Source organism: Pantherophis guttatus, chromosome 11, assembly GCF_059756535.1.
Source record: "Pantherophis guttatus breed Tessera chromosome 11, ASM5975653v1, whole genome shotgun sequence".
Taxonomy (NCBI): domain Eukaryota; kingdom Metazoa; phylum Chordata; class Lepidosauria; order Squamata; family Colubridae; genus Pantherophis; species Pantherophis guttatus.
Window position 1 is genome coordinate 3,723,175 of NC_142073.1, and position 66,400 is coordinate 3,789,574.

A 66,400-nucleotide genomic window follows, 5' to 3' on the forward strand; every position below is an offset into this window, starting at 1 on the left:
TATTCCCGCAGGCTGCATTTGCAAGGCGGTCATTAATATTTCAGAGAAACTCTGAAGTGACGGATGGGTAAAGCAACAATATTGGGGACAGTCTCCACACATCACTACGATTAAAATCCCTATAGAACCATGTTCGTTTTTTCTTGTGTCTCGTGCCTTTATCTTTCTCTCTCTATATATATATATTTATTTCTTTTAGCATCAAGAGTCAGTCCATCGATTGAGTCCTTCTCTTCTTCACATTTGGCATTCCACTGGTGTTAAAAGTGGGGAGGAGGGAAATTCCGCATCTTTTTTCTAAATATCTCATTTCTAACTTCCTATAGGGATTTTTGTTTTGTTTTGTTTTTTGGTCAGTTTAATAGCCATGAGCTCACTTCTTGCACTTTCTATCCCCTTTGATCTCTGCTTTGCTAGAATTCTACTCGATGGGCTCTGCCTTTAATCTTTCTTATCATAGCTCAGGAACAATTCTCTTGCTTCATTTTTTTTCCCACCCCTTTCTGCTTTTTATTTCTAGGCTCAGGTTGATGGCTTTACTTTCTCTCCTTTGCTTTTTTTTTTTTTGGAAATGAAATAGCTGTGGAATATTTATTTGATACTGATTTCTAACAACATGGGACATTATCTGAATGACATAGGTGTGCCAACGCATTAGGAACATACGAATCTTCTCTGATTCAATCTCAATCATTCATTTGATTTGGATAGCTGATCCACTCTGACTTGGACATTTAAATGGATTCTCAAATGGAACTGATTTGATTCCAATAAGGGGGGAAATGTTTGGTCCTATGTGCCGAAAACTAAATCATTTGAATCAATTGAAAAACAACTTATTCACATCACTGTTCCAATTCAGTGGAACCTATTCTTTTATTTCTTCTGCTCTTGGATGCTCAGAAGTTTATATTTATTTCTTTTTAGCTCACGCATGGCCCGACCGTAGACAAATGTTGTGTTCAGGTTTGTAGAACCTTCTAAAGAACATTTCCTCTATGGGAGATAATATTTTTATGATATATCTCTCACATTTCAAATATGTCACAATTATTTAGAGATATAGGCAAGATGGCCTGGGGCCGTAATATAGAGTTATTCTATTACGATACTAGAATTGAAAATGACCATCCAACTGGAGAGGCTTTTAAGAAAAAATAGGATAAGGATTTGTCTGAAATGATGTAGGGTTTCCTGTTTGAGCAGAAGGTTAGACTAGAAGACCTCCAAAGTCCCTTCCAACTCTTGTTATTCTTTTTGGATACCAATTTTTTAATATTATCTCAATGAATTGGGGAGAGGGCTTAAACAGATGACAGATAGTTTGGACTTTAAGACAATAACGCTTTTTTTTCTTTTTCTTTTTTTGCAAGAATGAGAAAGATACAATCTGGTATTTGCCCTGGAGTTTCATTTTGCTTTGTTTTTCCTTTGAAAATCCAGTGGTGTTAAACTCATTTCATAATAAGCTTTCATTTAAAAACAAAATGTGGATTTTACATCAGTAATTACACGAACAGAATTGCCCTGACACAGCCAAGGGCTGCCTGTTATATATGCAAGGTTGGAAAGATAATTTCAGAAACTCTTTTATAATTGTCTACACAATCCCTTTGGATTACAAGATTACAACCCCGGAGGCATTTTAAGGTGGGACGTGTCAGCTGACACTTTCTGCTCTCTGTTTATGATCTTGGTTTTTAACTGGGTTGTTATTATTATTATTATTATTATTATTATTATTATTATTATTATCTTTTATTCATTAAAAATGAAACTCAGTCAACTGGACATTTAAAAATGTGTCACAAATACCATTTACTGGTGCTAATGGTTGATACGGGTTGCTGTCAGCCTCTTAGGTATCAACCAAGTACCTTCTTAAAATATATGATGTTCCGAGTAGCGCAGTTTTTTGCAGTTCCGCTGGTGTTATTGCAGGAAGCTGCAATTTCTGGAAGTGTTTTGTAAAATTCTTGGACATGGTACCAAGTGCCCTGATGACAATGGGTATCACTGTTACATGTTTCATCCATAGCCATGTAGTTTTGATGGCCACGTTGCGATATTTCATGATTTTTTCTTCGACTCTGGCATCTCCTGGGACCGCGATGTCAATAAATTGTACGTTTCCGTTTTCGACAACTGTGATATCTGGCGTGTTGTGTTCCAAGTGACGATCTGTCTGTATTCGAAAGTCCCACAAGATCTTCACCTTCTCATTTTCTATAACTTTTTCCACTTTATGTTCCCATGACTTTTTGGATACAGGTAAGTCGTATTTTTTACATAATGACCAGTGGATTAATTTAGCAACTCGGTCATGTCTAGCTTTGTAATCAGTTTGTGCGATTTTGTTGCTTTGGATTATAAGATTACAAACCCCGGAGTCATTTTAAGGTGGGATGTGTCAGCTGACACTTTCTGCTCTCTGTTTATGATCTTGCTTTTTGAACTGGGTTGTTGTTGTTGTTGTTGTTGTTGTTGTTGTTGTTGTTGTTATTATTATTATTATTATTATTATTATTATTATTATTATTATTTTCATTGAAAACTCTGATGGATTTATAAGCCATGCAAATGCACAGGGGAGAGTTACAGGGAAAAAAAGATAAATGGATCTGCTTTCCTTCTTCCTCATTATTTCTAAAATACAAGGATGCTTGCTTTGTGTCGTTTGTTTGCCTTCCATCCCACTGCATCGGTTCACATTCAATAGGTCTGTTTCATACTGGGTGGGGAACTTGCCAGGAAAAAAAAACACAAGTTGGCAACCTGATATCACAAACACAGTGGGCAGCAGCCATGCCAGGACCTCCTGGCAATTCATTCCTATACATCCCAGCAGGAAATATCCTCTCCAAAGGGGAAAGGTTGCTTTAAGCAAGAATTTGACTCTATTATTGCTTCATTTTGCTTACTGATTGCTTGATTTGTGTTTCCGGATGGTCAATGGTTTTTGAACTTTTGTCATGCGCTCTTCATGCACACTTCATTCGATCCTTAAGATTAGAATAAGCAAATTGGAATACAGGACACAGACTAATAGAGTGGGAAGGGACATTGGACCCAACCCTCTGCTCAAGCAGGAGACCCTATACCAGGTGTCAGCAACCCGTGGCTCTGGAGCCGCATGTGGCTCTTTCATCCCTCTGCTGTGGCTCCCTATCACTGGTCGGCACCACAATTTTGAGAGGAGCTTCCAGTTGGGGGTGGGGGGGAAGCACAGTGCGCCAGGAGGAGACTCTATGGCAAGAGGTGGGTTTTCCGGTCAGCTCCACAATTGATAGAGCTTTTGGTTAGGACAGGTAAAGAAAAAAGGACACCGCACTAGGAGGAGACTCTATGGTGGGGGGAACCAGACTTCCGGTTGGCTCCAGAATTGAACGGGGTGGGGTGGGTGCTTCCGGTTAGGATCTTTGTGTCTCTTTGAGGGTTTAAGGTTGCCGACCCCTGCCCTATACCATTCCAGACAAGTGACTGTCCAGTCTCTTCTTAAAAATCTCCAGTGATGGAGCACCCACAATTTCTGGAGGTAAGCTCTTCCACTGGTGAATTGTTCTCACCTTTAGGAAATTTCTTCTTAGTTCTAGGTTGGTCCTTTCCTTGATTAGTTTCCATCCATTGTTTCTTGTCTTGCCTTCTAGTGCTTTCGAAAATAGGTTGTCCCTTCCACACACACTCTCTTCTTTGTGTCGGCTCCTTAGACATTGGAACACTGCTATCATGTCACCCCTAGTCCTTCTTTTCCCTAGATTAAGTTGAAATTTAAAAAAGGCAAATTTTAGATGAACATTAGAGACAATTCAAAGCAGACTTCTATTTGAAGGTAAGTCTTTCTTCCCTGGAAATGTCTAAGAAGAGGTGGGTTGGACAGTTTTGAGAGACAATAAATGCAAATACAAAACAAGGTGTTCTTTTCTTCACCTTGTGAAATGCTAACATTTTAGGACCATCAGCAAAAGAGCAGAAAGCACTGAATTCCTCTAGTCTCCAAGATGTATGTTCACACTTATCCACAAAACTGCACGCCTGGTCATGGACCCATCATGACACTTTCACTGTGATCTAACTGAACTGAAGAAGCTTCTTGGATGAGAAGTGAAATGTCTTCAGAGAAAACCCAGAAAGTCCAGTTGCCTCTTGAAAAAGCACCTTTGGGACAACGGTGACCTGGATGATGGAGAATCTCCATAGACATTCCCTATGCTCCACCTCAAAGGGGTGAAATAAAATGGGTTGCTTCCTGCATTTTCCTTGTAGGGAAGATGGACTATGCAACTGTTGGCAAAATGAATGGGAAGAATCCAAAAAACAACCTAGAAGATGCAGAACATGTGGCCTTGATTTCAAAATCGCAATTGACTTCTTGCAATCTCAAACCAGCCAAATAGCTTGAACATGGCTGGCATCGGGATGCGCTACTTAAAACGAGCAGCGTTAGACCTTCCAAATCGGCCACATCATTATTTGTAAGTCTAACAAATCGTTTTATTGGTGCCCTCATCTTCCAATAAAACACTGCAGATGTTGCTCAATGCCTCTCTCAGAGCAATGCCATTTTTTAAATAGCTTCAGAGATGAATCTGAGCGGTGTGTAAAAAGTCTATAATTACTGTGTGATGTGTTTATTAATAATATGAACCATTGCGGATAACCATTTAGTTGGGTTGCCATGAGCCATGGACCGTTCTCTGAAGACACTTCTGTCCCAGGCAACAAACATACTAATTAACATTTGTCATGTGCTCCATTGAGTCTAGTAAGCCAGGATGAGGTAAACCTGCCCATAGGTTGGACATGCATGCCTTGAAATGTAATTCATTGGTAAAAAGGCACAATTACAATATTCAGAACAAAACAGAAGGGATCTTGGAGGTCTTCCAGTACAATTCCCTACTCAAGCTACTCAAGATTCCTTGGACCATTCCAGAGAAATAGCTGTCCAATCTCTTCTTAAAAGCCTCCAATGATGAAGTATCCTCAACTTCTGAAAGCAAGTAATTCCACTGGTTAATTGTTCTAACTGTCAGGAAATTCCTCCTTATTTCAAATTTGGTTCTCAGCTTGATTAGCTTCCACCCATGACTTCTTGTCCTGCCTTCAGGTGCTTCGAAGAATAGGTTGACCCCCTCTTCTTTGTAACAGCCCCTCAAATATTGGCACACTGCTATCATGTCACCCCTAGTCCTTCTTTTCAGTTGACACATCTCCACTGAAGCTCTTATCAAAGTCAAACAAAGAAGCAAGCAGCTAGGTTTGGTGGACACTGACACAGAAATCATGAGAAGACCCTTTTTCTGACAATAGGGGAAACAGAGAAGAGTAAAAGAAAAAATAGGCTGGAAAAATGCAACAGGAACAGGTTTTGAGGGCAAGGAAATTACGCTGCGCTCAGTATGTCAGTGCCTTACAAAACAGACGGCCGTAGTCTATAACGATGGCCACCAGCCATCATAAAATGAAGAAATTTGTCCACCATTGCTAATGCAGCGTTGTCTAAGCCAATCTAAAACTGGCACCCAATTTGAAGCATCTGTTTTAATTTATACAGTACAATATCTCAATCAGCTTCTGAATCATAATGCTCTGTGGAACCTTCACATTAATGCACATGAACGGTAAACTCCTGCCACATCCAAATTTGCAATTCATTTAATTTTCAATGAATGAATCATACTGCAAGTTCTGAATTATATTTAATTTCTCAAATGCAAAAAAAAAAAAGCCTATTAAATATCTCATGCCACCGCTGTTTTATTTGCTAGAACCTGGTTTTCTTCTCATGATGGGTTTTCAAAAGATTTTATTGGGCAATGCATAAGCTGGCTGATTTCCCTCCCCCCGCTCCCAAAAGTATAATTTTCTCCCATTCAATCTATTCCAGCAAGACAGCAGCAGCAAGTACCTTCCCTTGATGGGATGAAAACTGTGGCTAACACAAAATGGTTGGAGAAAGATGATAATTTACTAGATAAGACCTGCTTTTCACCGCAATAACTCATATTTCCTTTCATTTCATGCTGCAGCCCATAGCTTTGTTGTACCGCATATCAATATAATTACAATATTTTCTTTGTTCAGTCTTTGAACAGCAAGTGTATCGCTTTCTTTAACCGCGGAGCAGGATCCAGAAAGGAAGATTCATAGGGAGTTTAACAAGTTTTTATCACCAAGAATTAGGCATTAGAATACAGAACCTGAGATAACGTCTCTGCTTTATTTAGTGAGATTATTAAGAGAAGGCTGTCTCTTTTGCTTTTTGGATTCCCCTTTTCTGAATCTTTGTGTGGAGACTTAAGATTCCATTTATTTGATAAGCCTGTAAACAGGATCTCCCATTTGCAGAATTTTTGAGTTTTCAGATACGAATGACTGTTCACCAGGCAAAGTTATTGTTTTCTTAACCATCATTTATTGGATCTCCAACACTGGAAGTTTTTAAGAAGAGATTGGACAACCATTTGTCTGAAATGGTATAGGGCAGGGGTCAGCAACCTGCGGCTCTAGAGTAGCAAGTGGCTCTTTCACCCCTCTGCTGCGGCTCCCTGTCACTCAAAATATGTGTCACACCGCCAATGTGCGACACACGCCGGCATGCAATTTATTGAGCTTTTCAACCCCCGGTAGGCCAACCATGGATAAATCCAAGAAAAGAAAAGTTTCAGAAGAAAACAGAACATTTAATTCAATTACATACATTAGTTTTGTGGCCACTCAAGAAATAGTCAGGCATGGGAAGGGTTTTGTGGCTCCCGGTGTTTTCTTTTCTGTGGAAAATGGGTCCAAATGTCCCTTTGAGTGTTTAAGGTTGCAGACCCCTGGTATAGAGTTTCTTGCCTGAGCAGGAGGTTGGATTAGAAGACCTCCTTCAGCTCTGAAGAAGCTTCTTGGATGAGAAGCGAAACGTCTTCAAAGAAAAACCAGAAAGTCCAGTTGCCTCCTGAAAAAGCACCTTTGGGACAGTCTGTAGAGATCCTCAGTCATCCAAGTCATTGTTGTCTCAAAGATGCTTTTTTCCCCTAAGAGGCAACTGGATTTTCTTGTTCTTTCTTTTCCAGATGTTTCGCTTCTCATCCAAGAAGCTTCTTCAGCTCTGACCAGATAGTGGGGAATGGAAGGATTTATATTCCTTGCAAACAGCTGGTTATTTGCATCCTTTTAGAGGGTCAATGAAGCCACTTGGAGGTTTATCTGTGTCCTCAGAGTCATTGAGTGGTGCTCCTGGTTCCTGTCATCTACATTTTTTTTCCTCTGAAAATCCATTCCTACTCCTACACCATTCCAAGGGTCTTCATCCCAAATTGTATAGCAAAAAGTTTGTAGAGGTTCTCAGTCATTCAGGTCATGGTTGTTTCAAAGGTGCTTTTTCAGGAGGCAACTGGACTTTCTTGCTTTTTCTTTTGCAGATGTTTCGCTTCTCATCCAAGAAGCTTCTTCAGAGCTGAAAGGAGGTCTGAAGGAGCTTCTTGGATGAGAAGCGAAACGTCTTCAAAAGAAAAACAACAAAAAAGTCCAGTTGCTTCCTGAAAAAGCACCTTTGGGACATTAAAGCTAAGGGTGAAGTCTGAACATAGCTTATATCTACAGTTAAATGCTGGGCCTTTGAAGAGGCATGACTTCTTGGGTATTGAAGGCGTTTAATTTTGGATGCATTTTACATAAGTCTCATCGGAGGAGGGGGAAACCACCAGCACTATTAATCCATTCCTTCGAGCATAGGTTTTCTGCAAAATCCTGGGGCGTTATTATTGTTTAACATCCACGCAGAGCAGAATAATAGCCAAACATTTTTTTTTTTTTTAGTAAAATACATTATTGTTCCAAGCTTCTTTGTTAACAATACAACAAACAAGGGATCACGAGTTCTGGGGCGGGAAAAAAAGAAGAGAGAGCCATCAGCCATCAATACGATTGGGCTGGTTCATCCATCAAATGCATAAAGCTTTTAAGCTGTCTTTGTTTTAAATTTAGCTTTACAGTACATTAGGTAACATTTAAAAAACCCGTGTGCATTTTTGTCCTTTCTTCGGGAACATGGAGAATTTCCCCTGAAAGCAGCCATAAGCCAAATGAGCGTGTCCCTGCTTGCCTTCGCATAGGAGGAAGATTGCATGATTCATGCTCAAGAAGCAACCAAGGGAATCAAGCTCGTGGACTGATACATGGGACCAACCAGGTTCTGACAGGTTCTGGAGAACCAGTAGCGGAAATTTTGAACAATTTGGAGAACCGGCAAATACCGTCTCTGGTTGGCCCCAGGAGTGGGGAGGGAATGGGGATTTTGCAATATCCTTCCCCTGGAGTGGGGAGGGAATGGGGATTTTGCAGTATCTTGCCCGTGGAGTGGGGAGGGAATGGGGATTTTGCAGTATCCTCCCCCTGGAATGGGGAGGGGATCGGGATTTTGCAGTATCCTTCCCCTGGAGTGGGGTGGTAATGGGGATTTTGCAGTATCCTTCCCCTGGAGTGGGGAATGAAGGAATCTCCATTTCCACCCCACTCTGGGGCCAGTCAGAGGTGGTATTTGCCAGTTCTCTGAACTACTCAAAATTTCCGCTACCGGTTCTCCAGAACCTGTCAGAACCTGCTGGATTTCACCCCTGCTCTTGAGGTCCAAAGAGTTATTTCAAAGCAACGCTCAACAAAGAGACAACCAACTGAGCATCCTTTTGTTCGATGAGTGTATCAACTCTGTATTTCTAGCTCTCACTCCTTTTTTTTTTTGCCACCACTCGTGTTGAAAACTCTCCAGATCTCATCGATCGCTGCCATATTCTTGTTGTAATTTTGACAAGGATACATAAATTCACAGAGGTAACTGTCAGGCATCAATCGATAAATCCCATTGGGCAGGGGGAAAGAGAAAGCAAGGCAGTCAAAATAGCAGATATAATTGATTGATCTGTGCAAAAAGAAAAAAGAATCCTATGAATGGTGAGATAGTGATATAAAATTAGCTCTCTCTGCTCTTTGTTTGCTTGCTTGTTGGTTTCTAGGACACGTTACTGTATTCTTCTCTTCCTCCTGGTTTTTTTCTTGGAAAAAATCCAATGTCCTCTCACCATCCAAGTTCTGGACTTCTCAATAGGAGAAAATTCTTGCTATAATTTAGACTATTATAATGTGTTGCTTTCTTTTTATCTCTGGATTATAAAAGCAACCTGTGGTTTCCCCAGGGATTAATCACATTATACAATGGAGTTAGGTAATCCTTATCCTACCAACAGAAGAGAATACTTGTAGCTCAGGGTTGAACTGAAAACTTGGTGATTTGGCAAATGGTTTGCAAGTGGTGTTGGTAGAAATGTTTTTGGTAGTTCCTCAATTAGAAGGTTGTTTACTGAGTTGGTAGTTCCTTGATTGAGTTTGTGGTTTTTTTTTGCTTCTTGTTTGTTGGTTTACTATTAATATTGGTATTAATCAGGTGTGGGTTCTAAATTTTTTTACTACCAGTTCTGTGGGCATGGCTTGTTTTGTGGGTGTGGTTTGGAGGTCATATGACTAGGTGGGCGTGGCTAGCTTGTCAGAGTCATTTCTGGAAGGTCCTCGCACTTACGACCCAACTCATTTGTTTGCTTTTAACACTGATCAGCTGTAGGACGGCCCTTTGAAGCCCCACGGCAAGAGTTTAAACAGTTTTTTTCCCTCTAGCCATCAGCTGGGACTCAGGAGGCAGCAATAGATTGGGGGTGGGACTAAATAAAAGGTAAGAATAACGTGGGGGGCGGGTGGGGGGGTGGGAGGGAGGGCGGGGGGGAGAACCGGTTTGGTGACGTCATATCGTCACCGCTACCGGCTCGGCCAAACCGGACCGAACCGGGAGGAACCCACCACTGGTATTAATCTCTATTTGTGAAGAACTCCCATCAACACTGAAAGGTCAAACCACTAGTATATAAACAGGGAGCAAGTCCCACTCCCTTCTAGCACTTGTTACCTAGTTGTGTAATGAAGTGTCTGCAAGTTCAGAGAGCATCAAGGACTGCATAGAAAGATAAGCATGGATTAACACCAGACAAACAATCAAGCAGAAAATAATACCCTAATCAAGCAACTACCAAGGAAAAATCTTTGGGTTGTGAAACATCTGCAAGAAAACAACCAAGCTCACAGAGCATCAAGGAGCCCTCAATCCTAGACCTCTCTTGAGCATTAAACTCATCTTCTGAAACTCTGCTTTCTCATTTACCCACAAAAGATATCAAGTCTTGTGGTGGCCCTACAACTCTCTCCCTATGGATGTTGTTTCTACAGATTTCTACAGATGTTTCTTGCAGATGTTGAATAGATGAGACTTCAAGCATAAGAAAAGATCATCATCATCATCATCTTTTAACAACAAGGTATTGTGGGGTGGAGTCTGGACAACTGAATGGAGCTAGCAGAGTATTTAATGGCCAGATCCCCTTCCTGTCACCAATGTGGAGTTTTGTTCAGCAGATATATTCTCAGTGTGCCCACAGAGAGAAATATCTGCCTCTACCTAGGATCAAAATCCCAGCCTCCTGATTGTGAGGCAAGAGCATAAGAAAGCATAAGAAAAGATGCCCCGTTCAAACTTGGCCATTCATCAGAAACTAAGAAAGTCCACTCTTGGTACTCCCGAGAAAAAAAATGTTTCAAATTGAATATTTTCTTCCTAAAGTTTAATGCTATTTAAGCTGTGCTAAAAATTACCCTCACTCTGAGCGGGAAGGCAAAATCATGCCATGCGCTTAATCTGCTCAGAGCAGTGAATAACCAGATTCTTTAGTGTAGCGTGTAAATTAATTTAAATGCAGCATATACAGCAATCATTCCTGTTTTTTATTTTACTTTTCTTCCCCTCCCCCCCCAGAAAAAAGATTTTCAGCCTATAATTTCAGGGTATTATTTTAAGCCAATTTACTCTGCTAGTCATTATTAAATCCTTTCTCACCACCTTTAGGGAAAATACTGCATTTAATAGTATTCCAGGAATCCTACAGCTTCTTTGGCCTTGTATCACGCAAAATAATAATTCTACATACCGGACACATTTTAATTTGATGATATATTCACTAGAATGGTCATTATTTATTTATTTATTTATTTATTAAGTCACTATCTGCTAAGGCTTGTCTTAAAATACCAAAGAGGCAGAGGCAGAAGGCATTCTCCCTTCTTGTTAAAAATCCCACAAAAACTTTTCTCCCACAAAAGCGGAGCTGGTACAGAGTTAAAATTCATTAAAAAGCTTTCTTCAAGGCCAGCACATTTACAACCCAATTACTATTGACACATTTACTTGTTTATGCATTTTGAATATTGCTCTGCTGCCCTTCAAAGTAGAGTTTTCCTCATTTTACCGAGTTCACACAGCGAGCTCTGCCATAATATAATTTGAAGCCGGTCTGGTGGGTTTTTAGAAGCAGGAATTCATAATGACGGTTGTTGGTTTCAAAATGGAAGAGGCAACTGGGCAAGGAAAGCCCCGCCCTTTTTTATATGCCTCCAATTTTACGTGACACTTGTTTAAAAAAAAGAGGCGGGGCTTCGAGCCCTTGCTCCCAGCCACCATTTTGAAGCTGGTGTCCATCACTGCAAACCTTCTTGTTGGAAACCAGGTTTTAGGATCTGCAAACCAGAGCTCATAATAAACTTGGGCAGTTGGGTTTAGTCAACAAATGATGGTTGAACAATAGCTTAGCTCTAAAATATAGTTATTGAGCTTTGAGTTTATTGGGAGTATTTACAAATCTGCGTGAAGACAAAGTTCTCCTTTTTCACTGGAAATACTTAAAAGTCTTCAAGTTTGGTATACTCTGACCCAGTGGTGGGTTGCCCCCGGTTCGCACCAGTTCTACAGAACTGGTAGTAAAACCGGTGGGAGGCTCTGTCCACTGACCCTGACATAATGAAACCCCCCGACTCCAAGTAAAGACTCTGAAGCAAGCATTTTTCAAAGTTCTATTTACTAGAATAGGTAAACTGGCACATCTGGGAAAACCCGAATCTGAGAGGTCCAGGTTTTCCCTCAGTAAATCAAAAACCCCAAAACCATCCCCTCACTCCTCAGTCGATCACATGCTCCAATCACCATCCGTCCCATCTCGAGACAGCGCTCCCACCACTCCTTCTTCAGATGCAGGATCGGCCTGACCTTGACCGACAGGAAGGATGCTATTATGTCTACAGACAACCCCTCTACTAAATCCCCCCTCCTACTTTCCCACACATGAGAAGGTGGCAGCATGGAAGCTTCTGTCCTAATATGGCTTCCAAAGCTGACATGGAGTGCATTTGCCAAACAACGCTTTCCTGTCTCAACATTAAATGAAGCAGGAGCTTCATTTAAATGCTACTATTTCAGGAGCATTTTCTGCCTGCTCAAAGTTTTGGGCCTGACAAGAAGTGCCTTGTTAAGGCAAATCAAATTACCTCTTTGCCATGATCAAGAGAAACATTTTGCATGCATGGTGTGACACATCCTCATCAAGGGGAACCCAAATCGTCTCCCAGGCTTAATCAACCGCTTCTTCACACAGCTGACCCTTGAATTTTTGTCGGTCTGGAATAAACCACTACCAAGGAGTTCTGCCATTCTCTATGGGAATTCCATCCCAACAGACAGTTGTAAATATTTGATTTTATGTTAACTTGCCTTAGGACAAATGATCTCCCCTCAGAATCTGACAAGCAAGGCAAGTGAAGGAAGACATGGGCAAGAATTCCTCATCTTCATCTGAATTCATGGTGGAATATTTAGATATTCAATATTCAGAAGGATATCCGAACATATGAAGTAATGATGAGATACTTCCAACAGAATAGGAAACACGTTTGAGAATTTGGTTAGAAAAGTAGCAACTGGGACTCAGAGCCAAGAATGATGCTATGTTCATTTGCAAAATCTACCACAGGTTCTTCTAGAGCAGAAGTATCCAACCTGGTGGAATTCCCAGAATTCCCCAGCCAGTCATGCAGGTTGAATTCTGAGACTTGGTCTTAAAGTTGCTAAGATTAGACACCCTTGCTCAACAGAAATGTTCTTGTTGTCTTCTCCTTTGTCTTTCCCTTCCTTCTCCCTCTGGAGGTGCATGTACCTAGCCAAATCCCTCCCTACTTGCAAAACATCTGGGAAAGGATCCAGAAGATGGTTGGTCTCTTCAGCAGCAGAAAAGAATAAGAATGCAACTGGCATGTGGCAAGGGGGAATTGGTACTGCATTCTTTAATTAATGAAAGAACAACTGCAGGGTTATTCATGCTTGGCATCAGAAATAAAACATAGGAGACAACATGCCCCTATTATTATGGACAGATTAATCTATTTACAGAGTGCAGACGTGGCATGGAGAAAGTCATGGACGGATTCTGTAAGCATTACATTCATTCCTTAATAGCAAATGAACAAGCTTGGCAGGACAGGGCAACTCTTATCAGAATCTGCACAACCAAAATTATAAAATTATATCAGCAGGTTCTGACAGGTTCTGGAGAACCGGTAGCAGAAATTTTGAGTAGTTTGGAGAACTGGCAAATGCCACCTCTAGCTGGCCCCAGGAGTGGGGTGGGAATGGAGATTTTGCAGTATCCTTCCCCTGGAGTGGGGAGGGAATGGAGATTTTGCAGTATCCTCCCCCTGGAGTGGGGTGGGAATGGGGATTTTGCAGTATCCTCCTCCTGGAGTGGGGTGGGAATGGGGATTTTGCAAAATCCTTCCTCCAGGAGTGAGGAGGGAATGAGAATTTTGCAGTATCCTTCCCCTACCATGGCCACCAAGCCACATCACACCCATCAAGCCGCGCTCACAGAACCGGTAGTAAAAAAAAATGAATTCCACCACTGAAATAAACGAAGTATTTTTGCCCACCGGCTTTGCAGATATGGATCTCACTTGAAGCTCCACCATCTCTGTGTTTGCTTTTTCTGTAAGGTTTTCTTTTTCTTCCTGACCTTCCACTCTCTTCTGCAGCCCTGAGATTTCTCATCTAACCTAGACTTGCCTTGATCAACCTGCTGAGATTTGAGATCAAACGTTCAATTAGACGTTGCTACCTAGCTGGTCTTTATTGAACGGTGTGTATGAGAAAACAAACTTTCTAATGCAAAGATTAAATGTGTAACTGGATTAGGGATAAGCTTAATAACTGATGGGTTTGCTGGAGGTGAGGGCAGCTTGGTAAGCCTTGAAGGCATTGGATTAGAAGTCAGGAAACTTTGACTTGTTTTAGGCACAGAAGCCAGCTGGATGACTGGACCAGTCATTCCTTCTCCCAGTGTTTTTCCAGTGAGACAGGTCTATCAGGACAACTTGGTCTACCCAAATATGGGATGGAGCGTACTGCTTCTACTTTCGCCTTTCAGCCCCAATCCAAGAGCCTTCACAGGCAGTCGCTTCCATGACAAACTATTTTGTGTTAAATTTTAAATTTACTGACAAAGAAATAAAGGGAGACTAGTATAGATCTATTTCAAGCTGTTTAGCTCTATTCAGCTAGCAATACCCTTCTGGGATTCGAACCGGGACCACTTGCATATTAGGCAGATGTATTAACCTCTAGGCCATGGGCTCTCCTTTCTTTGTCGGCTATACCAGGGGGAAGATTAAGTGTTTTTCCAGTGAGACCGGTCTATCAGAGCAACCCAAATATGGGACGAAGCCTACCGCTTCCACTTTCATCTCCCAGTCTTAGAAGGAAGGCATTGGCAAGCCACTTCTGAAAATTCTGCCAAGAAAGCTGTGATGACTTCATCCTGGAACAATCCAAGTATCAGGGTTGATTTGAAGAACCATAGCAACAAGGGTGGTGATGACATGGAAGATTTCATCTAAGGCAGAAGTAGGAAAATTCATGATTCTCCGACAGTTGCTCAACAACAGTATCCAACCTTCATATCTCAGAAACATCTGAAGAACCAGAGGTTCCTCACCTACCAGCTGAGGGACTCATTTTTTACAATAAGAATGTCAGGCACAGGAAAACAGGAACAGGAGTAGAGTTTGAAGCACTAAAAGTGTATTTCATGCTACCTACACCCAAGAATCTGATCTACTCATGGTCAAGTCAAATTGGTGTTAGATAAGGGTGGGAATGTAACGACTCCAAACTAATGGCACCTTTGATGCCGTCTGGTCATCTCCTACGAGGAAGACTAACGGAGAACAAGTCCTGCTAATTTTAACAGACCAACTTTCAAAAAAATTTCCCAGTATAATGGAAAACGCTCCTCATTTCTGCTTCCTAAAGTTTACAATTCTTCATTGGGGATCCGAAAAGAAAACTGTCCATGCTAATCATTTCATTTCACGTTTTTCATCTCGTCCCAATCTCCAGGGCTCTTAAAGACCAAGCGTCCTCTTTTTTTTTTTTTTTCGTGAATGGGGTGCCTGACCTCCATTAACATTCATGGGGTGAAACAATACATCAAAGAGGAAGACTGGTTTATAGTGTGGAGTGAGGATTTAGCTGAGGATTAATGCAAAGCTCCTTCAAGCCCAGGGTTGACAGTAATCCTCAGGTGCCAGGGGACGTAACAAGATGGAAGGCGGGAAAGGGTTAACACTCGATTACCAGGCCCAAATGCTAGCAGATGTACTTGTCAGACCCCCATGTGATGACTAAAGACTGAGGTGGCCTACTTTTGGTTGAACCGCATCCTTGATCGGAGACTTTGAACCTCGCGATCCAAGAATTCCTCTCCACGGTGAAGGACATCCAACTTACAACTTACTCAAGGGATGGATTTGATTCCGAAAGGAGGAGATTCTGTATCCTGGATAAGAAAACGCTGCATTTTCTGATCTCGCTGAAATTAGAGCTTGCATCCAGTGCTAAATAATTTTCTTTTGGCTTGCTGTGAAAATTTATAGTGTTCAATAGCCCTCTGCTGCTTCTCATTTTATCCCCGTGGTGTCCTGCACTTACAAATACACATCAGCTGCCATGCTAGTAAACACACACACACACACATATATATATATAGTGCTTATTTAAGATCTCTTTAAAAACTCCTGACTGGGTTTAGATATTATACCTGTGCCTCTTTGCTGTGTGTGACTCTCGGTTTCTTTCCTTTTTTCCTCTCTCTCTCCTGGAAGGAAGGGGCCAATTACTTTCCTTCTAGCAAAGGGAGAATAGAAGACTCATAAAAAGAAGGGGAGAAAAAAAAACTCATAGTTTTCTTTCAAAGTGTAGACGTTGAAGCAAGTTAATTGGCAGCAGGAAAAAAATTCCACCCGCTGCGTTGTTGCATGTGATGACTTTGTAAACAGTTTGCCTTTCTTTCGTTTTTTCAGATTTTTTTTTTCCCCCCAATCCGGAAAGAAAAAAATAAGAATTTTGATTTAAAAAAAAAAAATTGGAACAGCAGAGCAAAATCAATATTAGGATGAATCAGAAGAAAGAAGGTGGAGCATTTTTCCAAGACTTCCCATGAGAAACTGGAAGGGCTGAGGTGAAGTAGCTCTTTGCCCCAAAGGGTGAGATTTTTTTTTTTTTCCAAATGGCAGGTTGAAATTCTGAAACATCCAAGAGATTTAGTTGGGACCTTTGAAGCTCAACTTGAAGGGACATGTCTGTGAGTCATGGTGGCGCAGTGATTAGAACCCAGTACTGCAGGCTACTTCTGCTGACTGCCGGCTGCCTGCAATTTGGCAGTTCAAATCTCACCAGGCTCAAGGTTGACTTAGCCTTCCATCCAGGGATGAAATGTACTTACCTTTTCTACCGGCTCTCTGATGTGTCATCATCTGTGTATGTGCAAAGCCTTCTATTCATGCGCAGATGGTCAAAACTGGGACATGACGATGTCCCGGTTTGGGGGTGGGGGGTGGAGCCTCCCGCCGCCGGCACTACCGGCTCTCCGAACTACCTCTCCGAAATCCAGCAGGTTCTGACAGGTTCTGGAGAACTGGTAGTGGAAATTTTGAGTAATTCAGAGAACTGGCAAATACCACCTCTGGCTGGCCCCAGAGTGGGGTGGGAATGGAGATTTTGCAATATCCTTCCCCCCAGGAGTAGGGTAAGAATGGAGATTTTGCAGTATCCTTCCCCTGCCACACCCACCAAGCCACGCCCACAGAACCAGTAGTAAAAGAAAAAATGGATTTGACCACTGGTACAATGTAGTTTTTGGAGATCAGCCATGCTCATCTAAGAGCAGCTGAGCTTCTAAGGAATATAGGAGAGTAAAAAAGAAGAATAAAACTTGAGATTCAAGCATAGCTCTCTTTTAAAACCCCGGACCTAATCTAAAAAGAAATGAAGGACTTTAGTCTGAGAGGAATATAATAATGCAATTTCTATGAACTGACTGAGGTTTTCCTTTTTTTTTCCCCCCCAATGTTCTCTCTCCTGCTCTCTCTTCACTCTGTTCCTTCTGAATCTATTTTATGAGGACTTGGTAATTACACTCTCTGCATAGGATGACTTTGCAGGCAAACACAACATTATGCCTTTTCATGAGATTCCCAGAATATGATGGCCACACTGGAAGTTCATAGCATCCCAAATAGCTGCCATTATTGTGAATATGAAGTCGGGGAGATTTGGCCCTGTGGATGTGATAAACCTGAGAACTGAGCTCACTTTGGAAAGCATTGCCGAGAACTTCCCATTCTTTCCTTCCTCGATAATCTTGGTGGTCGTAATGTTTTTAACAGAACCATAAAATTAGTGGGGCATGAAAGCAATCTCCTTCCCTGAAAGTCGGCTGAATGTTTTTAATCAAGTTTTGCTATTTTAAAAAAATATAATGAGCTAATGTCTCTTCTCATCTAGCTGAAGACTCACACAACTGAAGGCTGCTTTAGATCTGAGATTTCATCGCAATTTGTTCGGTATCTGTTCACAGGCTGAGTCACAATAATTGCAAGTGGGAAGCAGTTACCGGGGCTTCTAATGCAAAACTACACAATAGCTGCACAAGGCACAAGGGATAGAATTAAGCTCACGCGAAGCGTTAATACCACTTTATAATGCATTGATAGAATATTGCATCCAGTTTTGGTGGCCATGATATAAAAAAGACATTGAGACTCTAGAAAGAGTGTAGAGAAGAGCAACAAAGATGATTAGGGGGCTGGAGGCTAAAACACATAAAGAACAGTTGCTGGAATTGGGTATGTCTAATTTAATGAAAAGAAGGACTAGGGGTGATATGATAGCAGTCTTCCAGTATCTAAAGGGTTGTCAAAAAGAAGAGAGAGTCAACCTATTCTCCAAAGCACCTGAGGGCAGGACAAGAAGCCATGAATGGAAACTAATCAAGGAAACAACCTAGAATTAAAGAGAAATTTCCTGACAGTGAGAACAATTAATCAGTGGAACAACTTTCCTTCAGAAGTTATAGGTGCTCCAACACTGGAGGCTTTCAGACTACTTGTCTGAAATAGTATAAGGTTTCCTGCTTGAGCAGAGGATTGGATCAGAAGACCTCCAAGGTCACTTCCAACCAGGGGTGAGATGCTCCTGGTTCGGACCGGATCAGGCAATCCGGTAGCGATTGTGGCAGGTGGTTCGGAGAACGGATAACGATGGCGGTGTAAGACTCCGCCCATCCACCTGGGTGTCATTACCTCCTACTTTTAAAAGGTAAAAAAAAAAAAGGCTCTGATGATCGCGCTCCACAGCTGTGATCGTCAGAGCCTTTTTTTTACCTTTTAAAAGCATTTTTTACAACCTATTCACTTGAATAGGTTGTAAAAAAAATGCTTTAAAAAAGTTTAAAAAAAAAGAGTTGGCCATGCCCACCCAGTCATATTACAACCCCTCCAAGCCACACCCACAGAACCGGTAGTAACAAATTTTACATTTCACCACTGCTTCCAACTCTCTTATTCTGTTAAGGCTTCCACATGATTGTTGTTATTTAACCTTTATCTATTTAGCCAGTGTTTAAGTAGAGGTGCAAATAATCCACAAATGTTGAAGCCCACCAGAAGTTTCAGCTGGTAAGCCTGTTCAATATTTAACTAAGTTACTTACTGGAAATAACAAAGGAGCTATTTGGCCAACGATTCCAACCTTGGAGGAAATTTATATTCAGTGAACTAAAAGATGTAATCCTCTCACTTTTAGGTTCTTTTTCCTGATTAAGATTCTTCTCCCAAAGGGTTGAATTAAGTACGAAGACACAACCTTTTCTCCAAGTTCAGTGCCTGACCCCGAAGTCTTGAACTAACTTTATAGAACTTTTTTTCTCTCTCGCAAAGCTGGATTATCTTCACAGAAAAAGGAAGGCTTTTCGGGACAAAAGAAGCTGGCTTAATTCAGAGAGGCAGCAAGTACAAAACTCTGTGGTCATCGGAGACTTGGGTATGTCTAGTTTAATGAAAAGAAGGACTAGGGGAGACATGATAGCAGTGTTCCAATATCTCAGGGGCTGCTACAAAGAAGAGGGAGTCAAGCTATTCTCCAAAGCACCTGAGGGTAGAGCAAGAAGCAATGGGTGGAAACTGATCAAGGAGAGAAGCAACTTAAAACTAAGGAGAAATTTCCTGACAGTTAGAACAATTCATCAGTGGAACAACTTGCCTCCAGAAGTTGTGAATGCTCCAACATTGGAAGTTTTTAAGAAGATGTTGGCTAACCATTTGTCTGAAGTGGTGTAGGGTTTCCTACCTGGGCAGGGGGTTGGACTAGAAGATCTCCAAGGTCTCTTCCATCTCTGTTATTCTATTCTATTCTATTCTATTCTATTCTATTCTATTCTATTCTATTCTATTCTATTCTATTCTATTCTATTCTATTCTATTCCTTCCAAATTGAGTGAGATCAAAAAGTCACCCTCTTTTTCCTCCCAGTTTTTTGGAATAGAAATTATAAATTATAAAATGGATCTTCTGAAGGAGGTCTTAAATTTGCCCTTAAAATTCTAAATATCCCTCCAAATTGTATGCTGAACTTTCTCCATTTACAGTGGACCTCCAGCCAACAAGGATTCTGCTCTCCCAGCTTGTTGTTGTTGTCAGTTGTGAAGTCATGTCCGACCCATCGCGACCCCATGGACAACGTTCCTCCAGGCCTTCCTGTCCTCTACCATTCCCTGGAGTCCATTTAATCTCATGCTGACTGCTTCAGTGACTCCATCCAGCCACCTTGTTCTCTGCTGTTCCCTTCTTCTTTTGCCCTCAAACGTTTCCAGCATCAGGCTCTTCTCCAGTGAGTCCTTCCTTCTCATTAGGTGGCCAAAGTAATTCAGTTTCATCTTCCAGCTTAAATGCCTCTTATTGGTCTTGCTTTAGCCACTGAACCTCTTCCATGTTTTCTTTTCATCCTGGAGCACTATGTGTTTTATCCACATTTCCCCAGGCACAATTCTTCTATTTTTATGGGCTTGTTTACCTCAAGCTCACATTACTTTTAATGAAGACTGTTTTCCTCGAAACTTTTATCTGTTACAAATAATCAGGAAAATGCTTTTGGAGCGAACCAATAAATCCCAATGTTGCCTAAAGCTTGTTGCGTCTTTGGATTGCAATAAGCTTTTCTCGAATCAGTAGAAATTGACATGTGTAAATGCTCAGGTCTTCCTGCACTATCAGCACTGTTTAGGAGTCAATAAAATGTTGGCACCTTGAAAAGTTCCCAGGGTTATGTGAGAAGACAGTATTGGAAGAAGAAGAGAAATAAGGAGTGAGATTAAGAAGGATATGTCTTATGTCCTCTAGATCGATTAGATTTTAGCTCTCATCAACCTCAGCCAGCTGCAACCAGTGACAACCATTTGTGGGAAAGCTTGCATTTGTAATCCCATCGATCGGCCTTGGTTGCCCTGCCATCTGCTCAGTCTCATTTTCAGTTGATCTAGATCACTTTCGTCCCTTTGACCAACAGTTCAGTTCAGCTCAGTTTGGAGCAATTCCAGTCCTACTTGATTACAAATGGTTTTGAATTCTTCATATCTAACATTGACTGGGGAACTCGTCTCTTCTTCTACCTGCTCTGAAGTATAATATATAGGAAGCTCATCTAAGCGGGGGAAGTAGTTGGTTTCCATCTTAAGTTGTGCCAAGGGAACAAAAGTAGAGGCCATCTTTGCTTGACTTAATAGTGGACATCCAGTGGACAGTTGAGTGGCTAAGTAGTTTAATTTTAGGGGAAACAGAATTTGATTTGCATTGGTTTGAAGGCAGGATCCTTGCCTGTGTGATTAACAATTGGTTGTGTAGATAGCAAAGACCTAAAACAATGGCTGCCAGCCATTCAAGGCATTTTAAGGAGACCTTGTGGGCTTCTTCTCAAACTCTCTCCTAATTCATCTCCTACCTTATGAACATGTGAATGAATCAGGAAGTGTTAGAATAACAGAATAGCCAACCTGGAGGTCTTTTACTTCACCCCCTGCTCAAGAAGGAAACCTTACACTGTTTCAGATAAATGATTGTCCAATCTCTTCTTAAAAACCTCCAGTGTTGGAGCACCCACAGCTTCTGAAGGCCAGCTGTTCCATTGTTCTCAGTGTCAGGAAATTTCTCCTTAGTTCTAGGTTGGTTCTCTCCTTGATTAGTTTCCATCCACGGCTTCTTGTCTTGCCTTCAGATGGCTTAGAGAATAGGTTGATCCCCTCTTCTTTGTGGAAGCCCATCTGCTTTCAGAATAGGTTGACCCTATTAGCATCAGCTCCACGTCCTTTCCCGTATCATATACAGTAACAAAACCCAACATGTGTTTGACGTTTCAGCTAGACAACGACTTCTCTTAATACAAGGATGAGAATATCTTGAAAGAATCAGAGAGGGGTGAATTCTAACTGCCAGTATTCTCCACTCATGGCCACCCAGGAAGTTGAACAAGCTCTGGAGAGCGTAACCCTCCCAACCCATCTTTAATTCAGCGTTAATTCTGGAGCAAGGAATCTCTCTGGTTTAGAAGGTCCCATGGTTGTCTGGAAGAGGCATCCAATTAGTTAAAGCTGATCAAAAGAGCTTTATGTATGGCTAATTAAATCACAATGGAGGGAAACAAGCAAAACAGGCAAACAAACCAACGCCAGGGTTTTCCCTCAGCTGCTTTTGAAAATATATATCTATGTATAGCAGCACAAGTGACTCATGCTTTAACTGTAATCATTTTTAAATCCTTGCATTCATCTTCCACTAATTTACCCTTCTTTATAACCCACGGAGGCTTCCAATGCCAGAGCAAAGCAAAAAGCTTCCAAATTGTAACCCTAGGGCATAACATCAGATAACCAGCAACTTCCTGTAATGTTTTATTTAAAAGAAAAATATATTTCCCCCCCACCTCATTTCTAGAAGGGAGGAGACTTTGCTCGATAGATGCTAATCACTTGAGCCTTGGTCAGAATGGGGGGGAAATTGAAACTGACAATATTGACAGTTTCATCCATTTAAAGTCTCTCCTGGAACATAAGGGAACTTGTCAGATGGAAATGCTGAGTTTTTCCCCAGTGGGAATTTATTTTGAATCTTACTAATGGTGAGCTTTAGAAATGCAGACTTTGTGCAGCACAATACAGTCCCTCTTGTAAGCAGGGGGTTAAGCTCAAGGAATATCAGGGATCAGAGCATCTTCTCTTTTTAGTGGTTTGCTGGGGGAAAATATATATATATATATATATATATATATATATGTAGATTCGAAGGAAGAAAGAATGAGTGGCACAGATTGGGTTCCACTATGCGGCATGCAAATCTTACGATCTCATTTACTGCTTGCAAATATTCAAGAATCGGCATGAAGCTACTTGAAATCTGTTTCACTCTGTCTTGCTTTACGGATTCATTCTGCGTTGCCTTCCAAGCCTCCTTCGGAATTAATCCTCTCCACTGTTAATTTATTTCCATGACTGTCTGAAGTGATCCCACCGTCAAAGCAAAAGCTTGCAGGAAAATTAAGATTTTACAAAGGCCTTTCCTGGGCCTGTTAATTGTTTTCATTCAAGGTTCATTGACAGTTTCTCATCTTTAGTGTTAATCAAGGTAAGAAGCATAGTACTACCTCTGTTCCTGCGATGGTTGACAGGATTTCTACATTTTTAAAAAGAAATGATCAAATCTCGCCTGGTTGATGAGGTTTGAAACTGCCTCCATAATAAAGGAGTAAATAAACAATTTGGGCCACAATCCAAATGCAAGCGTGACTAGGTTGAAACAACTAAAATTGCAAAGATCTGTCATTTCCTGATTTTGATTTCAGCTCATTGTAGTTCCTCCCACCCCCAGAACAAATTAAAACCTCTGACCAAACCAAAATTATTCTCTAGATTGAATGTAAAGGAATGCAATGTAAGATTATATATTTTTTCACAGGGAGAGAAGCAAAAAAAAAAAGTGGGTGGGTGGGTGGGAGAGAAAAATCTGTTAAATTTATGTGTTCTGCAGTTCAGACAAAGAGGTAGCATGCCCACCAATAGTACAAGTCAAACACAGGTAAAATATCAGGAGAAGAATATGGATAGAGATGTTACAGATACTCAGTTTTTGAGCTGGTGCTCTGCGGGAAGGAAACTCAAGTAGACTCTATCCTTGTATAAGAATATAAGAGAGAAGGAAAACATAGTCACGCTTTCAAGTTATTGTTATTATATCCTAGTTTACTTTTCTAGTCAAATCTGTGTAGTCTATACTCAGGTCTGGTCTATCTCAAAGCATAATCTTGAAAGCCTGATCACATTTCCCTTGTCTTACTCACATATCTCAGGGTTATTATTCCCAGGCAGCCAACTTGATTTTAAAAATTAATTTATATACTCCCTTTATTAGTTTAACAGACAACTCAAGGTGGTGAACATATATAATGTTCCTTTTTCCTCTTACTTCTCTCACAAAGACGAAGTTGTGAGGTGGGTTGGCTGAGAGAAAGAAAGATTGACCCAAAGTCTCCCAACCAGCTTTTATACCTAAGAAGGGACTAGAACTCACCACCTTCTGGTGATTGGCCCAAAGTCACCCAGTTGGCTTTTAGGCCTCAGGCGGGATGAGAATTCACCATCTCCTGGGATTGGCTCAGAGTCAACCAGTTGGCTTTCATGTCCAAGGCAGGACTAGATCTCATTGCCTTTTGTTTTCTGGTATCTTCCCCAATAATGTCTTCTGATTACAGACATATTTTGTACATTTTGTTGTCTCAATGGCTTTCTGATATTTTGCATCAGGACATCAGGAAGTAATTGATACCAATGACATTGTTTACTTCACTTGTGGAATGACATCATGACACATACAACATCACTGGCTATCCCTCAGCTCTCCACTCCAGTATAATCTCTGGGAGTCAGTGTCTACACATCTAGAAGATGCCAAGGTTGGAAATGATGCCCTCCAAAGTGCAAGGAATCAGGGTCAAAACGAAGCGATCTCCTAGCTTTTCCAGCTAGGAGATTGTTAGTCTTTGGTTGCGCCCCAAAGTTGAGGCCATAGTAGATTTGACTTCACTTGGAATCAACCTCAGGGAGCTCTCCAAGGTCCTGACAGAGCCTCATTTTAGCCAGCCGCTAAATCGCCTCACCTCTTCTACTCTCTGAATACATCATTTCTTGCTAGCTTTCTCAAAGTTAGCTAGACCAGAAAAGTAATTTCCCCCGAACGTAGTAACAATTTTGTGTCCAAATAACTAATTTGCAGCAGGTGAACTACTTCCATTAAGAAGATTAATAGCTACCCTAGCTCTGTTAGATTAGCACACAGACAAAGCATTGCAGACCTGTGCAATTAGAATATTTTGAGGCAAGGGATATTCCAATCAATTAGGACTCTTCGCTGGCATTTCCAGGACAGTAGTTTTGTTTGATGTGTCTTTTTTTTTCCCCAGTTGCATTTTTTTTTTCCTTTTTAAACCTTGTCAAAAGCTTCCCTGTCCTTAATTATGTCTAGCTTTGAAACCACTTTCAAGCAGTCAAAAGGAGGCTTGTAATAGTGTGACCCAGGTTGCAAGTTCCTCTTTCTTTGGGCATCGTCCCACACCAGATTATATTGTATCCCTCCTTCAAATATGAAGGTCCCTGGCAATTTCTATTTCTCCCCAAGTTCTGAGGGCTGAACGGTTGCTGAAATACATTGCTCTTGCTGTAAAAGGAACAATGGGTTTGTTTGTTACCGTTGTGCGGCTTCTAACAATTTATCTGTGGGCTGAATTAGACGGAGCAAAAGTAACCAGAGATAAAGCAGAGCAAGTGTGGCTGCTTTAATTAAGGCTGGAGCTAAATCTTTATTTGGGAAGAGCGGTCATCAGTTCCTTCCAACCCAAGTTAAGTCTGAATTTGGCTTATATGATTCGACAATTTAGAACAAGTGTGACAAAATGTAGTTTTGCAGTTTCCCTGCTCTTCTTTGGAAGAAGTGTTCTAGTATGTTTTAGATCTACTTGAGACCTTGGCATGGGGGAAAAAATAATTGCTTCCCTTCCAAATGCTTTCAGACCAGAGGATGAACTAAAACAGAGTTATAGCAATAGCACTTAGACTTATATACTGCTTCACAGTGCTTTACAGCCCTCTCTAAGCTTACAGAGTTAGTATCTTGCCCCCAACAATCTGGGTCCTCATTTTACCCACCTCAGAAGGATGGAAGGCTGAGTCAACCTTGAGCCAGTGAGGATCGAACTCCTGGCAGTGAGCACAGTTAGCCTGCAATAGCAGTAGCACTTAGACTTATATACCACTTCACAGTGCTTTACAGCCCGCCCCATTTCCTCCCGATCAGCTGGGACTCGGGAAGCAGAGAATAGATAGGGGTGGGGCCAGTCAGAGGTGGTATTTACCAGTTCTTCAAACTACTCAAAATTTCCGCTACCGGTTCTCCAGAACCGGTCAAAACCTGCTGAAACCCGCCTCTGAAGCCCTGATATCATGTCTTTTGGCTAGGTATTTGTAGCTAGAAATTTGGCCACATTTACTCCTTCTTGAATATTAAATGGATGGATTCGCCTCGTCTTCTTTCCTATTCATAATATATAGATTGTGTTTCTTTCCTTCCCTCTTCGCTAACCGGATCCGCTGGATTATTGAAACAAGAGAGGACTCGTCTCACCCCCATTACACAAACACACACCTCACTATTCCTAACGGAGGAACAAAATCCATTAATCCAACCTAGGTTTTATTTGTTTGCCGCCTGAAGATCGGTGTTGAGCATTGCAAAACCTCCCCAGAGTTTCTAACAGGATTTTAAAAAGCAACAAAAGACACATTTGTTTCAACTGGGATGTTAATTTGAGGCTTTATTTGACTTGTATATCTGGATAGTTGGACACCTGGCTTATTTTTTTTTTTTTGACAACCACAAGCTCTGGAAATATTGTTAATCTTTAAAATCAATATCGCATCTAGGAGACTGCGGGCAAAGCCTCCATATTTGCAACAATTTGGTCTTCTCCGTGTAGCATTTTGTGAGTTATTTAATCTTCTACGATCCTCCCACCCATCAAATGAATTTATTGCAGTCATACCCCAGCATAAAGAAAATGGGACCCAAACAATTAATGAGTTTTTTTTAAAAAAACCCTAAAAATATTAAAACAAAAACGACACAACATTAATAAACATAAAATATACACACGTACGATTTTTCATTGGTCGTTCTACGTTGTCTGTATGCTCATTATTCTTTGGTTTATGCTATCCGTTCTATTTACTCTGATTAAGCTCAAGGTTTTTAGAGGGAAATGTTTCACGGCGAAGTCAGAATTATGAGCAAAGTGCTCGTTAAAAGACACTTTAATTCATGTGATCAATAATGTATATTATTCTCCATATTTGTCCGCTTGAGTAACATTGGAGAAGGAGGATGAGAACCAAAATAGACTTTTAATACTCCAAAGAAAACATATGTTTGAAAGAGATAGCTGCCTCTGGCTCCCCATGCGTAGACCTACAACCAGGGATGAAATCCAGCAGGTTCTGACAGGTTCTGGAAAACCGGTAGTGGAAATTTTGAGCAGTTTGGAGAACTGGCAAATACCACCTCTGGCTGGCCCCAGAGTGGGATGGGAATGGATATTTTGCAATATCCTTCCCCCAGGAGTGGGGAGGGAATGGAGGTTTTGCAGTATCCTTCCCCTGCCATACCCACCAAGCCACGCCCACCAAGCCATACCACACCACGCCCACCAAGCCACACCCACAGAACCAGTAGTAAAAAAATTTGGATTTCACCATTGCCTACAACTATTCTTAACAGTGACACACCCACAAACAGCACAAACTGTGGAAAATGAGAGCATGTCCTCCAATTCTTTACAAAAATCTTTATTGCCGTACATAATGCAGAGAATTAGGCAATAAAGTTGGCAGAGAAGGTAAAATTGACTGTTCGAATTAAAGAGAAGAATTTAGTCAGTTTTGTTTCCATTTGGAAACCACTTCTGGATTTTGTACTTAAAAGAAAAAAAAAGAAACTTTGATTTTAGATTTTGATGGCTAGAATGACCTTGTTCTTATAGAAATGGCTTGAAACATTCAGAAAAGCAAAGTCAAAAGTGAAGGTTGTAATTTTTTTTATATTCAGCTGCATTAAAAAAAAAATCAGAAGTTGCTACTTTCTTTCCCTTTCTTTCTGCTCTTTTTTGTTCTCTAACTTACTCAATTTTTGTTTCTATTTAAATTGGATCTTATAATAAATCTTAATCTGGAGTCACTTCAGTCCAGAGTCACCTTATTACTGAGATGAGTCTCATGTAAATTTAAATAAAATTTAAATAAACAAATACACTTTAACAACATGTTATGTTTTAAAAAAACATAATGTAGAGAAATTGATTTCTTTCCTTGAAAAGCTAAATGGGAGAGGCAAAAGACTTGCTTGTCTTTATAAAGGTATAAAAAACTAAAGGTTCCCTTTGCACATATGTCCTAGTCATTCCTGACTCTAAGGGGTGGTGCTCATTTCTGTTTCTAAGCCGAAGAGCCAGCGCTGTCTGATGACAATTCCGTGATCATGTAGCCGGCATGACTCAACACCAAAGGTGCACAGAACGCTGTTATCTTCCCACCAAAGTGGTCCCTGTTTTTCTACTTGCATTTTTTTACATGCTTTCGTACTGCTAGGTTGGCAGAAGATGGGACAAGTAACGGGTGCTCACTCCGTTATGCGGCACTAGGGATTTGAACCGCCGAACTACCAACCTTTCTGATTGACAAGCTCAGCGTCTTAGCCACTGAGCCACCGCGTCCCCTTAAAAAGGCATATATAGCCTTAAAACAGTTGCAAGATACTTGCAAGATACTTCAGTTGCAAGAACTGAAGAGGCTTCTTGGATGAGAAGCGAAACATTTTCAAGGAAAAACAAAGAAAGCACCTTCGGGACTGTTGCAAGATACATTATCTATTGACACGCAGAGAGATCTACGGTTTAGTTTTCCTTAGCTGCATCTTCTAGGAGAAGAAATGATGGACACTGTTGCCTGATTAATTGAGTTATCTTTTAGTAGAGCAAAACTTTTTTTAAAAAAAAACTCAGCTTTCAATTAATTCAGGAAGTCCCCTTTTTAATAGAAATTAGATTTATACACAGGTCGTCCTTAGCAACGTTCCCCTGAATCATCCACCTTTGTTTTCCTCCATACATTCCTACAAATGGCACAATAGGTTGAGTGAAAGTTACTCTTAGTGTGGGAGAAAAAATAATGATTACCAACATCATTTGCCTCATTAAGTGGGCTGGCTACTTACTAGTTTGTCTGCTTTAATTGACTGATGGGTCCGATTCAACAATTACGTTCCCTCGTTTGATGGAAACCAACTGCGTGCAACTAATAATAGTAATAGTGATCATGATAATCTGATTTCCCGGCTTTTGTTTTTTGTTTTTGTGCCCCTGTCCATATGGAAACATCACTGAGAATGTCCTTCAGGAAGTAACTGTCCATTGTGATAAATTTATTATTTCTTGTGCTGGCATTATCTCTGAATTATCAAAGCTTATTCGGGCTGAGAGCTTTCAGACACAAGTGTCTGACATCATTTTTTTAATGCTCATCATCCCATTACCCATAATGAGAAAGTACTTCTCAATATGGCGATCGCTTTTCCCTAGTGAGCCATCCTGGAGGCGGCAGCAACATTTATTCGCTGCTACTTGGGTTCAGGAAGGAGGTTCAAGAGAAGATGACCATCCTAAAATACTCAGAGAAGAGGCTGATTGCTCAGTCCAAGGCAAATTATATACCCTGTTTTCCCCAAAATAAGACCCAATTGGAAAATAAGCCCTAGCATGATTTTTCAGGATGCTCGTAATATAAGCCCTACCCCAAAAATAAGCCCCAGTTAGACAGACTGGGGCTAACTCAGCAGACAGAGGTGTTTTGTACTGTATTTTCCCCAAAATAAAACCTAACTGGAAAATAAGCCATAATGTGTCCTTTGGAGCAAAAGTTAATACCCTATTTCCCTGAAAATAAGACCTCTCCTGATAATAAACCCAGTCGGGCTTTTGAGTGCATGTACGAAAATAAGTGCCCCGTCCCCCAAAATAACCACCCTCCCCCCAAAAAATAAGCCCTTCACAAAAATATTTAAACCCATGTGCATCCAGTCCCCGCCATTTCCTCTGGTTAGGGAGACAGAGCTGGAAATCAGGTAAGACGGCAAGAGGAGCCCCGTCTTGCTCCATGCGCCCCAAAATAATAAGACCTGCCCGAAAATAAAGCCAAGTGTTTATTTTGGGGTTTAAAAAAAATATAAGACAGGGTCTTATTTTTGGGGAAACACGGTACCTTGTGGTTCTAAATTGCATTCTTCTTCTGAACAACCCTGCATCACATTTCTTTGGGGTTTTTTCCCCCATCTTCTCAAACAAGCATCTCGTTTTTCCCCCCTTTGATCTCCATAGCTACCAGGGTACAAGAACATGCAAAATACCATTTTGGTTAATAAACCTTGATTCCTTTAAAAAAAAAAAAAACCACACACACACACTTTTTGAGCAAACTGCTTGTAGACCTTAAGAGCTGGGTTTCAGGCTCCAACAGGTAACCATGACATACTGATTTATTTATTTTAATATCGCATACATGGGAACTCTGAGTCCCAGAAGGGTGCACTAGACTGCCATTTGTCAGAAATGGTGTAGGGGTCTCCTGCTTGGGTGAGGTGGGGGTTGGACTAGATGACCTACAAGGTCCCTTCCAACTCTGTTAATCTGTTAAAAGATAAGGTGACTACAGTCGGCGCAGGAAGATCCAGATTCTGCTCTTAGCCATGAAAGCCAGTTTGATCAGCAACAGGTTCTGCCACAAGCCAGCTTCTGAAAAGAAATGCCCTTCTAGCATTGAGCATTGATAGATTCGCTATGTGAATGAAGCCAAGGCAGTGTAGACCAAGTGGGGCCACTGTGAAGATCAACAAAATTTGGTAACCCTTTCCCTCCTGTCAAGGGGGAAAATCTACAGTATTTTTCAAACTCCAAGATTTCTTTTAAAAGTACTAAGTTCTGAAGGGGGAGGGGGCTTTACATATCAGAGCAGTAGAGGCAGTAGAGGCATTCTGCTGATGGAAAAGGGGAAGGAAGGAAGGAAGGAAGGAAGGAAGGAAGGAAGGAAGGAAGGAAGGAAGGAAGGAAAATCAGAGGAAGAAAGGAAGAGAGGGAAGGAGAGAGGGAGGGAGAGAAGGAAGGAAGGAAGGAAGGAAGGAAGGAAGGAAGGAAGGAAGGATAATCAGAGGACAAAAGGAAGACAGGGAAAGAAAGAAGGAGGGAAGGAAGGAAGGAAGTTTTCAGTAAATTGGAGAGTGAATTTCAGTGTGCTATTTGTTTAGACAGCCTTTCAGTCCATCTGATTCAGGGGGACTTGTTGCTACATTAATCTCTGTGCCCTTATAGAATTAGTCCTCTGCTTGTTGAATAAACTATTCACATTTCTTCTTCTTTTCCACTATACTTTTGTTAATGGTCTCATCCCAAGCAAATGCAGTAGAAATCTTGACTACCAGTCTGGAAGTTTTCCATGAAGTTTCACTCCCAAGAACATTGAAAGACAGAACAAGTGAGATGCAAACAGAGACAAGCTGAAATGTGATTTTCTTTAATATTTGTAGACATATTCAGATTTACTTTCCTCACTGTTTGCCCAACTGTGAATCTGAATTGATTTTCAGCACGCATTAAACACAGATGCACAGGCAGCCAAAGCTGTAACATGTAGGTTTTTAAAATCAGATAAATCTATTTATTAATGTCATTTTCTTTTTTCTTTGACCTAACACACTGTTTCATCTTCTTTAAATTCACCTGAGTTCCCCATCACTTTGCTATATAGTATTATTAAAAATCTTGTTCTATCATGAGAGGCTCCATTCTCTCTATTGCCTCTGGCTTCCTTCCTTCCTTCCTTCCTTCCTTCCTTCCTTCCTTCCTTCCTTCCTTCCTTCCTTCCTTCCTTCCTTTTAAGGTGAGTGCAACATAGATTTTTGTATGCTAATATAAAGTCTAGTGGGATTTGGACAGCAAATATCTCTCTCAAGAAACTTCATGGAAGAAATCTTTTCATGACCTCAGGAACAATATATAAAAATGCAATTAGGACCCTCTATAAATTAACCAAGTCTGAAGAGGAGGAGGAGGAGGAGAAGGAGGAGGAGGAAGAGGAGGAGAAGGAGGAGGAGGAGGAAAAGGAGGAAGAGAAGGAGCTTCTTCTTCTTCTTTCAAGATATTTATAATCAAATCAAATGAGTAGTTTAAAGAAGAAAACAATCCAGGTTTATTGTTTTTCTAAGACAAAGTATAATCATTTAGAAAGTAGTTTTGTTAGCAAATCACATCCTTTGGTTTATCATTAATCAATTGTTGAATATGAAGTTGTTTCCAGAGAGAAACAACTCAGCTGAAGAATAAGTATAACTTGATTCCTCTTCCTTTCCCTTGATTGTTTAAAATACCACCAAATAATTTAAGAAGAGATTATTCCACTCCGGATGAACCCTCAGACATAATAGCAAAATCAGTAACTCTGATTCTTCCATTGCAGACAACAGTTCTGGAAATGTTTCTATGTTATCAAAATGAGGTTTCAAAATGAGCTGTTGTGCCTATTTAAAAAAAAAAAAAGGAGACATAACATTGTTTCACCGAAACTAATTGGAAATTAAGTTTTGACTAAAGCAGTTATTATTTCCATTAAGAATACGAAATTCACCTTTTATCTTTCTTCCAGCCTGCTGTCATGTGTTATTTATTTAAGCTGAAATTAAAACCTATCAAATACCTAGTTCATACCAGTAATATATATATATATATATTCTTCTAGAATGGAGCTTTTATATAGAAATTCATTATGTTGTTAGAGATGTATTAATTATGTAAAAAGGAATGAATAATTCAAAGGTGCCTGTTTGACTCTTTATGAGAATATGCAATCAGGGACTGTGAATGTCTGGATAGATCTGGATAGCCTCAAACTACGCCATCTACGTTCCGACCTAAGCTTAGTTCATAAGATTATTTACCAAAAAGTCCTACCTGTAAATGAGTACTTTAATTTCAACCATAATAAGGGCTACCAATAGTTTCAAACTCAATGTAAATCAGTCTAATCTTGATTGTAGGAAATATGACTTCTGCAATAGAGTAGCAAATGTCTGGAACACTCTACCTGATCCTGTTGTTAGTCTTGTTAATCCCCATACCTTTTACCTTAAACTTGTCTACCGTGGACCTTTCATGTTTCTTAAGAGGTCCCTAAGGGGGTGTGCATAAGCGCACCAGCGTGCCTTCCGTCCCTGTCCTACTGTCCCCATTTATATGTAATCATTCTATGTGTTTATGGCTATGTTTTGCCAATTTATTTCCTTTTATTTGTGCCATTTTTTTTTCATGTGTCCATGTCTGTGTCTATGTAGTTACTTGTTTCCTTGTACTTGTTGACAAATAAATAAATAAATGTTATATAGAAAACTGCTATGATCACAGAGGTTATCTCGGTGTCTTTTCCCCACCATCATCCACAGCCAACACGTACAATAACCTATTTAGCAGACTGTTTATTCCTTGTTATTGTATTTTGATCCTTAGCTGGATTACTTTAGGATATTTATAACCACAAAAGTATCCTAAAGTAAACTTTCAAAACTGGGCTTCAAATTACCCTAGAAACAGAAGAGCAGAATTCTAGCTGTGTTTGGAAGCTGAGCATTCAGGACCAAGGACAGATCAGGACTAGCTGACAAGTTATTTTTTTATGCAATACAGGCAGTCCTCGATTTACGACACAAAAATGAGCCCAACATTTCTGTTGCTAAGCGAGACAGTTGTTCAGTGAGCTTTGCTCCATTTTACCACCTTTCTCGCCACAGCTGTTAAGTATAATCGTTGCCAGTTGTCACTTAACCTGGCCGTTAAGTGAATCTGGCTTCCCCAAGACTTTGCTTGTCAGAAGGTCGCCAAAGTGACCCCGTCGTAAATATGAGTCCATTGCCAACGTTGTCTGAATTTTGACCATGTGACTGTGGGGATGCTTCAATAGGTCATAGGCGTGAAAAAAACGATCAAAAGTCACTTCCTGCAACTTCGAACGGCCACAAAACGAACTGTCATAATTAATTATTTTTTATTCCCCTTCTTAATCAGATGCGCCCAAAATATGCTGCTTGCTTTCCCGAAGTGTGATCTAGCAATGTTGCAATGTGCAAATCCTCTCTTGGAAGCTGCAGAAGAGGAAAACACAAATGTAGTCGTATAACAAGCAACAAGACCCGCTTGGCCTCTGTTGAAAGGAAAAAAACAAACAAACCTGGGATCGGTGCCATCGGCTTAATGGGTTTTGTCCCAATTAAACTTCATTATCTGCGAATGACAAAATGAGCAAGTTTGGGTACATTTAGACCTAGATGGAACGTTTCTACAGAAAGGAGCCAACACATTGGTGGGTGTCTTGAAAAGACTGTCGGAAAATCCCTTTTTTTTCTTTTTTCTTTTCCCCTGCTCTCCTTTCTTTTCACCGTACTGTTTGCTGCACAAGAATGGAGGAGCAGACTGAGAGCGGCAGATAACAATGAGTGGAAAATTAAAAGTTTTTGCTATTACCGACGGCTGAGCTGCCTGCCCAATCAATGGATCTGTACATATTTTAAGGCGAGGAAGAATGGGCATTTGTTCACGTCAATTATTTTTTAAAACGAGGTGCAAAATGGATTTTTTTAGGATGGTAGGTCGTTCCCGAGAAACTCTGCCACGTCTGATGATACTTTGGTTTGTTCTGTACGTTAGCTTTGGTGGGGACTTTCCATGTCAGAACGAATTTCTGAATTGAAATTCTGGACCTATTGTATAGGTAGCCCTCAATATACGGCCGCAACTGAGCCCTAAATTTCTCTTGTTAAACAAGGCAGTTGTTAAAATGAGGACCAATGACCTTTTTTTTTTTTTTTGCCACAATTATTTCCAAAAAGGTTCACACCAAGGTCCTTGGGATTCAAGGATTCACGTGCCAAATCCAATCTAAACATCTGGCTGATGGTGCGATGGATCATAATGCAATGTAATTTCATTTTAATGTATGCTGATTAGTGTACAAAGTGACAGTAAAGTATTCTATCTATCTATCTATCTATCTATCTATCTATCTATCTATCTATCTCCTATCTGCCTGTCTGTCTATCAACCATTTGTCTGTCTGTCTATCACTTCTCTCTCTCCATTCATCCATCCATCCATCCATCCATCCATCTATCCATCTATCTCTTATCTGCCTATCTATCAATCATCTGTCTATCACCTCATTCCCTCTTCTATCTATCTATCTATCTATCTATCTATCTATCTATCTCCTATCTGCCTGTCTATCAACCATTTGTCTATCACCTCTCTCTCTCCATCCATCCATCCATCCATCCATCTATCCATCTATCTCCTATCTGCCTGTCTATCTATCAATCATCTGTCTATCACCTCCCTCCCTCTTCTATCTATCTATCTATCTATCTATCTATCTATCTATCTATCTAATTATGTGGGAAAAATAATGTACCTGATTAGAAGAGGCTCTGCTACTTGTACAACAATCCTTTTCATTTTTATTTTTAGTGTTAAGTTGCTTTAATATAATCCAATTAAATGTTAATCAGGCTGGCTCTGTCAAAATTCCGTGTTAGGTAAAAAAAAAAAAAACATGGATTCCACCCCCAGCCTTGCAAACTTCCATTTGTCTGGCATAACGGAAGAGATGCTTTTCATACCTCAGGTTGGGATTCAGGAGCCAATATGACAGCCTAAACAATGAGTTGTGGGGCTGCCAAGGAGTCTTTTTTAATTATCGCGGCCCTTGGTTGCTATTAATCATAAGTGATGTCTTAAGTTCTCACGCTCTGCTTTTTTTTTAAGCCCTCAAGGAACAAACAATAACTTCATTACCATCCTTGTAATGATTTGGTTTCAAGGCGCAGAATAAGGTGCCAGGTGTTGCTTCTGGAAGTCGTCCCCACCTTGGCTGGGAATCAAGACTTTGAATTAAGGAAGATGGGGGGGGGGGAGTGAAAGATCTGAAGGTTTTAAGCTCAGAAGACGAACAAGGTAAGTTGGAGACTTGAATTGGCTTGTACATGCCTCTGAATATTTAAATACAAGGGATCCCATTGGAGGCAATACAAAGAATGTCTTTATAAAAGATGAAAGTGACATTGGGTGATAGCGTGAATCTGAGAGCCCTTCAAGCTAGTCCAGAGAAGATGTCAATATCATAAGACAATGTTTCTCAACCTTTAAGATGTTCTTTAAGATGAGGACCCAGTTTGTGGGGGCAATAAGCTGACTTTGTATAAATATACAAAAGTATGAAGGCTATTGCTTAACGCATTGTAAGCCACCCTGAGTCTCCGGAGAAGGGTGGCATATAAATCAAATTAAAAAAAAAAAAAGATGGGTGGGCTTCATTCCCAGAATTCCCCAGCCAGCTATGCTGGGAGAATTCTGGGAGTTGAAATCCACCCATCTTAAAGTTGTCAAGATTGAGAAACAACACAATAGAGGCATGTGTTACTCTACTAGACCAGTGATTCTCAACTTTGGTAACTTTTAAGAGAAATGGAGTTCAACTGCCAGAATTCCCCGGCCAGCCATTCCAGGTAGTCCTTGACTTACAACCATTCATTTTGTGACCGTTTGACATTACAGAAGCCCTGAAAAAGTGACTTACAACCGTTTTTCATGCTTATGCCCATTGCAACATCATCCCCATGGTCTCGCGATCACAATTCAGACTCTTGGCAATTGATTCATATTTATGACAGTGGCAGTGTCCCAGGGTCATTTGATTCTCCTTTTGGGACCTTCTGGTCAGCAAATTCAATGGGGAAGCCAGATTCGCTTAACAACCATGTTACTCATTTAACGCTGCAGTGATTCGCTTATCAATAGTGACAAGAAAGGTCATAGAATGGGGCAAAATTCATTGGGGTTATTGGGGTTTTAAGCCGATCCCTCTGTTCATTTTTTAAAGAGAAATCTCTAACTGGGTTTTTTTTTTCATTTTGTCTTGTTTTATTTTATTTTATTTATTTTATTGTTGCCTAACCTCCTTTCAATTTGCTGTAAGTTGTCAATTTGCATGGGTGGGGAAGAGTCCCCTGGGCCTTCTTCTATTATTGAAAAGAAAAACATGCCATGTTTTTTTTTTTTAAAAAAAATTATTTTCACCAATGTACAATGTTCTCCCTTTCGTGATGTATGAACGCTGGATGGCTAGCAAAGTTCAGTGCTCAAGACAACCAACCGCCGTCCAAACAAAAGTTAGAAACATGGAAATATAAGAAAAAGATTACTGAAACAAGGGAGAGTTGTTAAGATAGAGAAGTAACTATTATGATTATTATTTTTATTGTTATAGAATTGATATCAATGTAATGAATATTGCTGTAAATATTACGACTACTATCGTTCAAAACTATTTGTACCCAGGCAAAACACTGTTTAATTGAAAATGGAATTTTTATATATTAAAAAAATTAAAAAAAAAACTTTATGCAAAAAAAAAGGACAACCAACCGCCCAAATACAACAGCAATAAATATATTCACGCAACATTCCAATATCCATTAATTCGTACTTTTCGTCCGATTTTCCAACAATACCCTCATTATCATCCCGAAAGAACAGAGAAGCTTTCTGCAGCTGCTTAATGAAAGCTAACCTTGAGTTAGTTTCGCTCTTTATGGCAATACGATCACTAATACATACAAGGGGCAGGGGAATCCATTAAGTTGATTAGAAGTTGCTTCTTTTAAAGAATAAACCCCCTCCCCCAAATAAAAACCCCAGACTCTGACTGTAATTTCCAGAGCCTCTAACTAACCAAGCGTTAGCGGCTACAGGATTTGCCATGACAGATCTGAGCCGTGATCCATCATAGTGTCTCGCTGCGGTAGTTTTCACATTTAGTAAAGCCGTGTAGTGCAACATCCAATCAATTTTTTTTTTCCCCACAGTAGAAGTTTAGAAAAACAGGAAGAATCGGTGCTCGGTGAAATAGCTCAGGCAAGTTAGTTAAACTTTTAACACCTTTTGGGGTACTTCTTTTTGGTAGAGGACCTGTATCAGTGGTGGGTTGCCCCCGATTCGGACCGGTTCACAAGAAGAAGGCCCGTTTTTCACCCTCCCCAGGCTCCAGAGGCTTTCTAGGAACCTGGGGAGGGTGAAAATGGCCTCCCCCACCCCCCAGAGGCCTTCCGGAGGCCGGAAACAGCCCGTTTCCCAACTTCCAGTGGGCCCAGAAGACCCAAAAATCAGCTGGCCAGCGCGCACATGCGCTCTGGAGCTGATCTTGAGCAACACTCACATGCCCACAGATATAGCTCCATGTGCCACCTGTGACACACGTGCCATAGATTCGCCATCATGGCTATAGGTGATGATATCTAACAGGGTTCCTGAGTGGATAACCCTGAGTACCAGAGAGCGCTATGAATGCTTGGCATAGGAATTCTGGGAATTCCTAAGTCCATACATCTTCAATTTGCCAAGGTTGACCTTAAGGATCGCAAAAAGTCATTATCACATGGACATAAGTCCTTCCAAAAAGAGATTTTATACCATCCCTGCAGAATTGCAGAGGGTGGGACATCTAACCTGACTGAGCTGAAAGCTGGGGGGGGGGAAGCGAATATAATTAAGATGATTAAAGACTACCAGATCTGGGCTGCAAATATCTGGATGTGCATTGGATAACAGCATAAAGAAATATCTTTATCCAGAGATTGGATTGTGTTGCTTTTTTTTGTCTTGCATTCCTCCAGTTAAAAATTCTCTGTTGGCTTATTTTCACCAAGCTGTCTTTTTTTAAAACAAACCGCACGGTTAAAAATACCAGAATATGATATATATTTCAGCAACTATGGTAAAACACACACACACACAAGCGCAACCACAAAAAAAAAAGTGAGACAGAAAAAAAATGACAATTTAATCAATCAGCCTCTATTCCTTCAGGGGGGCAAATACTTAAAATAACCTATAAACTTTAGAAGCTTCCATCACTCTGAAATAAGCCTGTAGCACCAATGTTTATTAAAGTGACAAGCGTATTCACTTTAGAAATTGCAAAGCCGGTGGGGTTGAATTCTGAAGTGTCCTCAGTCTTAAGGTCAAAAAATACCTACTTTTTCCCCAATTTAGGATTCCCTCCCGAGAAAGATGGCTAGGAATTAAAATAGTCTCAGACTGAAACAGATTGTGATTCCCCACTCTCCTCTTTTAATATGGCTTGGGAATATTACTTGCGCTGTATCCTTGAATGACCGGAACAATTCCAGATTGGCTGGAACAAAACCAAAAGAAAGAAGGGGAATTTTAGACTGTTAAATTCAAAAAAGGAGCCCTGGACAAAAAAAAAAAAAAAAAAAAAAGGGAGAAAAAAAAGAATGGAAGCAAAGACCAAAATTAATTAAACAAAGGCTATTTATCCATTCCTTCATCTATAGGATGACAACTGTGCTTTTTATCGTGTCCAACTCTGGACAACTAATAATGAAAACCATAACTAAAACCATAACTAAAAAACCCCCCAAATTTGAGTAAATGTAACCCCAACACTAATGTCATTACAATGTGGTTGAAATCCTAAAACATAGTAACATCCTATAAACATATTGCCAGCCTGTTAGCTTTCAGAAATAGACCAGATAGGAAACAGGACCAGGTGAGCTAATTCTACTTTACTATAAGCCTGCAATAACTAAATCTTGTAAATCTGAAAGTGGTATTCTCCCACTGTCTCTTTTAACAGCCTGGGAAGTTATTCTGAATTTCCTTTTCTGTCTGTGATATAGCTGAGGGCTAGGCTGTCTCTTATCTGATCTTATTGTGGCCCACCAGCGGCCAGCAGAGCTGGCAGCAGATTCGGACAGTGAGGAGGTTGGGGAAGAACATGGGCCGGTCCTGGAGTCTGGGGAAGGCTCAGATGATGGGTCTGAGTCGGAGGCAGAGAGGAGGCCAAGGCCATCTGGTAGTTCTTTGCTGTCTCCGGAGTTTCAGGAATCTGACATCAGCGAGGCAGAAGAACAGCATCAGCCTGCTCCCAGTGTGCGCATGCGCAGAGCTGCCAGAAGACAGAAACAATTAAGAAAACAGGGTCGACTTGGAAGTAAGGCTTGGAGATGATTGGCTCCTCCCATAAGACATAAAAGAGGAGCGAATGGGACGTGAGTTTTTGCAGGAAGCAATTAGTTCATCTGTTCGGGAAAAGCTCTGGAAAAGCTCTGTTTGACTCTGTGCTAAGTTTGGTCTTGCCCTGCATGTGGCAATTAGTTCTCTGGCAGCATTTCAAGGGAGATAAGGTGGGTGTTTGTAAACACTCCCCTGAAGGACTGTTGGAGAAGCCTTTCGAACTGGGAATGACAATAATTCATTAACAATTGAATTAAATTCAATAATTTAATTGAATTAAAGAGGTTTGCCGGGACTAAGGAAGCCTACGTCAGAACAGATCTATCCCTAGGTACCATCACGTCTCCTTGCCTCCCAAGGTCGTTCCACACATCCCATTACATCGCCTCATCCCAGCCCAATGCCTGAAGAAATATCCAAAATTTTAAACCTTTTTGGAACAGACTTGGGGGCCATTTAAATCTTGGGGGGGGGAAGGTGTTCTACTGGGCACTATCGTTTTTCAGCCCCATGCCTGGTTGGGGATTCAATGTATGGTTAAGTGTCAGGCTCCGATGTCGTCTCAAATAAAATAAATTGCATTTCCAAACAGATAGTCTTTGAAGAAATCTTTCATTTTATTAAGCACGACAACCTGTCCCCGATCGTGGCGTTGCCAACTCTGACTTCCTGACCCCAAACCTTCCCTTTCTGTTCCCCAATTCTCTGCGTCTCATTGGCCCTCTTCCAAATCACTCTCCCCATATCTACTACTTAAGTTCCCAGGAATGTCCCCCCTCCCATCTCATCTCCTAGGGGATATTATCTTCAGGGAAAATAAGTAGGTGAGAAGTCAAGCATCCTCTTGCCAGCTGCCCCCTCTTCTCCTTCTTATGTCAGCACAAGAGTAAATGCAGGTTGAAGTGCTGACATTAAGTGGCTTTCCCCCTTGCTTGTCAGAAGGTCGCAAAAGGGGATCAGATGACCCCGGGGCACAGCAGCGGTCGTAAGTACGTGTCAATTGCCCAGCATCCGATCACATGGCCATGGGGATGCCACAAAGGTTGCAACTATGAAAAACGGTCATAAGTCACATTTTTCAGTCCGCTGTAACTTCGAACGGTCACTAAATGAATTGTCGTCAATAGAGGAATACTTGTCTTGTTTTTTCATTTTTTTTCATCTGACATTTATGATGTTGTGTGTGCAGCTCATAAGGATGGGTGTGAATTGGGCATCACTTGGATATACTGAGCATGCTCCATATGCGCCAGTTGTGATTCTCTTTCTTGCAAACTTTTTTTTTTTAACTCTCCCAGGAACATTTTTTTCATTTCATCACTCTGCATTTTACATGCTTTTAAAAAAAAGTCTCATGCATACTTGACTTCCAAGGTAAAAAAAAAGTAAGGGCATGAGCCAAGAGGAAAGGAATCAGCGGGGACTACTGAGCATGCGCGATGGCCCGCGCATGCTCAGTCACCCCCACCGCCACAAAGTGGCGATTTCACGACGAGGGACCGCGGCCCGGTGACCGACAGAAACCCGTAAAAGGCGCTGCGCTTTTGTGGGGTGGGGGGGGGAGATTTCGGCTTCGCCTCGCCATGGCTCGGGACGTGAAAAGCAAACTATCCAAGAATCTCCTCCGCATGAAGGTAAGAGTCGTCTGAAGGAGCTGAAGCGAAAGCGTTCGGAAAAGGGAGGGGCCACCACGACTCTTTCCGAACCGTTTCCGGCGGCAAACGAAGGCAAACCCGATTGGCTTCGGTTGGCGACGTACGTGGGAAGAGCCGCCAATTGGAGCCGAGGGGCGTGGTCCCGAATGCTGCCGAAGAGCTTCGGAAGTGGGCGCCGGGGTGGGGGTGAGGGAGCCGAGGAGCCTCGTAGACGATTCGAACGGAAACGAGGCGCTTCGGGCTGAACGCGTGGCGAAGCCCTTCGCCCTCTGCGCATGCTCAGACCTCGAAATGATGCTTTTTAATCTGTTAAAAAAGAATTAAATTGGATTCTCGGCAAAAATGCTTTAGGAAAAGAAAGTTTCCACCACAAATTAGCTTTTGCTCGTCTGGATTTCTTATGGGTGCAAGGAAAGCCCTCTGTGCATGCTTGCAAGCCTGCAATAGTTTTGCAAGAAAGGGGGATGCATGTTAAACCTGCATTTTAACATTTTGTTTTTTTACTTTGACATTTTATTATTTATTATTATTAACATTTTATTTTTTTTACAGCCTCAAATGAATGCAACGGGGCGGATGCATCACTTTAAGCCAGCGTTTCTCAACCTTCAGTTCTTTTAAGATGTGTGGACTTCAACTCCCAAGATTCCCCAGGCAGCTTTGCTGGCTGGGGAATTCTGGGAGTTGAAGTCCACAAATCTTAAAAAGTGTCCAAAGTTGCAAAAAAAAAAAACCCAAAACACTAGTTTAAGCATTGCAGATTGCTTTTTAAAAAGCCCACAGGCCTTCTGAAGGGTTTTAATTTGCAAGTCCGTCTTTTCCCCAAAGTAGTTGGAGATTTTGCTAAATTGGATCTGTTGTTGGTCTAGGCTAAATTTTTGCTGGGGGGATAAAAAGCCCACTATTTCTCTGTGCCTTTGGAAGTCTCTTTCACGCTTTCTGCTTTTTCCATTTGCTCCTTATTTATTTGTTTGCGTAGTACATGCACGGGGGCCCTGCAATTTGCAAGAAGGGCTCTTGGTGACTTCCAGTTCAAAAAAGCATGAAATTACATAACCAGGCCAGCGGAGAAGAGACTAAAAAACTTGTTTGAAAAGGAATTAAAATGATGCACATAGAGATGAGCAATAATCACAGAAGTCCAAGGCACAGTTTAAAATTTTTTAAGTAGAAATTAGCAGTTGGAGGGGGGGGGGAAATAAGGGTATTAGAATGTTTTTTTCCCCATTTTTTTTTCATTTTCTTGTTTGTCTTACCTTTAATTTATTTCATATTTGCACTTCAGCCTTCGTTCTAGTATAATAAGTATAACTTTTTGTTTGTTTTTTGTTTGTTTGCTTACCTAATAAAGAAGAAAAAGCATGAAAATGTGGAATTTAAAATGCAATGCAATTTAAACAATAAAATTAAACAGTAAACATTAAAACTTTCTAAGGGTTAAGGCACCCAGGCTGGAAACCAGAAAACAATTCATCAAGAATTATAAGGTACAACACAGAGTAGAATAGAAATAGAAATAGAAATAGAAATAGAAATAATAGAATAGAATAGAATAGAATAGAATAGAATAGAATAGAATAGAATAGAATAGAATAGAATAGAATAGAATAGAATAGAATATGAATTCTTTATTGGCCAAGTGTGATTGGACACACAAGGAATTTGTCTTTGGTGCATATGCTCAATGTACATAAAAGACAAGATACATTCATCAAGAATCATAAGGTACAGCATTTAATGATAGTCATAGGGTACAAATGAACAATCAAATCATACTAGGAAACAATATCAATATAAATCGTAAGGATACCAGCAACAAGGTTACAGTCATACAGTCATAAGTGGAAGGAGATGGGTGGTGGGAATGATGAGAAGATTAATAGTAATGCAGACTTAGTAAATAGTTTGACAGTGTTGAGGGAATTATTTGCTTAGCAGAGTGATGGCGTTGGGGAAAAAACTGTCCTTGTGTCTAGTTGTTCTGGTGTGTAGTGCTCTATAGTGTCGTTTTGAGGGTAGGAGTTGAAACAATTTACGTCCAGGATTTGAGGGGTCTGTAAATATTTTCCCAGCCCTCTTTTTGACTCGTGCAGTATACAGATCCTCAATGGAAGGCAGGTTGGTAGCCATGGTTTTTCCTGCAGTTCTAATTATCCTCTGAAGTCTGAGTCTGTCTTGTTGGGTTGCAGAGCCAAACCAGACAGTTATGGAGGTGCAGGTGACAGACTCAGTCATTTCTCTGTAGAACTGGATCAGCAGCTCCTTGGGCAGTTTGAGCTTTTTGAGTTGGCGCAGAAAGAACATTCTTTGTTGAGCTTTTTTGATGACGTTTTTGATGTTAGGTGTCCATTTTAGGTCTTGCGATACGGTAGAACCGAGAAATTTGAAGGTCTCTACTGTAGATACTGTGTTGTTTAGTATTGTGAGAGGTGGTAGTATGGGAGGGTTTCTCCTAAAGTCCACCATCATTTCTACAGTTTTGAGTGTGTTTAGTTCCTTTTCTTCAGTGCAGTTATAGCTTCCAACACTCACTAAGCAAACTGTTGCAAGTCTGTATACCTTCCCCTCTTTTCCAACTGAACCAATGCAGCCATGTTGCTATCGGGGGGGACACGGGGGACTGGTGAATGGGGTGTGTTAATAAAACCCGGACCTGGCAGTTTTCCTTGGATACGTGAATTTGGTATTGAGTTCAAAAGCCAGATTAATCTCGGTTCACTGCCTAATGAACTCCACTCCTGTTCTGTAATGTAACGCATCATTCAGCCGAAGACACAGCTCTGATTGATGATGGCTCCGTTGGCTTCTTTTTCTTTTTCTTCTTCTTTCAGGAGAAGAACATCTGAGCCGGATTGCCATTAATTTTTAAAAATATAAATACTCATCCAATATTTATAACTCAATATAGCCAACCCTTCATGGTTTGTTTGCTTCAAGTTGATGTCGGAGGTGTTATTTTTTTTTTTAATCTCCCGTCTCTCAGGCTGCCATTAAATATTATTATTATTGTTGTTGTTGGAAGAAAAACAAACAACAAAGGCCGAGTGGGATTGAAGAAAAAAAAAAAAACCCAAAAAATAAACCCCACCATTTATTTAGTTTGTTCTCCCTTCTCAAGCCCCTGAGCGGTTACTTACTTGACGGAGAAGTTTTGCTGGTAGATCTGACAGGTGATTTAAAAGGGGTTGTCTGCAAAATGATCCATGGATCTGACAAAAGGTTGAGAGGCTCGAGTGCTCGGAATTAGCCCTCTTGGAAGGATTTATTCAGGATTGCAGCCCTAATCCCTTTTCCATGGAAGTGAATTTCGTTCTGTCGGATCAATGGGTCTTCTGGATAGCTGAGATCAATATAGTATACTCCAGGCTGAGCCACAGAAACATAGAAAGCTGATGTCAGAAAAAGAACTAGGACAGGCAGTCCCCAACTTACAACAGTTAGTGACCGGTCAAAGTTACACTGAAAAAAAGTGATATAGGACCATTTTTCACACTTAACGACCATCGCAGCATCCCTGTGGTCACGTGATCAAAATTCAGATGCTTGGCAACTGGTTCACATTTATGACAGTTGCAGTGTGCCGGGGTCATGGGACCCCCATTTTTGACCTTCCGACAAGCAAAGTTAATGGGGAAGCCAGATTCATTTAACAATTGTGTTACTAACCTAACAACTGCAGTGATTCACTTAACTGTGGCAAGAAAAGTCGTATAATAGAACCATGAGAATAGAATAGAATAGAATAGAATAGAATAGAATAGAATAGAATAGAATAGAATAGAATAGAATAGAGTAGGGTAGGGTAGGGTAGGGTAGGGTAGGGTAGGGTAGGGTAGGGTAGGGTAGGGTAGGGTAGGGTAAGATAGGGTGGAGGAGAGGAGAAGAGATTTGAAGAGGAGAGAACCATGACAGTAGAGTAAGTAAGAGTGGAGTGGAGTGGAGTGGAGTGGAGTGGAGTGGAGTGGAAGGGAAGGGAAGGGAAGGGAAGGGAAGGGAAGGGAAGGGAAGGGAAGGGAAGGGAACCATGACAGTGGTGGAGTGGAGTGTGGAGAAGAGAAGAGAAGAGAAGAGAAGAGAAGAGAAGAGAAGAGAAGAGAAGAGGATTGAACACACCAGGAATTTGTCTCCGGTGCATAAACTCACAATGTACATCCAAAAGAGCAAGTCATAGGCCATAGGCCATAAACCATAGTTGCAATCATAAGTTGCAAACAACACCTGATAAATCATAAGAAATTTGCTAGGGCAGCAGGAGCGACTGTCTGTTTTTCAAATCCAGCCGGTATGCAAATGATATGAAAATGAGCAGTAGCCTTCTGCTCCGGGCCAGCTTCGTCCTCCCGCTGCTGATTTGCTCGCCTGCGGCTCCTTTCCCTGCAAAACGGCACCTTGTGTCAAAAGCCAGAGGCAGCAGCGGTAGCAGCTGAGCTGCGGTTGCAACACACCTGGATGGGAGCGTTCGCCGGGGCAGTCTTTCTTTTTTCACAGCTTGCTAGGCCGTCTCTTGCCCTAGATTAAGCTCCCTCCTGGAAGCGCAAACAAATCACCATTTGTTATGTTTTTTTTCCGCCTCTCTCTTAATCCTTTGCCTCGCAGCTGTTTAAATCGGGAGCTGCACATTTTTATCGCAAGGTGTTTTTGCGTGCTTAATCTTTTTCAGGTGATTATAGCCACTGTTAACGGGATTTTTTTTTTTGCGGAAAACAATATTCGCCTAGAATTTTAATTGAACGAATTTAAGCAATTCCTTGCCTTCATAATGGCATTTTCCCCCCTTTCCCCCCCCCCTTTTTTTTTACTTTTCTCCAAATAAGGGCCAGATTTCTTTAATAAAAAAAAGAAAGTTATGTATGTGGTTATGACACGTTTTAGTATGTCATTCCTGTCATTCATTGTGTATCACCTTTCTGTTCTAGCGATTTATCATGTTGTGTGATGAATAACATAATGCAGTAGTCCTCAACTTACGACCACAATTGGAACCAGAAATTTCTGTTGCTAACAAGGCAGTTGTTTAAGTGAATTGTGCCTGATTTTTCAGTGTTGATTGTTCGGCAAATCAGTGCACTTGTTAAATGGTTGCTAAGTGAATCTGGCTTCCCCCATTGGCTTTGCTTGTCATAAGCCAGCTGGGAAGGTTGCAAATGTGGATCATATGACCTTGGGACCAGTGGTGAAATCCAAGTTTTTTTACTACTGGCTCTGTGGGCATGGTGTGGCTTGGTGGGCGTGGTTTGGTGGGTGTGGCAGGGGAAGGATATTGCAAAGTCCCCATTCCCTCCCCACTCTGGGGCCAGCCAGAGGAGGTATTTGCCAGTTCTCCAAACTGCTCAAAATTTCTGTTACTGGTTCTCCAGAACCTGTCAGAACCTGCTGGATTTCACCCCTACTTGGGACGCTGCAACTATCTTAAATCCACCTCGGTTTCCCAATGCCTAAATTTTGATCACATGACTTTGGGGATGATGCAACGGACGTAAGTGCGACACATGGTCACAAGTCACTTTTTTCACTGCCGGTGTAACTTCGAACGGTCAGAAAACTGAATGTTTGTAAGTCGAGGACTAAGCTCCCACAAAGTCGCTTGATGGTAAGACGGGCAGCCTACAGATTTAATAAATACACTTTTAAAAACCGTGGTGCCTTTGCGTCTTGTCTTTCAGTTCATGCAAAGGGGCTTGGATTCAGAAACCAAAAAGCAACTTGAGGAAGAGGAGAAGAAAATAATCAGCGAAGAACATTGGTTTCTGGATCGGCCGGAACTGAAACAGAAAGAGTAAGTTGGCTCCCTTTTAGTCTTTGCAGGTGTGGGAGGAGTTAGGAAGATAAAAAGCAGAATTAACAGGATAACGGCATTGGAAGGGACCTTGGAGGTCTTCTAGTCCAACCGCCTGATCAAGAAGGAGACCCCATACTATTCCAGACTCTTCAGTCTTTTCTTAAAAAGCTCCAGTGATGGAGCAGCCACAACTTCAAAACAAAACCAAAAACAAGCATTGGCTTCTCCAATTGGAGATCAATCTGGAGGTCTTTGTTTTTTTTAAATTTCCTGCCAAGAGGTTGGCTAAGCTCAACTTGCTTGTTTGGTTCTCTTTTTAAAGCAATGATTTCTTCACAGGAGCCTCGTCATAGAGGAAAGAAGCTTCGCGATGTGTGAAGACCTTCTGTATGGCAGAATGTCCTTCAAAGGGTTCAATCCTGAAGTCGAGGTATTATTATTTTCTTCGGGCCTATAGCATTTTTCATCCTCTTGGGGATCTGGCTTATAAAGGCGGTTCAAGGTCAGTGAAATCCCTGATTCAGTTTGTACCATATTGAAATAACTGGGTGGGTGGCTGGGTGGGTGGATACATTCATACGTACAGTGGATGGGTAAATGGATGATAGATAGATAGATAGATAGATAGATAGATAGATAGATAGATAGATAGATAGATAGAATGGATGATAGATAGATAGATAGATAGATAGATAGATAGATAGATAGATAGATAGATAGATAGATAGATACCTACCTACATTATAAGGAGGGATGATAAATACATATGGATGGATGGGCAGGCGGGCGGGCGGGTGGACGGATGGATGGATGGATACATTCATACATAAAGTGGACGGGTGAATGGATGATAGATAGGTAGGTAGGTAGGTAGGTAGGTAGGTAGTAGGTATTTATATTTTATATTTTATATTTTTATATTTTATTTGATTTCTATACCGCCCTACTCCCGAAGGACTCAGGGTGGTGAACAGCCAACAATAAAATCCATACATACAAAATTTAAAAGCAAAATTAAAATCAAATTAAATAGTTTTGGCCCAGACATACATACATACATAGGTACATACATACATCAGAAGGAGGGATGATACAGATGGATGGATGGATGGATGGATGGATGGATGGATGGATGGATGAGCGGGTGGATGGATACATTCATGCATACAGTGGATGGGTGAATGGATGATAGATACATATGGATGGATGATGGATGGATGGATGGATGGATGGATGGATGGATGGATGGATGGATGATAGATGATAGATAGATGATAGATACATTTATGCATACAATGGATGGATGGATGGATGGACGGACAGATGGGCGGGCAGGTGGGTGGGTGAATGGATGATACATACATATATATATACATACATACATACATACATACATACATACATACATTAGAAGGAGGGATGATAGATACATATGGATGGATGGATGGATAGAGATAGATACATTTATGCATACAATGGATGGATGGATGGATGGTAGTTTTGGTTCTGATGAATTCACTAGGTATAAAAGCAGAGAGCATTCATGAGTAGTTCAGAAGAAACCTCCTCCAGACCAGTTGCATTCATACAACCTGCTTAACCTGGTTCCTGAATTAACCATTTTCTGAATTTTGGCTCCACATGAAATATTTGCAGCACTGATCTGTTCAGAATTTAACCGGAGAGCTGAATTGGAGCAACGCCTCTGGATAGTGACTCTTAGTGTCTTGCATTCTGCCATCGATTGACTGGTTAGCAAATAGAATGTGATGAGAAGCTTTAATCACTGCTTCATCTGTGGAAAAGAAAAATCCGAAAACTGTTTTCATCTTGATCCATCAAGATTAACATATTTTTTAACGACGCCAGAAATAGCATTCTTATTGGGGCATGAGCGTCTGTGGACTGGAGGGAGGGCCTTTTTGGGCTATAAGCCACAAGGAAAGATGCTACAGTTGAGCAGTTAGCCGTAATAATATTCTCCGAGGGTCAGTGTGATATCAAACTTGGCCCCGAGTCCTTCAGCTAAGAAAGAAAATATTGAGGTACTTAATGTTTGCATTGCTTGTCTATTCATCTCCCTCATTCTTGCCAAAATCGGTCTCCTTGAGTTTTTTTTTTTCCTCCAAGGAACGTAACACCTAAAGTGATATTCCAGGTTTTTTTTTTCATTTTCAGAAGTTAATGGTCCAGATGAACTCAAAGTACAAGACAGAAGACATCGGGGAGGAAAAAAATGTAAAGGAAACTGATGTATCGGATGAGGAAATGGCTAGAAGGTACTTCTTCCCCATTATAACACAAATAACGTTGTCGTGATGTGTTTTTTTTTCGGCCTCCCCCCCCCCCCCCGCTCCAATCTAAAATGAAAGTTCTCCCAAATGACCAAGCTTTTGATGTTCAAAACGCTTGTTTTGCAAGAGAGGATGATTTTATAACAGAAATAAGCTTTTGACCTGATGCGTTCCTTTTAATAAAAAAAAAAAAAACCAAATAAAAATGCTTTGCTTGCTTTCTCCAGGCTACCTCAGTCAGACATCAACCCCAGTACTTACTTTCTTTCTTTCTTTCTTTTATTGGGTTCATAGCCAACAAAAACATTAGAGGAAATATTTATAGGTGTTCCTAGAGAAATCATTTCAAAATCTTTTTAACGCATTTGGCTCTGAGGGGGACTGAAAAACAGGGATGCTGCAGCCGGAGGCGGGAAGAAGGATTTTAAATTAAAAGCTGGATATCTTCAGCAGAAAACAGAGCCGGCTTTTTGTAATGGTTCAGGTGTTGGTCTAACTGGGAGACTGTGAGTTCTAGTTCCGTCTTAGGCACAAAAACCAGCTGGGTGACTCTGGGCCAATCAGCAGGAGACTGTAAGTTCTAGTCCCGCCTTACGCAGGAAAGCCAGCTGGGTGACTCTGGGCCAATCACCAGGAGAGACTGTGAATTCTAGTCCTGCCTTAGGCAGGAAAATCAGCTGGGTGATTTTGGTCCAGCCCCTCCCTCTCTCAGCCCAACCTCACAGGGTTGTTGTGAAAAATGTTTGCCAAAATTATTTATTTATTTATTTATTATTTGTATTTCTATGCTGCCCAACTCTCCGAGGATTCTGGGCGGCTTACAACAAATTTTATCCATCCAAATTTGGCGGAAAATTATAAGGCTATTTACGCCATGTCCTAGTTCAAACACACCAAGTTAGGAAAGGTTGTTTGAGCTAATTTTTCATAAGGACTTCCTTGCAAGGTTGATTTTATCTCCTTTTGGGCTGTTCTTTATTGTGGGGGGAAACTCTTTTTATCTATTGAAGGCGTGGAAAACTTTTATTCTTTTCTCCTTGCTGCTCTGCCTCCTGTTTTCATGTCATTTTCTCTGGGTTGATTTTCAAAACTATGTTAGGGGTCAAAAGAGAGAAGACTTTTGTAAAACCAAACTACACGAAGCTCTGTCTATTTGAATGGACAGGACAGTCAAGGGCTTGGAAAGTTTGACATGGAAAGCACAACCTTGTCTTCCCTCTCTGTCCTTGGACTAAAAAAGAAAACGAGAAACAAAAAAAAAAAAAAAAAGAAATCTAGAAGTTGAAGTCTCTATATTTTGGGAGGTGCCAGACCAGAGAACGAGCATTTTAAGATGATTTCGTGATCTTCTCAAGGGCTACAACCATGTTTGAACATTCCTCTCACATTTGCAATGATTGTTCACAGGTATGAAACGTTAGTGGGAACCGTCGGGAAGAAATTCCTGAAGAAAAGAGACCGCCACGTTTTGCAAGATCCTACGGAGTTGGAGAGCAATGAGAGGAGGCCCATCAAAGTGAGAAAAGGATTTTTGAAACCCCAGGATTAATGTCAGATATTGTGTGTGTGTACCCGCAAGGGACAGAAAGTTAGAGTGCCATTTATTTTTGTAAATTGTTGACTCTCCTGGACAGAACTGGTCCTTCCCCCCCCACCACCAAAAAATACCTAATGGATGTTATACATCCTCTCTTCCCCATGCACAAATTTTTGAGGAGCACTAAAACAGATATAAGTGGTTGTTGGTAAATACTGTATTTTTCGGAGTATAAAATGCACCTTTTTCCCCCCTAAAAGGGGGTGAAAATTTAGGTGCTTCTTATATACCAAATGTAGCCCCGCCCACCCACTGGCCCCCACCCTTTGGCCTCTGCCTCGCAGCAGTTACCCCCTTGCAAGCAAACAGCAAGAAAAAACAGCTTCAGCACAGCCTAATTAGCACAAGTTGATTGGATCTGCCTCCCAACTCTCAGCTGATTTGCTCTCAGCTGTTTTGCGCAGGGCTCTGCTGCTTGCTGCAAAGAGGTAAATTGCTGGAGCAGATTTTTGTTTCCTTGTGCTAATCAAGCTATGCTGAAAACAAAAATGGAAGTAAAGCAGGCTGTTTGCTGTTTGCTGCAACGAGGCAAAATTGCTCAGAGCCAGAGGGAGATTTCTTTTTCTTCTTTTCCTCACCCAAAAAGGTAGGTGCGTCTTATACGCTGAAAAATACAGTAGTAGGGAAATGGTTCCTTTTTTAAGAAACAGAATTCAAGACTTGGTTTTATCTGCTTCATCTTGAAAAACGCCTTCCTAAGGGGCAGGCGTTTTTAATTTCTGAAGATGTTCTCCAGGTGCCTTAGCATCATTTCCGTTGAGGAAAACACGGATTCCCAAAAGAAGAGGAGGGTTAAAACGGGGGGTGGGGGGGATGTATCTATTTGCTGTAACCTCTTTTTTTGTGGGGGGGGGGCGCAACCCCTTTCTTTATTGGTTCTTCTATCTAATGTATCAGCCAAATGGGCTTATTATCACTTGGAAATAAATAATAATTAAGTTGTCTACGTGGGTTTTTGTGTATCCCAAATGGAAGAAGATTCACTACACAAAATCAGAGAGATTCCCACAGTACGGCTAGTGTTCGACCTATGACCGCAATTGAGCTCAACATTTCTGTTTGCTAAGCAAGACAACGGTTAAGGGAGTTGCACCAGAGGTGGGTTTCAGCAGGTTCTGACAGATTCTGGCGAACCGGTAGCAGAAATTTTGAGTAGTTCGGAGAACCGGCAAATACCACCTCTGACTGGCCCCGCCCCCATCTATTCTCTACCTCCCGAGTCCCAGCTGATCAGGAGGAAATGGGGATTTTGCAGTAACCTTCCCCTGGAGTGGGGAGGGAATGGAGATTTTACAGTATCCTTTCCCTGCCACACCCACCAAGCCACGCCCACAGAACGGGGGGTAAAAATTTTTGAAACCCACCACTGAGTTGCACTACCTTTTACGACCTTCCTTGCCACAAGTGCAGTTGTTAAAGTGAATCATGCCGTTGTTAAGCAGATCTGGCTGCCTCGGTTGACTTTGCTTGTCAGAAGCCAGCAAGGGACATAAATACATGCCAGTTGCCAACACCTGGATTTTGATTGCGTGGCCATGGCGAGGCTGCAGGGGTTATAAGTGTGAAAACCGGTCACTTTTTTCAGTGTCATTGTATCGTCTAACAATCACTAAACGAGTAGTTGTAAGTGAGGAGCTACTTGTAGTCTCTCAGTTATATTATTACATACAGAGATACAGATAGCAGAGAGAAACTCTATGAAGGGCTGTTCAGTCTTCACCCATGTTGTCCTCCAGATCTACTGGGAGGACAGCTCCCAGCACCATCCACTTCCCAGAGCTCCAAAGTCCTCCTTCTCTCCTCCTCCTCTTCTTCCTCCTCTTCTTCTCTACTTCCTCCTTTTCTCCTCCTCTTCTTCTCTTCTTCCTCCTTCTCTCCTTCTCCTCCTCTTCCTCTCTCTCTCCTCTTCCTCCCTCTCTCCTCCTTCTCTCCTCCTCTTCTTCCTTCTCTTCCTCTTCTCTTCCTCTCCTCCTCTTCTCCCTCTCCTCCTCTTCTCCCTCTCCTTCTCTTCTTCTTCCTCCTCTTCCTCCTCCTCCTCTCCTCCTCTTCCTCTCCCCCTCCTCTTCATCCCTCTCTCCTCCTCCTCTCCTCTTCTTCCTCTCCTCCTCTTCTTCCTCTTCTTCCTCTCTTCCTCTTCTTCTCTTTCTCTCCTCTTCCTCTTCTCTTCCTCTCCTCCTCTTCCTCCTCTCCTCCTCCTCCTCCTTTTCCTGTCCTCTTCCTCTCCTCCTCTTCTTCTTCCTCCTCTTCCTCTTCTCTTCCTCCTCCTCCTCTTCCTCCTCCTCCAACTCAAACACCCGCAGATATTTATGTTTCAATCCTATGAAAGTTTATGAAATGATGATTTCTTTGAATTTACAAGCTGCTCAACCGCAATGGACTCTTCCAGTGACGTTCTTCTAGTTCATTTATACAAATGAAGCCAAATGGGTCTGCTTGTCCTCCTTGATCCTTAACGTTCATTGCAGAAACTGGATTTTTAAGATCCAGTTTCCATGGAGGTGGATTCCAGCTCAACCGTGCCCAGTTTTAAAAACCCCTGGAATGGCCTTTCTGCATTTTCACCTCAATGCGCTGTAAGCAGCAGGTGAAGAAGGATGGACATACGATGTGAAAGAAAGTTTAGGGAATTTCCAGCATTATTTTAACAATTTAACATGACATGCACACACACAAACATAACACTGTTGTTGCTCGTTGTGGCTTTGTTACAATTAATTCTCCCATGTCTTACCAAAATATGTATAAACAGAAATTAGTGGAGATTGGAAATTAAGTCTTTGCAAATATTGGCACTTTTAATTAAACTGATATCGTTCTTCCCACTCCACCCCTCCTCCCCGTTAAGGATTTAACGGGATTTTCATTCCCTGTTCGGTTTATTAAACATGCTCTTTGCAAACTATGTGCACCCAGAAAATCAGAATTGAAATAATGATGACGTTTTCCTTTTGCAATAACCACAAAACATTCCAAAAATAGGAAGGGAACAAGAAGATGTGAACTTTCAACGTACAGGTCCTGCTAAATATTTAGGTGTTTATAATTTCTCCAAATTATTATCCTGTGTTACACATTCCGGTCCTTGATGGTTGTGTTGGAGAACATTCCCTCCCATTATATTGCCTACATTTAAGGTTACAAATATATTATTTCTGATCAGGAAGACAGATGAACTAGGACAGTAGCTCTCCACCATTCAAGGACTTGGTCGATGAAACATTTACATTTTTAAGGTAAATATAAAGGTTCCCCTCGCACATATGTGCTAGTCATTCCCAACTTTAGGGGGCAGTGCTCATCTCTGTTTCAAAGCCGAAGAGCCAGTGCTGTCCGAAGACGTCTCCGTGGTCATGTGGCCGGCATGATTCAACGCCAAAGGCGCACACAACGCTGTTACATTCTCACCAAAGGTGGTCCCTATTTTTCTACTTGCATGTTTTACGTGCTTTTGAACTGCTAGGTTCGCAGAAGCTGGGACAAGTAACGGGAGCTCAATCCGATATGCGGCAGTAGGGATTCGAACTGCTGAACTGCTGACCTTTCGATTGACAAGCTCAGCGTTTTAGACACTCAGCCACCCTTTTTTACATTTTTACATTTGCTTTTTTTCTGCTTCTTCTGCTTGGGCCTAAAAACATATAAATAGTTTAGACGCCGGATAGAACCTCTCCTGGATACAGAGGTTTTTCCAGGGAAGTCCTAAGCTTAATGTTAAAGAAAGAATTGTTTCCTGCAGCCATTCCCCCACTGAATGCGTTCAACTGCATTTTCTCTCTGAACCAAGAGAACTCTCTCTGAATTTGTCTGAATCCCTCTGGAAGCCATCTGAACCGATGGCTAATGCTGGGTCTCATAAATCATGAATTGCAGCCAAGTGGTCCCTTAATGCCCGGGTTCTCGGCTTCCTCTCTAGAATTTCTTTGAAACATCACTCTGAATTCTATAAGCCCAAAAAGCTTTTCACAGTCCCATCATTTTTAATTAGTTTCTTTTTTACACTTGCCTTCCAGGAACCCCATTTGAGTTTTTTTTTTTTTTTTTGCAAGGATATGTTGCAACAGCTCACTCAACTCAAGGTAGAAACACATTTTTTTTTTTTTCAACATCCCGTAAAAGCTGTGCCGTAGGAAAATTCCAGCATCCTTAGAACAGGCTTATAATAAAATTGTGGAGAAAAGACATGAAGAACAACTAACATTCACCCTATGTGCTGAAAAACTAGACTACAAAAGCCATAACTTCATGTGCTCCTTAGTGTGAGGGATGATCATCATTGTTGGTTTGGGATTTATTCCCTGTATATACAGCACTTGCCTTGCCAATGTTGATGAGGGTAACGGGCTTGGATGAGAACAACTCACAGTCTTTTCCAATCCTATTATTTCATGTTCTACGTTCTAAGACAGGAAATAGAGATTTTTCACAGGCTCCAAAAGAAATTTGCTTTCACCTGCACCGAGGCATTTGAGATACAGAAGTACAAACTTAGCAGTTGCACCATTTTATCTCCCCTTATTAGACTCTGACTTGTGACTTGATCAGCTCAAGTAAATCTTGATTACAGAGAATAACACAGAGAGAGATTGTGGTTTCTTATAGAACGTTCTCTGACCCCTTGGAGGTCTCAGGGTGGCTCCTGGCAAGATATAAAGCAATAAAACCCCTACGTTCTAACTCAGTTAAGATTAGAATTTGCTGGGTAATTGGAAAACGAGAAGCGATTTTCAATTTGCCGTTTGATGCAAAGACTATAGCGAGAATCCTACTTCTTGCAGGCGTGATTTAGCAGTTTCAATCGTTTTTGTCTTGAGAGGACTGCTATTCTCAACGTTGCCCAACAGTGTGCTGTATTCTCACAGGAACGTTATACCAGACCCTTTGGGACTTAAGAGTTTCCTTGCTGGCAAGCAAACCCAGATGCTTTTTAAAAAGGAGTCAGATTTTTAAAACCCATGCTGAATTCACACACAGAGACACGCAGAAAACACTTGTAAAATATTTAATTGGGAGAACCATCAAGACCACTTCATATTATTTTAGTAGATATCCCAATAGGCAAAGCTCCCTGGGCGGATTTACAATCAAATCCATGTAACCCATGTGCAAAAATCCAAGTAAAATATATATACTTTAAAATCCAATGCCATGCACTATAAAAAACACTGTCTAAAATTGGCAGCAGCACTGTGATCGTTCAAAAGGTAAGAATCAAAATACAATTACAAGCCACTTAAAAAGCCCAGGACAAACAATGCTAATATAGGTGCTCAGCGACCAACTCTGGGGAAGGAATTCCATCACTGGGTTACCACCAAGGAAAAAGCTCTTCCCCTTATCCATCTTCACCTCTCTTGGAGAACCTCATTAGATGATCTTAAAGTCAGCGCAGCTTCATACAGGAGATTCCACGCCTTTATATATATCCCGATCGAAGGCGTTTCTAAATCTCTATATATCTTAGAGACCAGGTAAGGACTGAAAAGATACTGATTTAAAATCTCACCATTATGGTGAAGCTAGAGATAGCTAGGAACCAGTCAAAACTCAACACTGATAATCTTGCAAGAGGTTTCTTATCCCTTTTCCTACTTCAAAGTAGACTTACATCGCTAACCCTGTGGCAAAGCCTAGAGCCAGCAAATTCAGCTTGCATAAAGAACGGCATTTGCTCTCTAAATTGACCCGAATCTGCCCAAGAAAATAGAGCATCTTTGTTGTGTCCTGCCAGTGGCCAGTAGATCTGGCAGTAGATTCAAGTAAATCTTGTGGTCCGCAAGCAGCCTGCGGAGCTGGCAGCAGAGTCGGACAGTCAGGAGGCTGGGGAAGATCATGGGCCAGTCCTGGAGTCCGGGGAAGGCTCTACATCGGAGGCAGAGAGAGGGCCAGGGCCATAGGCCAGTTATCAGCTGCCTTTGGAATTAGACATCAGTGAGGCAGACGAACAGCTGGAGCCTGTTCCCAGTGTGCGCAAGCACTGAGTTGCCAGACGAAGGGAACAGCTAAAAAAACAAGGGTTGACTTGGGAGTAAGTCCACAGGTGGACTGTGAATGGCCCCTCCCAGAGGGAATAAAAGAGGAGCGAAAGGGGAGTGGAGTTTGCAGGAGATAATTAGTTCATTACTGTATTCTTGCCAAGTATTGCGGCATCTGAAAGATATCGGCCTGGCCACTCTCCAAGCCTGATAAAGGTCGGTAATTGTGAACTATCTTGAAAGACTGTGGGAGAGGAAAGACTTTGCTGGAAAGGAATTCACTGTAAATTAAATAAAAGGGGTTTATCGGGACGAGGACTCGGCTTCGTGCTGCTGGGGAAGCCTAGGTCAGAACAATCTTCTTCTCTAAAGTGTTCACCCAACATCCCTTTGGATCTTTTCGTGGTGAGAATTCTCCAAAGTTGCTTCCCAATTTCATTTCCGTTGCTTCAGGATGAACTGCATTGTTGAGTGAAGTTCACCCTTGGCCACCTGAATTAAAACATGGACACTGAACAGGTGTTAAGAGGGACAAACGTTTTGTCCAGCTGAATCTTGAATCGTTCCTTCAGTATTTTCTGGACTTCTTCACCCATCAGGACTGTGCTTACTACTAGATCCATGTTGTCTTTATAATTATATTTGGTTTCAGTCAGCACCCACCCAATCAAAACTAGAAATCCATCAGTAGTCTGGAGACTACAGATGGACTTCCTTAAAAACATAGAACTTGGATCAGTTTGGAGTTGTAAAGAGGCCAGCCGGAAGTCATCTATTGTCTTTGGTTGCAAAGTAAACAAATAAATGTTCTTACAGGTCCCGTTTTTTACAATATCAGAGCAGAGAATTTTGTTCTCGGAATCCATCCTGACTTTCTTGCGCTTCACTTTGTGAAAGTACCACACGCCACCCTTCTCCGTGAAGCAGAAGATTCCTGAGGTCTGAGGTTGGTTCTTCTGAGAAATCAGCTCCATCGGTTGCCACATCTGATAAGCCACTCCAAAACCACCATCCACAATGTAGGTTTTACCTTCAAGGGTGACTTTGATCAGAACATGAGTGACATCTTGGTTGTAGGCCTTTCGCTCTGGCACATAAACACGAGCACCTAAAAGGCCAACTTCATAGCCCATGGTCTGGAAGGCCCAAAACAGAAGTTGGTTGTTTTCCATGCACCATCCACCACGACTGTGCTTCACAATTTTATCATACGCCGATTCTAAATCCAACTGAATGGTTTCGCCACAGTGGAGACTGAGGTTTTCAAAGGGCACTGCGCGGATGTGATGTTGAAAAACCTCTGTTAAGGTTTCCAAGTCTATTTTTTCCTGGGAACCTTTGTAACAAATTCTTTCAAAATAATCCTTAATATTCATGATGCGTTGGTTTTTTTTTTTTTTTTATTTGTCCCTGCAGAGTGAAACAAATAGTTTAATTAATTGCATAAAAGTATCTCCACTGTTGGTTTTATTTCACGGTTGCATGAAACCCCTGGAAAGTAAAGTCGTACCATTATCCTCTCTGTATTTCTAATCTGGGACATCGTACAGAGCAAGAGTCATGATTCAGCCTTTTCACGTTTTGCCATTAAGTTTAATGATGCAAACCAGTGTTTTTCAAACTTGGCAACTTGAAAATGAGTGAATGTCAACTCCATAGTTGTCAATTTCCCAATTGGCTGGGAAATTCTAGGAACTGACATCCACTCGTGTCAGAGTTGCCAAGTTTGAAAAACATTGTCTTGCATCACTCCCACTCCCAAGAGAGACTTTTGGATTTGCAAAATGTGCAGATAATGGCTTAAGGTTGATAGATTGATAACAGCTCTCACCTCCCTCCTCCCCTGCTCATCCTACTTCCTCCCTCCCCATCTTTCAGTTAGGGTTGAGTATTTGCATTTTTATAATATCTTCTCTCTCCCTCTTCCCTCTCCCCTCTCCCCTCTCTCTCCCTCTCTCTCCCTCTCTTCCCTCTCCCCCTCTTTCCCCCTCTCTCTCTCCTTCTCTCTCTTCTTCTCTTCCTCTCTCCCCGTCCCTCCCTCTCTCTCCCTCTCTCCCTCTCTCTCCCTCTCTTCCTCTCTCTCTAGGTTTTGTATAATTTTATTCTTTTTAACATTGTGAGCCACCTAGAATTACCCTGGGGTAAGATGGGCAGCCGATAAATTTAATAAATAAATTAATAAGGTTTTTGTTTTAAAATTAAAATTAAAACAGAATTCAGAGAAATGTCTAGTAATATACAGGTGAAAACACACATGGTCTTAGAACACTACATGTCTAAAACCATGTTTCTCAGTTTGTCTAGTTTACTTTAATTTTAAGAATGGGGGGAAAAAAAATTCTGAAAGAAAAATCATCCTTTACCTTTAACAGTTAGAGAAGATCGTTGATAGCAAAAAAAAAACAACAACATTGTGATTCTGCACAATCAACAGCGCTTGTTCCTTTCTCTGCACCTGTGTGAAGCTTCGGTATGGATGAAATGGTATCTTCCCACCCCTTACTTCGTTTTCATCCCGTGCTCCGAACAGTTCACAATTGAAAACAAACAAAGAGGCTACGCAAATCACCTTTTAATGTGCATTTCTCATATCATACATAATTTAAAGGCATTTAAATAAAGGGCATTTGGAATCTAATATTTGCTGTTCCACACATTTCTGCTTCCGTACACAGTTTTGCACGCAGTCATATTTTCCTTTCTCTTTGTTAGGAACACAGCTCGCTTTTGTTATTTACCTCTTAGTGAAACCTGATAACAATATGTGTTCTTCTGTTCAACTTTGGCTTTCTCTGGTTATTGTTTGTCTGCCAATTTTCTGCCTCCTTCAATTCCTTCAGATGTTCCTTTGCCCTGAACAGTTGCACCCACCCAAATACCGGCGGAATTACAGCTCTTAGAATTTTGCTTTTTTGTTTTTTAAAAGAAAATGAAATGGGCTCTGGAAGTCAGAATTTGTTCCTCCCTTCCTCATATTAATCAACCAAAAAAGTTAGTAAAAGCACCCAGGCAGAAGACCCTGGGAAGTTCAAGGAACACTCAAGCAGTGCTGAATTTTTTTTGCTTCCTGGCAACATTTTACGTGTACTTCAAACATGCCACTGTTGTGTTAGTAAAATGATTGAGTGCAAAGCAAATCAGTGTGTATGTCAAAAGGTAGAATTTACAACTCCATTGCCATGCCTCTTCGGGTATCCTCTCTAAACTGGGAGATGATGATGTTGATTTTTGATCTTCCTTCCATTATCCCTTCCAAAATTGTATCCATTAAGAGGAACATGTTTTGTATTTGGAAAATATATATATATATATTTGCACGAAGCTACAGAATTGTGAACAACAACCCCATCTTTTGGCCAGAAAAGCAGTAAGCAGCCTGGGTTTTTCTCAACATTAGAAGCGTATATCAAAGATGAACCGAGCAAGATTTGGCCAGGTCAGATAGTGATGATCTCTAAAACAGAGTAACAGAGTTGGAAGGGATCTTAGACCTCCCCAACCTTTCGGACCTCAGGGACCACTAAATTCATAATTTAAAATCCTGTGGACCACTAATGACTAATAGGCTTTTTTTCTGAAGCTTCTTTCATAGGCTTTTTTCAGCCTCTGAAATCTCTGTTTGCAAGGCTGGGCAGGGCTACATTTGAAATACAAGACGCACCCAGATTTTCACCCTCTTTTTGGGGGGGGAAAGGTGTGTCTTATACTCCAAAAAATACGGTAATATAATAATAGGAGGAGCCTTGATAGTACAGTGGTCTACGCACCCTGTTATTAACACAGCTGCCTGCAATTTCTGCTGGTTCGAATCTCTCCAAGGCTCAAGGTTGACTCAGCCTTCCATCCTTTCTAAGGTAGGTGAAATGAGGACCCAGTTTGTGGGGGCAATAAGCTGACTTTGTATAAATATACAAAAGTATGAAGGCTATTGCTTAACGCCTTGTAAGCCGCCCTGAGTCTCCGGAGAAGGGCGGCATATAAATCAAATTTAAAATATATATATATAATAATATAATATAATATAATATAATATAATATAATATAATATAATATAATGTAATGTAATGTAATGTAATGTAATGTAATGTAATGTAACGTAACGTAACGTAACGTAACGTAACGTAACGTAACGTAACGTAACGTAACGTAACAATATAATATAATATAATATAATATAATATAATATAATATAATATAATATAATAATATAAACAGAAAGCAAACCCCACTCCCTTCTAGCACTGATGATGTTACCTAGTTGGGTCATGAAACGTCTGCATGCAACCAACCAACCAACCTCAGAGAGCACCAAGGACTCCACAGTTCTAATATCCTTTTTTTAAATAGCAAAAGTGCAGAATCTTGCAATGTATTGCACTTCGTATGAAGAACCTATGGAAGATGCTGGTGGAATCAGAGGTGGGATTCGTATAATGTACCTACCGGTTCGCACAGCATCGAAAATGGTGTGCACTCTTCGCCTGCACAAGCCACCTACATGTATGTGCACGGCCTTCTCTACATAGCTTTGCTCGCATGTGCAGCTTCCACGCACACACACAGCTTGAAAAGGTGGCTAAATAGGATAGCATAGGGCAGGGGCGGGTGGGCCGAACCGGTCCGAACCGGTCTGAATCGGTCCGAACCGGTCTGAACCAGCTGAATGCCACCTCTGAGAATGTATTTCAGGATAAGATACGCAATACATCTGGCCTTAGCCAGGCAATCCCAATAGATCGATAAGTGTTAGATGTTACTGTCAAACAATTCCAACAGCATTTTCTCTTAAACCGACTGAAGCAGAAGACAAGGATGAAAGTCTGCATCCATCGAAAAAGCAAAGCGTTAACTCTTAAGATGTGATTTGGGCTTCTTTCTTTGCAAGGTTTTGACTTCTCGCTCTGGTAGATCAGCGGTAAGATTTTGTTTCCAAGACGAGAACATTCCTGACCAGCAGATGTCACCATGATTTCACTTGTTTGCAGCTTCGAAATTGATGTTTTGCTTTCCTTCTGGAAGGAATTTCCTTGGACAGGGCAGTTTCTGGGAACCACAAATGGCTTAATGGTGGCTAATGCAGGAGACGTGGTGGCTCAGTGGCTAAGATGCTGAGCTTGTCGATCAGAAAGGTCGGCAGTTCATTGGTTCGAATCCCTAGTGCTGCGTAACAGGGTGAGCTCCCGTTGACTTGTCCCAGTTTCTGCCAACCTAGCAATTCAAAAGCACATAAAAAATGCAAGTAGAAAAATAGGGACCACCTTTGGTGGGAAGGTAACAGCGTTCCGTGCGCCTTTGGCATTGAGTCATGCCGGCCACATGAACACGGAGACGTCTTCGGACAGCGCTGGCTCTTCGGCTTTGAAATGGAGATAAGCAGCGCCCCCTAGAGTTGGGAACAACTAGCACATATATGCGAGGGGAACCTTTACCTTTAATGCAGGAGGCCCACTTTTCAGTTTTTCATTTATTCAGAGGCCAAGGGTTGCATGTTCCATTCCAAATGGGAAACTGCTACGAGCTGATTCAGGATGACGGTGGGAGGTTAAAATGCGCCCTTTTGCAGACCCAGAAGAACCTGGGTTTCTACAACCACCTTCAACGGATCGATTGGTAGTTTCTTTCCTTCCTAGCAATTTGTCACATTGGTGGGTTTTGTTTAACTGAGGTCCCTAGGTTACGCAGCCTTCCAAGTGTCTGAATTTTGATCACGTTACCATGGGGATGCTGCCAAGGACATAAGGGTGAAGATTGGCCATAAGTCACTTTTTTCAGTGCCATTGTAACTTTGAACGGTCACTAAATGAACTGTTGTAAGTAGAGGACTACTTCTGCATCTGAAGGATGTTAGGATTGCTTTAGAGACTGAGGTACACTAGGGTTATTTTGGTGATCTTTGGGTTCCAAGATCACCGCAGATGGGGACTGCAGCCAAGAAATTAAAAGACGCTTGCTCCTGGGGAGGAAAACTGTGGCAAAGTTAGACAGCGTAACTAAAAAGCAGAGACATCACCCTGCTAACAAAAGTGCGTATAGTCAAGGCCATGGTTTTCCCAGTTGCAATGGATGGCTGTGAAAGTTGGACCATAAAGAAGGAAGGCTGAGCGCCAACGAATGGAGGCCTTTGAACTCTGGTGCTGGAGAAGACTCCTGCAAGTCCCTTGGACTGCAAGGCCATCAAATTGGTCAGTCCTGGAGGAGATCAACCCTGACTGCTCTTTAGAAGGCCAGATCCTGAAGAGGAAACTCAAATACTTTGGCCACCTAATGAGAAGGAAGGACTCACTGGAGAAGAGCCTAATGCTGGGAACGATGGAGGGCAAAAGAAGAAGGGGACGACAGAGAACGAGGTGGCTGGATGGAGTCACTGATGCAGTCGGCGTGAGCTTAAATGGTCTCTGGGGGATGGTAGAGGACAAGAAGGCCTGGAGGAACATTGTCCATGGGGTCACAATGGGTCAGACAAAACTTCGCAACTAACAACAACAACAAAGGGTTATTTTTCATATTCAAGTATTTACTTTTATTTATTAAACCAGTTTATATACCCAACCATCTTACAAACGAATGACTCTGGGCAGTGTAGACCTAGTCCTGTTGACTTACAACAGTTCATTTGAAGTTACAAAAAGTGGTTTATGACCATTTTTCACACTCCTAACCATTGCTGCGTCCCCAAGGTCATGTGATCAAAATTCAGACACTTGTCAACTGACTCATATTTATGACGGTTGCAGTGTCCTTGGTGTCACGTGATCCCTTTTTGTGACCTTCTGTCAAGCAAAAGTCTGTGGGGAAGCCAGATCCACTTAACAACCGTGTTGCTAACTTAATAGTTGCAGTGACTCGCTTAACAACTCTGGCAAGAAAGGTTGTAAAATGGGGCAAAACTCACTTAACAAAAGTCTCGCTTAGCAGCAGACATTTTGGGCTCAATTATCGTAAATTGAGGGCTAAAAACAGTTACTGTATTTTTCAGAGTATAAGGCGCACCTTTTTTTCCCCCAAAAAAGAGGGTGAAAATCTGGGTGCGTCTTATACTCCAAATGTGGTCCCACCCAGCTTCTCAAATGGAAGTTTCAGAGGCTGAAAAAAGCATCAGAAACGAAGCTTCAGAAAAAAAGCCTCCAAACAGAGCTTCAGAAAAAAAGCCTCCAAACAGAGCTTCAGAGGCTTTTTTTTCTGAAGCTCTGTTTTGGAGGCTTTCAGAGGCAGAAAAGAAAGTTTTTTCTGAAACAGAGTTTCAGAAGTTTCAGAGGCAGAAAAAAAAAGCAAAAAACAAAAAAAGAAAGAAAGAAAGGCACAGAGCTCACAACCAAGGAACCTGTTGCTAAAATTCACCTCTGGGAGCAGCTGATTGGGGGGGGGGGTATTCCAGGAGGCTGATCCACCTGCCAATCACCTTTTTTCTTATTTTCCACCCCAAAAACTAAGGTGCGTCTTATACTCTGAAAAATATGGTATATTAATATATTAAACTGTTATATTCCCACAATACTTCGTGGGAAAGCCCACTCGGGATAAGGAACAAATTATGAGATTAAAATCTTGCTTAGAAAGCTAAAGCTATAGATGAAATGTGTTTTAGTGTTAAACTAATTGAAAGCCCAAAGCAGAGTTATCCTAAGATCTCAGAGAAAATCCTTTGCAAGAGTCTTTTTAAGCAAAAATGCTTGATGGGAATGTTTGTAGTTTCATGTTTTGGCAGTGAGCATGTTGGCTGTGTTTGCACAATATCCTTGAAGGAAGGGATTTAAAGTGGATTGTAGCCTGTGCAAACTTGCTACGGAGTCAGTTGTGGGGGGTACATAAGGAATTCAAGTCTCCCAGGGCAGGAAAAGTGAAAATGTTAAAACAGAATAGAGTACAGAATAACCGAGTTGGAAGGGACCTTGGAGGTCTTCTAGTCCAACCCCCTGATCAAGCAGGACGCTCTATACCATTCCGGACAAATGGCTGTACAGTCTCTTCTTAAAATCCTCCAGTGATAAGAGCACCACAACTTCTGAAAGCAGCCACTTCTAATTCCACAGACCACAGGAAGTGCCAGACAGCCATCAAGAAAAGGGGATGGCCTTCCTTACATTTCCCCCGCCAGATTTTGAGTAACCCATGATGTCTTTTTTTTCCCCCACAAAGAAAAAAATGCATCGGCCTTCCAACAGTTATGGGCTAATCCCTGTCAATTCTTCAAAGCAGGACAGGCCAAGAAACAAGCTTTACCAAGGACCTGTGGAATTTAGTTGTTGCAAGATGTAAGAGCAGGTTCTTCAAAGAGTTATTCTTTGCTCGTTTTTATACCATCCAGAGAAGATTATTGAGAGAAGAGAATATTTGTAGCTCAGGATTGAACTGTTGACGTCTTTGGTGCCCTCTGAGCTTGGTGGTTTTCTTGCAGAAGTTTCACGACCCAACTAGAGAACATCTTCAGTGTTACAAAGGAATCCCTTCTAGCATTAACCTAGTTGGATCATGAAACATCTGCCAGAAAAACCACCAAGCTCAAAGAGCACCAAGGACCCTTATCAGCTTATTTTTATTCCCATCTTACTCAGGGTTGAGACATCATGTCCTATCTTTTGTGTCCCTTTGCCAACCTTACCTCCATCTTCCTCGTCCAAAAGGTGCTTTTTCAGGACTTTCCTGTTTTTTCTTTGAAGACATTTCGCTTCTCATCCTGTGATGAAATCCAAATTTTTTTACTACTGGTTCTGTGGGCGTGGCTTGGTGGGTGTGGCAGGGGAAGGATACTGCAAAATCTCCATTCCCTCCCCACTCCTGGAGGAAGTATATTGCAAAATCTCCATTCCCACCCCACTCTGGGGCCAGCCAGAGTGGTATTTGCCGGTTCTCCAAACTACTCAAAATTTCTGCTACCGGTTCTCCAGAACCTGCTGGATTTCACCCCTGTTCTCATCCAAGAAGCTTCTTCAGCTCTGACAGGATAATGGAGAATGGAAGGACTGATAGTCCTTGCAGACAGCTGGTCGTTTGCATCCTTTCAGAGGGTCGTTGAAGCATTTGACAGTTTATCTGTGTCCTCAGGATCACCTGAGTGGTGCTCCTGGTTCCTGTACTCTGCAATTTTTTCCTCTGGAAATCCATTCCTAATCCCACCCCATTCAAATGGTGTTCATCCCAAATTGTATAGCTAAAAGTTTGTAGAGATTCTCAATCATCCAGGTCGTGGTTGTCTCAAAGGTGCTTTTTCAGGAGTCAACTGGGCCTTCTTATTTTCCTTTTGAAGATGTTTCGCTTCTCATCCAAGAACCTTCTTCAGCTCTGACAGGATAGTGGGGAATGGAAGGATCTTTGGGACAACCATGACCTGGATGACTGAGAATCTCTACAGACTTTCTGCTATGCAATATGGAATGAACACCCTTTGAATGGTGTGGGAGTAGGAATGGATTTCCAGAGGAAAAAAATTGCAGACTACGGGAACCAGGAGCCCCACTCAGGTGACCCCGAGGACACAGATAAACCTCCAAGTATTTCAATGACCCTCTAAAAGGATGCAAATGACCAGCTCTCTGCAAGGAATATAAACCCTTCCATTCTCCACTATCCTGTCAGAACTGAAGCTTCTTTG

General features: G+C 41.4%; 2 protein-coding genes across 2 annotated transcripts; one reads left to right on the forward strand and one right to left on the reverse strand.

The window, feature by feature from the left end:
• The first annotated feature begins 40,950 nt into the window (after nucleotides 1-40,950).
• MPHOSPH6 (M-phase phosphoprotein 6) lies at nucleotides 40,951-51,783 on the forward strand. Its single transcript, XM_034426531.3, has 5 exons — nucleotides 40,951-41,148; nucleotides 46,833-46,945; nucleotides 47,288-47,378; nucleotides 49,127-49,227; nucleotides 50,650-51,783. Exons 1-5 carry the CDS (start codon nucleotides 40,954-40,956, stop codon nucleotides 50,789-50,791), a joined length of 642 nt encoding a protein of 213 aa, XP_034282422.2. The 5' UTR covers nucleotides 40,951-40,953; the 3' UTR covers nucleotides 50,792-51,783.
• A 4,039-nt stretch (nucleotides 51,784-55,822) lies between these two features.
• On the reverse strand, nucleotides 55,823-58,214 carry LOC117670905 (arylamine N-acetyltransferase, pineal gland isozyme NAT-3-like). The gene has a single exon (XM_034426435.3). The coding sequence runs from the start codon at nucleotides 58,185-58,187 to the stop codon at nucleotides 57,309-57,311; it is 879 nt and encodes a 292-aa protein (XP_034282326.2). The 5' UTR covers nucleotides 58,188-58,214; the 3' UTR covers nucleotides 55,823-57,308.
• Between the last annotated feature and the right edge of the window lie 8,186 nt (nucleotides 58,215-66,400).

Coding starts and splice junctions, on each gene's coding strand:
- LOC117670905 (XM_034426435.3), bottom strand. CDS start 58,187: ATGAATATTAAGGATTATTTTGAAAGAATTTGTTACAAAGGTTCCCAG.
- MPHOSPH6 (XM_034426531.3), top strand. CDS start 40,954: ATGGCCCGCGCATGCTCAGTCACCCCCACCGCCACAAAGTGGCGATTT. Junction 46,946..47,287: donor CCGGAACTGAAACAGAAAGA/GTAAGTTGGCTC, acceptor ATTTCTTCACAG/GAGCCTCGTCATAGAGGAAA. Junction 47,379..49,126: donor GGTTCAATCCTGAAGTCGAG/GTATTATTATTT, acceptor TTTCATTTTCAG/AAGTTAATGGTCCAGATGAA.